Source organism: Lactuca virosa, chromosome 1, assembly GCF_052849685.1.
Source record: "Lactuca virosa cultivar CGN04683 chromosome 1, Lactuca_virosa_CGN04683_v6, whole genome shotgun sequence".
Taxonomy (NCBI): domain Eukaryota; kingdom Viridiplantae; phylum Streptophyta; class Magnoliopsida; order Asterales; family Asteraceae; genus Lactuca; species Lactuca virosa.
In genome coordinates, this window is record NC_136426.1 from 12,003,065 (window position 1) to 12,075,153 (window position 72,089).

General features: G+C 38.3%; 3 protein-coding genes and 1 long non-coding RNA gene across 5 annotated transcripts; 2 read left to right on the forward strand and 2 right to left on the reverse strand.

Annotated features, from left to right (window-relative positions):
• Nucleotides 1-31,570: 31,570 nt before the first annotated feature.
• Nucleotides 31,571-35,356, reverse strand: CSTF64 (cleavage stimulating factor 64). 2 transcript variants are annotated; one of them, XM_079067431.1, is made up of 10 exons: nucleotides 34,766-35,356; nucleotides 34,489-34,567; nucleotides 34,096-34,270; nucleotides 33,996-34,029; nucleotides 33,678-33,901; nucleotides 33,502-33,579; nucleotides 33,310-33,345; nucleotides 32,803-33,123; nucleotides 32,098-32,433; nucleotides 31,571-32,028 (listed from the first exon to the last, which is right to left on the reverse strand). In XM_079067431.1, the coding sequence occupies exons 1-10, from the start codon at nucleotides 34,794-34,796 to the stop codon at nucleotides 31,885-31,887; spliced, it is 1,458 nt and encodes a 485-aa protein (XP_078923557.1). In that variant the 5' UTR covers nucleotides 34,797-35,356; the 3' UTR covers nucleotides 31,571-31,884. The 2 variants fall into 2 exon arrangements, with proteins under 2 accessions (XP_078923557.1, XP_078923550.1); XM_079067424.1 differs by having other exon boundaries at nucleotides 32,803-33,129.
• Nucleotides 35,357-38,760: 3,404 nt separating this feature from the next.
• Nucleotides 38,761-40,950, forward strand: LOC145103758 (uncharacterized). Its single transcript, XR_013706846.1, has 3 exons — nucleotides 38,761-39,074; nucleotides 40,372-40,431; nucleotides 40,609-40,950. It is a non-coding gene; the product is annotated as an uncharacterized LOC145103758 (long non-coding RNA).
• Nucleotides 40,951-45,459: 4,509 nt separating this feature from the next.
• Nucleotides 45,460-47,739, forward strand: LOC145132593 (F-actin-capping protein subunit beta-like). Its single transcript, XM_079067441.1, has 8 exons — nucleotides 45,460-45,696; nucleotides 46,164-46,234; nucleotides 46,430-46,543; nucleotides 46,663-46,748; nucleotides 46,809-46,882; nucleotides 46,975-47,094; nucleotides 47,260-47,355; nucleotides 47,467-47,739. Exons 1-8 carry the CDS (start codon nucleotides 45,568-45,570, stop codon nucleotides 47,545-47,547), a joined length of 771 nt encoding a protein of 256 aa, XP_078923567.1. The 5' UTR covers nucleotides 45,460-45,567; the 3' UTR covers nucleotides 47,548-47,739.
• Nucleotides 47,740-48,610: 871 nt separating this feature from the next.
• On the reverse strand, nucleotides 48,611-51,317 carry LOC145132604 (co-chaperone protein p23-1-like). The gene is made up of 6 exons (XM_079067452.1): nucleotides 51,156-51,317; nucleotides 50,091-50,277; nucleotides 49,757-49,916; nucleotides 49,128-49,165; nucleotides 48,982-49,039; nucleotides 48,611-48,834 (listed from the first exon to the last, which is right to left on the reverse strand). Exons 1-6 carry the CDS (start codon nucleotides 51,158-51,160, stop codon nucleotides 48,731-48,733), a joined length of 552 nt encoding a protein of 183 aa, XP_078923578.1. The 5' UTR covers nucleotides 51,161-51,317; the 3' UTR covers nucleotides 48,611-48,730.
• Nucleotides 51,318-72,089: the final 20,772 nt, after the last annotated feature.

The following is a 72,089-nucleotide window of genomic DNA, read 5'->3' on the forward strand; positions in this document are numbered from 1 at the left end:
ACTAGGTAATAATAAACCCTAATATTCTAAAATACAAACTTACTCCATATTGCAGAGCAATGGTTGAACAGGTTAGTAGCCATACCCCTGAGGTTGGTGGAGGTCCTCAACCTGAGGAAGTGAATACTCCGGTATCTCCTCGTGAGGAGCGACTCTTGGGTAAACTTACCGGTGTTATTTGACAGACTCTCGAAGAACACAAAAAGAGTGGTGATAAAGGAAAAGAGAAAACCACTGGAGAATCTTCAAAAGGAGAGGTGAAGCGTCCCTCGTTCAAAGATTTCAAGAGTAGTGGTGCTACAGAGTTTTCTGGTGTTCTTAATCCAATTGTTGTTCTTACTTGGATCCAGAACACAGAGAAAGTGTTTCGTATTTCTCATGTAGATGATGAAGACAAGGCTAATTATACTTCTGCAATGCTCATCGGAGAAGCCTTGGTCTGGTGGGAAGCAACCTATGAAGCTTTCAGCGGGTTTGACCAGGAGAATTTATCCTGGGAAATGTTCAAAACTCGTGTGCTAGAGAAATATTGTCCTTTAGACATGAGGATGAGGTTGGAGAAAGAATTCCTCGAGCTTAAATAGGGAGGAATGACTGTGAATGAGTATGAAACTCAGTTTAATCAAAGAGCAAGGTTTGCTACAAAGTATATCCCAACTGAAGATGAGAAAATTCAGTTGTTCATGGAGCGACTACGGCACGAAATCCACGATTTTGTTGCCAAACGGGAGGTTCTATCATTCGATAAAGCTGTTGAGTATGCTCGAAGGCGTGAGCATGACTTAGAGATGCGTGGTGCCACTCTTACTGTTCCGAAGCATCCACGTACTGAAAGAACTGTTCCTGTTAATTCTTTTCTACCAGCTCAATCCGTTCGGACTGAGTCTGGTAATCAAGTGCAAACTCAAAATGCCTCTCGTGGACGCAGTAGATTGCAATCTTTTTCTATTCAATCGCCTTCATGTCGTGTTTGTGGAAGGAATCATCCGGGCCAATGCAAAATAGACAAGGAATCCATTGTCTGTTTTGGATGTGGAGAAAAGGGTCATATAAAGCCAGCTTGCCCAAGAAAGGATGTTACTTGTTTTGCATGTGGTATTACTGGCCACAAGAAGCGTTTTTGCCCCACTCTTACTAGTCAGATAACGGGAAGTCAAGCTTCTGTTCAACAACCGGCGAAAAGTCAAGCTCCTGTTCAACAATCAAGGGGTACTCCAACTAAAAAGGAGGAGGTTCTGAAAGCTAAGGGTCGTGCATTCCAGATCACCACAGAAGAGGCACGCGAGGACCCGAATGTTGTGACGGGTACATTTCTTGTCAACTCTAGACCTGCTCACATCTTATTTGATTCTGGTGCCTCAGATTCTTTTGTGTCTTATGAATTTGCGCATTCTTTTCAAATTGCTTGCTATGCACTCGCGCAACTTTTTCATGTAGAGACTGCTGGAAGTATATCATTACTTGCCGATAAAGTCTATAGGAATTGTGTTATAGAAATTGAAGGCTACAATTTTCTTTCTAATCTAATTCCTATCTCCTTGCCCAACTTTGACATTATTCTCGGCATGGATTGGTTGTCAAAGAACCACGCAGACCTCTTGTGTTATGAAAAGATAGTACGTATTCCCATTGAAGGGGAGAATCCTATCTATGTCTATGGTGAACAAGGAACCTTAAAAATAATATCTTTCCTCAAAGCCCGTAAATTCATATCGAAAGGGTGTTCTATCTATCTGGCCTACACAGTCGATGTCTCAAAAGGAGATAAGAAAACGGTGAATGATGTTCCCATTGCTAAGGAATATCCAAATGTTTTTCCCGAAGAATTGCCTGGACTTCCTCCGGACAGGCAAGTAGAATTTCGAATTGATCTTGTGCCTGGTGCTGCTCCGATTGCTAAGACTCCTTATCGTCTTGCACTAGCTAAGATGAAAGAAATGATGATCCAACTGCAGGAATTACTTGACAAAGGCTTTATCCGACCAAGTACCTCTCCCTGGGGTGCTCCGGTATTGTTTGTCAAGAAGAAGGACGGATCGATGCAGATGTGCATTGATTATCGTGAGCTGAATAAGGTGACTATCAAGAACAAATACCCACTACCTCGCATTGACGATTTATTTTATCAACTTCAGGGTGTTAGCTATTTCTCCAAGATTGATCTAAGATCTGGCTATCATCAGTTGAAAGTTCATGAGCAGGATGTACCGAAGACTGCTTTTCGTACTCGATATGGGTATTACGAATTCCTTGTTATGCCGTTTGGTTTAACGAATGCTCCTGCTGTATTCATGGATATGATGAATCGGGTATGCCGCCCAATGCTCGATAAATCTGTCATCGTATTCATTGACGATATTCTAATATATTCCAAGTCCGAAGCTGATCATGCCATTCATATTTGTGCGGTATTAGAACTTCTTCGAAAGGAGAAACTATATGCTAAATTCTCGAAATGTGAATTTTGGCTTCGCCAAGTTCAATTTCTCGGCCATGTTATTTCTGGTGACGGTGTATCCGTAGATCCTACTAAAATTGAAGCTATTCAAAATTGGGAAGTGCCTCGTAATGCTTCCGAAATTCGTAGTTTCTTGGGTCTTGCGGGATATTACCGGAGATTTATTAAGGACTTTTCTCGTATAGCCGTACCTCTCATGAGTCTTACACGAAAGGAAGTGAAGTTCGAATGGGGTGAAGCCTAAGAAAAAGCTTTCTCGACTTTAAAAGATCTTTTGACTCATGCTCCAATCTTATCACTTCCAGAAGGTGATGATGATTTCTCTGTATATAGCGATGCTTCAAGATTAGGACTCGGTTGTGTGTTGATGCAACGTGGTAAAGTGATAGCCTATGCCTCAAGACAACTGAAAGATTATGAAAAGAATTATCCCACTCATGATCTCGAACTCGCTGCAGTGGTATTTTCCCTAAAACTTTGGAGACATTACCTCTTTGGTACAAAATGTTAATTGTATACCGACCACAAGAGTCTCAAGTATATATTCAGTCAGCAAACGTTGAATATGAGACAACAACGAACCATGGAGCTGATCAAAGACTATGACTATGAAATCCTATATCATCCTGGAAAGGCTAATGTAGTTGCCAATGCACTTAGCAGAAAGGTTTATCGTAATAGTATGTGTTATGCTATTACTCACACCACAGTAAAGTTTACTATCCTAGATGAACTAGAGAAATGGCAAGTAGAAGCCCTAAAGCCAGAAAATGTGAAAAAAGAAGGGATGGTACATTACACCAATGTTTTACTTGATGATCCCCAAGGACTGAAGGTGTTCAAGAATCGGCTATGGATTTCGAATATTGGAGGATTAAGAAAGAAGATTTTAAATGAAGCCCATAAGTCTAAACTATCAATACATCCTGGTACAAGTAAAATGTACTATGATGTAAGAGCCCATTATTGGTGGCCTGGATTAAAGAGAGACATTGGAAGATATGTACAGGAATGCTTAGTATGCTTACAAGTCAAAGCAGAACACCAAAAGCCTTACGGAACCCCAAAAAGTCTTAGTGTTCCTGTATGGAAATAGTAAGAACTGTCCATGGATTTTATTACCAAATTGCCAAAGACTGGTAGACAGCATGATAGCATTTGGGTAATCGTCGACCGCCTGACTAAAAGCGCTCATTTTCTTGCCATGCGTGAAACGGCTCCAATGGAGAAATACACACAAGTATACTTGGATGAAATTGTTGCAAGACATGGTGTGCCACTAAAGATCATTTCTAATCGTGATACTCGCTTCACTTCTCACTTTTGGGCGAGTATGCTACGTGAATTGGGTTCCCGAGTTGCTCTCAGCACAACTTATCATCCCCAAACAGATGGCCAGACGGAGAGAACAATCCAGACAGTAGAAGATATGCTTCGTGCATGTGTCTTGGAGTTCGGTGGTAGCTGGGATAAATACGTACCTCTTGTCGAATTCTCGTATAATAACAGTTACCACGCTTCAATCAAAATGCCACCATATGAGGCATTATATGGTCGCAAGTGTCGTACTCCATTATGTTGGCATGACATAGGACAGAAAATCCTTGGAGGCCCTAAAATGATTCAAGACACCACCGACAAGATTCAAATTGTACGAGAAAGAATGAAAGCCGCCCATGATCGAAAAAAGTCCTATACAGAAAAGAGGAGGCGACCAATAGAATTACAAGTGGGTGACTTCGTAATGTTGAAGGTATCCCCATGGAAAGGTCTTATGCGATTTGGAAAGAAAGGAAAACTAAGTCCTAGATTTGTTGGTCCTTTCAAAATCCTCCAGAGGATTGGTAAACAAGCATACCGCTTGGAATTGCCTGAAGATTTGGCAGGTATTCATGATGTCTTTCATGTGAGTTATCTGTGCAAATGCTTAAGCATCTATGATAAGACAGTTCCATTATCTGAGGTGAAACTAGATAATAAGTTAACTTATGTAGAAGAGCCTGAAGAGATCGTAAACAAAAGAACGACTAAGCTACGTAATAAAGAAGTAGAGTTGGTGCTTGTCAGGTGGAAACACCATCAAGGCCCGAACTATACTTGGGAGAATAAGAATGAGATAAGAGTGAAATATCCCCATTTATTTTAATCGATGTAATTTCGGGGACGAAATTCTCAAAAGGAGGAGGTAATTGTAACATACACGTTTTGAGATCGTGTTTTAAGTAAATAATATTATGAAATATTATGTGATATTGAGTATTGAGTTCTAACAGATAGTTTTTACTAGAAATAAGGTAAAACTATGTTTAGAATCACTCATAAATTATTGGAAGTCTTATGAGATTCCAATTAAAAGCTAAATAGTGAAATTTAGCGAAAATATAAAATATAAAATAAATAAAATGTTGTTATTGAAAGTTTTAGATAATCTCGTTAGAAACATATAGGCGAAAACCTCATCGAAATCCGAGTTATAACGAAGAAGTTATGACCAATCGAAGATCCCCGACAAAACCGGCACGGTGCCGAATGACGTAAAAAAAGTGAGTTTTTGATAAACTACTTTTTAGCCTTGGTGATCTAAATGAAAGTCATAGTATTCGTTAAACCGAGAATTTTGATAAAAAGAACGCCAAAATCTGACTTCGTATGAGGAAGTTATGATTTTTACAAGTTTCAGCTTAACAGTAGACAGCTAAAAACTCGAATTTTAGATCGAGTGATTTTTAGCCGACACAACCTAAACGAGAATCGAAGGTCTCGTCATTAGCAGTACAACGGTAAAAAGTCTGACGAAAACGGACGTCGGATGAAGAAGTTATGAATTTTTAACGGATTTACCAGTCCCGGTCTATTAAAAATAATAATATAAAAATAAAATCAAAATTTTCCGACGAAGTCTAAACGAAAGTTGTAGAGCATAATTTTCTCTACACGTGCATATAAAGAACGTCAAAACGGAGCCCATATGAGAATGTTACGGATTTTACAAGATTGGGCACATTTTTCGAGAAATTTCGCATGAATAGTGCTGCCACGTCACCCTCGCTCGGAGCTGGGCACGTGTCCGAAGCTGCTGCGTGGCACGTCCGAGAAGCGACAGGTCATAACTTCTTCGTTATAACTCGGATTTCAGTATTTCTTTATATCTCCGGAATCCTTGTTTCAACCACTACAACTTTCTTTATAGATATCAGGGTTATCTATCATTTATTTTCGACGCTTATTTTTATCCTTAATTCATTAATCATAATAATTAAGTAAATAAATACATAATTCACATAATATTCACATAATTCATCTTTATTACTTCAAAATGAGTTACAAATGTTGACCTAGACTATTACACCATCATTAATGCTTTAGCCCATAAACACGGGCGTTACAATACTCTCTCCCTTAAAATGATTCCGTCCTCGGGATCACACATCAACAAACAACTGCGGATAGCGACTCATCATGTCACTCTCTGTTACCTCGGTGAAATTTGGCCCATTCAAATGTTTCTATCGCTCAAGGACTAAATTGACCATCTTGCGTCGCAACTTCTTAGTCTTACGGTCAACAATTGCCTCCGGTTCTTCAATTAACCTCTTTCTTTCATCCAACCTTAATTCAGATATTGGAATTATGTCGGGAACTTCTCCTGTTAACTTCCTCAAATAACACACGTGGAAAGTGTTTATGAATACCATCTAGTTCTTCTGGTAGTTCTAGCTTGTAAGCTTGATTCCCAATCTTCTGAAGAACTTTAAATGGTCCAATAAACTTGGACTCAACTTTCCCCGAACCACGTAACATACTCATCTTAGTCGGACTCGATTCGATATGACCTCTAGGGTCGGAATATCAATCGTATTCTTAATCATTACCGAAACAATGGTAATGACATACCTGAATAAAACGGAATCAATTACTAGCTTCTTGGTAGCCTTGTGACTTTCCCTGATCCAAGTGTGAGTCCTGTGCTTCCAGTAGTATAGGCCTCTACTACTATTCATACCTACTCATACTCGTCCCAAGTATTGTCTCGCAGTTTTCCAAGTCACCATTCAAGAAAATCAAATAACCATTTAACACATCAGATAACAAAACCAAGTTTTATATTACTTCTTGATACGATTACACAGATGTTCAAGTTTACCCTATACTATGCCTCTAATAGGCTACACCACATATTATTATTCACATTGCTACTTCATAATTTAATCTTTGGGTATGAAGTCCTCATCCTTGATTCCTCGCGTTGTTATCTGCTTCGTCGAGGATCATTTGGAATTCCCTTGGCTTGGGCGGTGCATTTGGCCTTGTAGCTCCTTCCCTCTTTGGGCAGTCTTGCTTGTAGTGCCCTTCTTCATTACAATTGTAACACACCCTTTTGTTGAATGTACACTCATTGGCGTAATGCCCATACTTCCCACACTGGAAACATGTCACCTCCTCGCCACATTTCCCAACATGTTTCTTTTTACACTTATCACACCATCTTGCTTCACTTCTTCCTCCTTCTCCTCCTCCATACTTTGAGAATTTTCTCTTCTCGTTGGACCTTGAAGATCCTTCTAATTTCCTCTTCTCTCGTGCCTTTTCTTTTTCTAAACCCTTTTCTTTTATCTGTGTCTCTACATTCTTAGCTGCTCTAATAGCTGTTTTCAAATTAGTAGCCATTTTGACCATTGGGCCAAAGTCCGTTGGCAATCCGTTAGCAAATCTATCTATCTTGGAAAGTTCAGTCGGCACCAAGTATGGAAACAACTTCATCTTTTCGGTAAACGCAGTAGCATATTCATCAATGCTCATTTTACCTTTCTTTAGATTCTGAAACTCGTTTTTTAGGTCTATCAGATCTATTTTTGAGCAGTATTGCATTTTCAACTCTTTCATGAATGCTTCCCAAGGCATCCACATGGCTTCTCCCTGTGGCATTGTATCTGCCAACAACTTCCACCAACTTAAAACTCCAGTCTTTAGTTGTCTGACTGCAAAGACTGTCTTTTGCTTATGGCTGTAGTTGTAGCTTTCAAATACCATCTCCATTTCGTAGATCCAATCCATAATCTCTACAGGTTTTGGGCTAGCAGAAAGACTTGGCGGTTTGGCGCTCAAGAAATTCTTATACATACACCCATCTCTATTGATTTCCCTCTCCGGGTCATTCCTTTCTGCCACTATGGGTTCTGCTTGACCAACAGTCCCACTGTAGTTCCCTCATTCCGACTGCCCTTCATTCAAGTCGGGCTGTTCAACAAGCATCGTAGTTTCTTCTCTATTCTATTGCAGTAATCGTCTTGTCTCCTCCATTTGGTGATCCAACATCATCTGCATCATTGCTTGTACCCCGGCCATCGTCATTGGCTCAGGTGCAGCTGCTACAACAGGTACTTGCTCAATCACTTGGGGTTGAGTTTGCTGATTGCCATTTACATTGGCATTTCCGACTCCACTTCGGGTTCTTGCCATTTTGATCTATACACCAAATTAGGCGAATTTAGATCCTTATTCACGATAGATATTTAAATTATCCTTATCATTCCGAAACGTTTATATGTTAGTTCTAATATCGTAGTCAAATGCTTAGAATCCTTAACACATAAGGTTTCCAAATTTGGTCGGCAACAGACCATAGATCCAAACAAATAATATCACATATGGCAAACACATAACATTTAGCACATAAAAACATTTTAGACATCTTTCCTAAAATATACTAGTGCTCGTGTCAAAAATATGGTAGACACTCATCTCACAATCATCACTTAGCATTCTAAGTTTAAGTCTAGAAATCCTACAAATTCCTAGTTCGTTTAGACTAATGCTCTGATACCAACTGTGACATCCCCATTTTCACGGCCAGAAAAGTCCGATTTCATTTATGCTTTTTAAAATAAAATCAGAGTAATCTTCCAAAATATGTTGCGAAATTTGTCCCCAAAACAAAATATGATAAAAAGTTTATCAAAGCATTTCTTGAAAAAATGTATTTTCATTATATAACAAAACCACGGGATGTCATGTTCCGATACAGATCAAAAGCATAAACAGTATAATATAAGCCTTACAACAGTTATTTACAACTACTGACTTATAATCCAAAAATCCCTCGTCATTATCCAACTATGCTCTTGTTCCACTACCTGTAATACAGAGAAACTGAGTGGGTCAGGCTTGGGAGCCTGGTGAGCATATAGGGTTTTCAACCCACAAATAATAAATTTATTAATTTCATCAACCAATAATAAATTTATTTATTATGTTTAAGCATCAAACAATCAACCCAATTTCTCATCCCTATTATCTTCTTTACTCTTAAGGATCCACCCTAAGAAATCAGCTATTCCTCGTTCATTCATTCCTAAGGATTAACCTAAGGAATAGGTACGAAGTCCATCTGTGCCTATGGCGCAGCTGCCAATGTTATATATTAGGCGTAGCTGCCAACAATATAATTTATTCTCTAATTAGCACAACTGCCAATGTTATATATTAGGCGCAACTGCTAACAACATCATTTAGGCACAACTGCCAAGACGATAACATCCTTTATTCTTTATTAGGCACAACTGCCAATGTTATTCATTAGGCGCAACTGCCAACAACATCAATATCATCTTTCATCCCTCATTCTTTATCTACCCATGTTTTACCCAACATATTTATAGATATAAAATACACATACATTTTAAAATCTGTATAAAACATTCTTTCATCTACCCATGTTTTACCCAACATATTTGTAGATATAAAATACATATACAGTTTAAAACCTCTATAAAACATTCTTTCATCTACCTATGTTTTACCCAACATATTTGTAGATATAAAATACATATACAATTTAAAACCTGTATAAAACATTCATTCAACATCCATCTCAAATAAACAAACAACATATATACACATAGCACGTATTTTTATATAAAATACTTCATATCTATGTGTAAGATGAAAGTGACTATACACTCACCTGATAAGATGACGATTGGACAGCACTTCGTCTCTAAAAACAATCGTTTCCGATAAAATCGGGATGTTTTCCCAAAAACCAGGCTTCACGCGGGCAGAGTTTCGGCTCGAAAACTCTTTTTCTCGGGATCTTCGGGGCGTCGGGACTTGCTTCGGGTGTCGGGGATGATACCGGGGCTTGAGGGGGTGTTAGGGTAATTTGAGAAAGAGTAGGGGTGAAAGAGAGTCAAAATTCTAAACAAAACCCGTAAGCCCTCGGTTACTATTTATAGTAACCGAAGTCAGCATTACGCTGGGCGTAAAAGTTAAGTACGTGGGGCGTACTGCTATGCGAGCCGTTACACTGAGCGTACCCTCGTACGCTCGGCGTACGAGGCAAACGTGGCTCCAGACGTGTCGAGTTCGTATGATAAGTGTCGCATGCGAGGAAAGGGTCGATGTGGCCGATCTCGGACCGTGTACATGAGTACGTTGGGCGTACCCTTCGGACCAGCCTCGAAGTTTGTGCCAAAAACTTCAAAAATTCGTAACTTTCACATACGAACTCCGTTTTTGACGTTCTTTATATCCACGCGTAGGTCAGATTATGCTCTACAACTTTCGTTTAGACTCTGTCGGCTATATTTGACTTTATTTTTAAAGTTATATTTTTAACAGGCCGGGACAGGAAAAGTCCGTTAAAAATTCATAACTTCTTCATCCAACGTCCGTTTTTGTCTGTCTTTTTACCATTAAACCACAATCAACAAGATCTTCAATTCTCGTTTAGGTTGTTTCGGCTAAAAATTGCTCGATCTAAAATTCGAGTTTCGGGCTGCGTACTGCTAAGCTGAAACTTAGAAAAATCATATCTTCCTCATACGAAGTCGGATTTGGGCGTTCTTCCTATGCACATTCTCGGTTTAACGAACACTACGACTTTCGTTTAGATCGCTAAGGCTAAAAATCATTTTATCGTAAATTCACGTTTTACGTCAGACAGCGTCGTGTCGGTTCTGTCGCGAAACTTCGACAGATCATAACTTCTTCGTTATAACTTGGATTTCGGTATTCTTTATATCTCCGAAATCCTTGTTTCAACCACTACAACTTTCTTCATAGATATCGGGGTTATCTATCGTTTATTTTTCACACTTATTTTTATCCTTAATTCATTAATCATAATAATTAAGTAAATAAATACATAATTCACATAATATTCACATAATTCCTCTTTATTACTTCAAAATGAGTTACAAAGGTTGACCTAGACTATTACACCATCATTAATGCTTTAGCCCAGAAACACGAGCGTTACAGAAGGTTCCCTCGTTAGCACATATCAAGGTTTGGGGCTGCGAGGCTTTCGTAAGACGAGAGACTCACGACAAGCTCGAACCTCGTAGTGAGCGTTGTATTTTCATCGTCTATCCACAAAAGTCCTTTGGATATCTCTTCTATAGACCGAGTGACAATGTTGTCTTCCTTTCGAGGATAGGGGTTTTCCGAGAGAGAGAGAACTCATATTCCAAGAGGACAGTGGGAGGCAAATTGAACTTGAAGAGCTTCAAGAGTTAAGCGATAAAGAAACCTTAAACACTAGCGCTCAACCCGAGGAGGAAACTCTTATTGAACCAATTGACGAGTCCGTACCTCTGAGGCGTTCCAGTAGAGTTAGAATGACACCTGAGTTTTATGGTTTCCATATTACTACAGATGGTGATACATTTATCAGTGATAGTACACTGGTAAATTTGGAAGAGCCTAACAGCTACAAGGAAGCCATGGCAGGCTCCGAGTCTGTTAAATGGAAAGAGGCGATGGACAACGTGATTCAGTCCATGTATGACAATCAAGTTTGGAACTTGGTTGACAATGTACCAGGTCGTAAGACGGTCAAGTGTAAATGGATCTTCAAGAAGAAGACCGACATGGATGTGAAAGTAACACATATAATGCGCGATTGGTTGCGAAGGGATTTACTAAAACTTATGGAGTTGACTATGATGAGACCTTTTCACCAGTGGCAAAAATCAAGTCTATTAGGGTTATGCTTGCCATAGCTGCATTTCATGATTATGAAATATGACAAATGGATGTCAAAACCGCTTTCCTTAATGGGAAGTTGGCTGAAGATGTTTACATGAGTCAGCCAGAGGGTTTTGTCAATGCGAAGTACCCTAATAGAGTGTGTAAGCTTGAGAAATCCATCTATGGATTAAAACAAGCATCTCGCAGATGTAATCTTTGTTTCAATAAGAAAGTCAAAGATTTTGGATTTTCGAGAAGCGGAGATTAGTCTTGTGTATATGTCAAAGCTAGTGGGAGCATAGTTAGCTTTCTGGTGTTGTATGTAGATGACATACTTCTCATAGGAAACGACATCCCAACCTTGCAGGAGGTTAAGTCCTGGCTTAGGAAGTGTTTCGCTATGAAAGACCTCGGGTAAGTTGCTTACATTCTGGGGATAAGGATATTGAGAAATATGAATAAAAGACTAATATGACTTAGTCAAAGTACCTACTTGGATAAGGTGTTAAAACGTTTCAGCATGGAGGATTCCAAGAAAGAAGAATTTCCAATCCAGAGCAATACCAAATTGAGTAAGACTCAAAGACCAAGTACAAATCCCAAGATAGCAGAAATGAGCCGAGTTCCATATGCTTCCACAGTTGGCTCGATCATGTATGTTATGACATGCACTCGCCCTGATGTGGCCTTTGCCTTGAGCATGGTCAGCAGATATCAAGGGAATCCTGGTAAAGCTCACTAGAATGCGGTTAAGAACATTCTTAAGTACCTGCGGAGGACTAAGGATTGGGTTCTTACCCTCGGTGGGAGTGATGACTTGAGAGTGACAGGGTATAGTGATGCCACCTTTCAGACCGACAGAGATAATTTCTGCTCTCAGTCGGGCTAGGTATTTACCTTAAATGGAGGAGCGGTAACTTGGAAAAGTTCCAAATAAGAGACTGTGGCTGATTCAACGTGCGAATCAGAGTACATAGCAGCAAGTGAAGCAGCGAAGGAGACGATATGGCTAAAGAACTTCATCGGAGACCTTGGAGTTGTACCAGCTGTAAAGGAGCCTATGGAGATTTTCGGTGACAACGAGGGTGCGGTTGCCTTAACCAAGGAACCAAGAGCTCATGGCAGATCCAGGCACATCGACAAAAAATATACTCTAAGTAAATGCTATTCCTGTGTAACCATTCAACTATTGTAAATCATATACTTTAAGTAAATCTCACTCAATGCTCATTTAGATTCATCAATTATGTTCATCAAAGAGTCTGAAGCCCTAAGAACCATGGTTTGAGTCCATATTGGACTAGGATTTCCTTATTGGGCCTAATGGACCAATAAGCATCCAATTCAACCATTTTGGGCTTGGAAACCCTATTTGGGGTCTAATTGGACCCACTTCCATAAAACTTAGCATTTTGGGCCATTTTGGGTCCAAAATAAATTAGTTTACCCTTAATGGGCCTGATTGGGCCATTAATGAATTAATTTGACCCAATGGGCCATAAACTCCCTTTTTCTTTCAAAATGGGCCGTGAGCTATCTAATGAGCCCAATGGGCTGAAAATTTCATTTTTAGGTTCCAAAAATCCTAACTAAATGTTAATGGGGCCCAAACTACTCCACCCTTTCTCCTAGCCCAAGAACCCTCGACCCATCATCAATAAAAAAAATGAAAAATGAAATGGAAGGGGGAGGGGAGTTGAATTTGGAGGTGCCACCTCCATAATACTCACCATGTATCAATACATGGTCTCTCATATTCCCATGCAAGTCACCTCACTTCCTCTCTCCCCTCTCTTCCTCCAAAATCTCGAAATTTTACTTGTGTTCAAGAGGATTCTCACAAGAATATCATCATTTCTTGGTAATTTTTTACATATCCAAGCTATATAACTCCTTTCTCATGTTAGATCACTTCTCCTAAACATTTTGGTGATCATACTCTTAGAAAATCTCCATAAGCTCGAGATCTACAACAAAGGTGTGTTAGGACCAAAAATCTCTTCCACTTCTTCTTCAAAAACCGAAACATCAAGCAAAGGTGAGTTCATACCCCCTTGTTTTCGGTTTTTACATGATTTTTAGGGGAGAATACAAGTAAAATGTGTAGATCTACGTGTTATATGCATGTCTTGTGTGATTTCTTAGTTTATTTTGTAAAAATGTGTTAGATCTTAGTAAATCTCGACATCTTAAATAACATTGAGTTAAGATCCATGAACTAAGACACCTTATACATCATATTATCAAGTTAAAAGTGTTATATGTTTAAGATATAAAAATCTAAGGCAAAAACTTTGTTAAGGGTCAAAATTGTCAAGAAAACAAAAGATAAGGGTAAAAAGCAACATTTATGTTTTTATAAGGATCAAACAGGTCCTACTTGTATAAAAATTGATTTTTATGATAAACATGCTTTCCAAAGGGGCAAAAATGTAAATTTTAGCTTAATGGGCCAAACATTTGGGCCTTACGGTTTTGGGCCCAAATTTGCGAAAAAGGGAAAGTTTTGGGACTAAAAATGTTATTTGAGCAAAAATTTGAGTCATAAATTTAAATAAACCAAATTTAGGGGTGAAAATAACATTTATTTCTAAATTGGACCAAAAATGTAACTTTTATCAAAATTGGGTCGAAAGTGTAAATTTTTACAAACAATGGGTTGAAAATGAACTTTTCTGCAAAACTGAACCTTAAATGTCAAAATATATATTTTTGGACTAAAACCGTGAATTTCTAGACATTTGGGAAAAAATTATAAATTTTTATAAATTATGGACTAAAGTGTCATTTTTACAAAACTTTGGGCCTTAATTGAAAATTTGAGGCTTTTGACCAAAAATGTCGTTTTACGAAAAATGAGACTTTTTATAATAAATTTGGTAAACCTCGAGCTAAAATAAACAACGAAACAATAACGAATGAACGAAATACATTGATAACAATTTAATTGGGCCTAATATTCACGTTACATGGCCAATGGGTCTTAAGGGCCCATTCAAGTGTATATTGAGTCCAATATTTTCCATGACATGTTTATTGGGCCTTGCGACCCATTTGCATGTTAATTTGGGCCTGAGCTAGGGGCCACATGTTTGTTGGCCTTTGTGGTCCATTTTCATGCCTATTGGGCCCAAATTACCCACTTACATGTTATTGGGCCTTTGTGACCCATTTACATGTTAATTGGGCTTGGACTGAAACTTACATGTTTAGTGGATTGAAATTATACCTTTACATAACTATTGAACTTCGTATACTTATATGTGTACCTTTGGATTTGATAACATACAACATACATGTAAACATTAAACATAGTACGAAAGGTTGAGAATCTAGTGAGACGTGTCGGTTGGCACCTTTGAATGTACAATCGTAGCTTGTAGTTATAATCAGAGTCTCCTGGAGGGAGAGCAAGAGTTTGTGTATAGATCTATACGGGGTGACCTCCAACGCCTTAGCTGTTCGCTACAGCTAGACTAGGTCAGTCTAGGGCGACAAAACCTTGAGCAAATACCGGCATTTAGAAAAATGCCAAGACAGACAACCTAGTCATTATCATGTATGGTTATAACGTCTCATAAAGAGATTCCAATACCAATTTAACATTTCGAAGATTAACCCTTCGATTGTGTCAATACAAAACAACTTATTTAACGATACAAGAACCTCGACATTATAACAAATCAGAAAATATCGGATTTTCTGGGGAAATACTACTATTCAATTTATCACTTATTTACAATACAAAGATATCAAAACTACATTCATATATGTTACAACTAATAAATTCACACATGCATTTATACTTGATTTTCACATCATTTTCAGACACTTTACAGAAAATATCGGATTTTCTGGGTTTTTACAAAGGATACAAAGACTTTTATTCAAACATAATTATGAACTCACCAACATTATATATGTTGACCGTTTTCAAAATAACTTGTATTCTCAGGTAATCGTTAAGCAGGAAGATTTTCAAGTATGCATGGTTTTATTTTATGTAACATCGCTCCTCGTACTATTAATACTTTGAACTTATGTAATTTATAACAATGTACTTGATGTGAACAATGCTGGTTGTTATATGTAATGTTGGTGATGAATGTGTTATGTTTCATGTATATCCATTGTGATGATAATTCAACTGTTAGTCACACGAGCCCCCAGACGTTTCCGCCGTGTGGTTCGGGGGTGTGACATTTATGATTAAAGTTACTATCTTGTGTCATTTCTTTACTATTGTTTCATTTTTGCATGTTTTGACTTCCAGAATAATAAGATTATTCAAACCATCCACAGTCGATCATACTTTGGAAGTAGTCCATGAGGTTAGACTGTCATGAATTGGCTTGTAGATCGTCTAAGAGTTTACACATAGCAAAAGGTTTGCTACAACATTCATGAGTGCTCCTGTAATAAAAGTATTGGATTAAACCCACGCTCACATGAATCACTTCATGGAATTCGTCACGAGTGATTGTGAGACGATAATATCATATAGTCTTCAAACCAAGATATATGAGTTGTTGATTATGAGTTGGTTGTACATTGATAGTGCAAAAACACATCAGCAACTTGATGTTATAAAACGTGTTGTTGTGTATAATTTAACAAGTAATTAGTACAAGCATATAAGTCGAAGTTTATTTGTTTCTTTTATCCTAAGAGGATGAAAAGCGATATCTTGGGCCCCTCGATGATTTTGTTTTGACTTATGTGCCGCGCCCGGTCAGGACTCAATTGATGTGTTCAATTAAGATCTATGTCAAACAAATCAGAAATCGGGAAACAAGCTGCTGGACAATAAGTATGACTATGTTCCATGTATTTGTCCACATGATATGTTGAAGAATAGAGGATTATATGATCCCTTATCTAAAGGGCGCGTCAGAGTTTGATCACGACTTTTGAGAGCTACGATTGCTAATCGGTTTTAATTATAGTTATAGTTATTAGACTTATCCAAGTGGGAGACTGTTGGATTAGGTGTCTAAGCCCATAACTATAATTGGTATGTACTTGACCTGATAGTAACATGGTCCTTTTGGGTTGCTTTCACCGCAACAATTTGATAGGAAGGATATTTGAGAAAGAGGTTATATTTGATTTATTAATATATTATAAGTATAAAAGATATTAATTGAGAAATCATATTATTTAATTGGTGTTGATCAAGAATTAATTTGGAATTAATTTAGTGGTCGAAAGAAACTATTTAAATAAATAGGGGCTGATTGTGTAAATCAATGATACATATAGTTTGGGCTAATAATCCATGATTGATTAGTGATGAACTAAGCTTATATGAGAATCCATGAAGTGCTCGTCCATTACAAGCCTAAGTGTATGAATTAGGGTTTTCATGTGGCCCTTGGAATCCTACACTTTATATGTAACCCCTTGGCCCTAAAATCGAAAAAAAAACAAGTACTCTAAGAGAAAATATAACCGATTTGTGCCTCCCAAGCTCTCTCTCATTATCCTCCAATTGTTGGTGGTGTTTGTGACTTATTAGAGGCATCACATTTGGGGTGCTAAGCTCTTGAAAGTCCAAATTCAACTAGCTACAATAAGAGGTAATTTTCTAACTAGTTTTTATGATTCAAATATCAAGTTGCATGCTAGTTAGGTTTCATGCTTTCGTAAAAAGAAAATTGCATGTATAACTAGAGAAAACTTAGATCCAAAGCATTAGGGTTGTATGTGCACCATAGGGATGTTATAGTGCTCAAAGCCCATCAATATATGGGTGCTGGCCTACCCCTTCGGGGACTATTTCACCCCTACTACCACTATCACATAACATCATACCATACTAGCACATAGAACATAACATATAGTGGCATACCATACAATTATCACAAAGACAATCATCCAACTGTCAAGACCTACTAGTGGGCTGGCATTGGTGCCTTAGACCACTTCTACAGGAAGGTAACTCACCTCGCACTGTTGAACTTCACTGCAAAAAAAATCCTTAGCTGCTGCCCTGGCAACTCCTCAAACTATCAATACAAAAATATCACCCACTTAGCATTTGGGTCCCAAAGCACGATCCATAATCCATACTTGGGGTAAAATGACCATTTTAACCATGGCCCAACAAGATCCATACTAAGGCCCAAGTCCAAAGCCAACTGTAATGACGTGAAAATTTAAAACAATTTTTCATTTTTCAAACATATCATATCTCATATAAATCATTTCAAAACTCAAGTGTATCGAATGTTATCACAGTAAAACATATCCCAAAATCTCAATTACAAAATCCTCTGCCAGTGTGTACAAATCATGCCGACGCCTTCCCGCGGTCCTCGCTAGTACCTGAAACACAAATCACATAACACGGTAAGCATAAATGCTTAGTGAGTTCCCCAAAATACCACATTCACGTATTAGCCTCTCGAGGCTATAGCATCGCATGAGCTTCCGGTGAATGTGTCTCAGTAGGACCTTTAGGTCCCACAGCTCTGGTAGACCTTCCGGCCCTACCATGCCTTTCCTTCCGACCCCAACTCTGTTTGCCTTCCGGCCCAATTCATTCAGCATATACATATCACAGTAAACATCTCACATAAGTCACATAACTCATACAAATACATAAGACCTTCCGGTCATACATAGTTACCATTCTAGGTAAAGTATAGTGAGAAGACTCACCTCGGGTAATCTCGGAAAGTCTCGAACTCGAAATACTGATCTAGCCTCCGCCTAATCACATAAAGTAATTTATCTCTAATTAACAACGATTCTCATAGGCTAGACTAATCCCTTCCTATAATCCCTCGGAAGGGGAAAATACCATTTTACCCCTCCAATGGTCCAAATGTCCAAATGTTGACCAAACCCTAAAAGTCAACGAAAAGTCAACTCCAGTCAACAGTCCAACTTTGACCAGACTCGTCGAGTGCACTCGGGTGACTCGGCGAGTTCATGCGTATCCTCTGAATCCTCCTAAGGCCTCACTCGACTCGTCGAGTTAACCTTTCACTCGACGGGTTACCACTGATCACGAATCGCGGAACAACACGATCCGACTCGTCGAGTCCTCTCATGGACTCGACGAGTTTCCTCCATGAAAATGCTCAAACGACCTTCTGAGGTCAGATCTGTTTCTCTAACTTATAGATCTGACCTTCTAACACCCAAAAGTCACGTAAAGGTCCCATCTTTATGTTCATGCATCGCACATATGGCTCTATTTGGTGAAATAACTCTTAAAATGGAACCCTAGACTCAAAACTCTTATGGGACTGCATAAAGCTGGATGATTGGGACTCTCTGGACCTCTCAAGGTCCAGATCTAAAGTCTATTCCTCAATGGGACTCCACATGCCCCATATTCCAACTAAAGAAGGGGTAAATAAACCCTAGATTCATGAGATCTACTATATACACGAAAATAGGCATGGATTCATACCTCAAACAGCAACCTTTGATGAAGTGATAGTAGATCTGAGCTCCTCAATCAGCCTAGCTTGAATCCCCTCCTTCCTTCTTGCAAGAATGCACTAAAAGTGAAGTAATTAGCTCCTTCCCTCACTCTCTATGCTTTGTGGTTCGTTAGGGTTTCTCAAGTGGGTGTGTGGCCGAAAATGAAGGCCATAAGGTCCTTTAAATAGGGCACTGGCCCAAAGATTTAGGGTTTCTGTCCACAGCGCGGACTCGTCGAGTCGACCCTCCGACTCGTCGAGTCCATTCATTAATCCGAGTCATCAGTCGCGATCCCACTCGACGATTTTAGGCGTCAACTCGTCGAGTCCCTCTTCTCATATCAAACAAATATCTAAATTATGATACCTGGAATTCCGGATGTTACAATTCTCCCCCAGTAGAATCAGACTTCGCCCTCGAAGTCTTACTCTGCAAACAACTCTGGATGCTGCTCCCGCATCTCCGCCTCCGGCTCTCAAGTCAGCTCGGACCCTCTCCCATGCTGCCACTGGACCTGAACCAGGGGCACCTCTTTGTTCCTCAGAACCTTGATCTTCCGATCTAAGATCGCGATCGGCCTCTCAATGTAATTCAGGCTCATATCCACCTGAATATCCTCTAGCGGCACTACTGCCGTCTCATCGGCTATACATTTCCTCAACTGGGAGACGTGGAAGGTATCATGAATCTGGCTCAACTCCGTAGGTAGCTCTAAACGGTATGCTACCTTACCCACTCTCGCGGTCACCCTAAACGGACCAATGTATCGGGGCCCCAGCTTGCCCCTCTTCCTGAATCGGATCACTCCTTTCCAAGGAGATACCTTCAGGAGTACGAAATCTCCAACCTGGAACTCGAGCTCGGATCTCCGCCTGTCCGCATAACTCTTCTGGCGGCTCTGGGTTGTCATCAACCTATGTCTGACCTGTTGTATCTGCTCAGTCGTCTTAAGCACTATCTTAGTGCTACCCATCACTCGCTGCCCTACCTCTCCCCAACAGATGGGAGTTCGACACATCCTCCCATATAAAAGCTCAAAGGAAGACATACCTATACTCGAATGGTGGCTGTTGTTGTAAGAAAACTCAGCCAAAGGTAGGTATGTGTCCGCTCACTCTGTCCATCTGTCTGTGGGTGGTAAGCAGTACTGAAGTGCAATATCGTTCCCAACTCCTCATGGAACTTCTTCCAGAACCTGGAAGTCAAACGTACATCTCGGTCTGACACAATCGAGATCGGAACTCCATTCCGCAACACCACCTCCCTCACATATATCTCTGCCAGCCTCTCTGCAGAAGAGCTCTCACTGATAGCAAGGAAGTGAGCGCTCTTCGTCAACCGATCCACAATCACCCAAATTGCATCAACAGCTCTCGCGGTTCTCGGCAATTTGGTGATAAAATCCATAGAAATTTGTTCCCACTTCCACTGGGGAACCTCTAATGGCTGCAATTTTCCATGCGGACGCTGGTGCTCGGCCTTAACCCGACGACAGGTCAAGCACCTCTCTACTACCCATGCAACATCCCTCTTCATACAGGGCCACCAGTAGTCCCTCTTCAGGTCCAAATACATGCCCCGCCTGTATATGACACCCAAATCCGACCATGAAAGGTCATAAGACCTCGGCTATCCGTCACAAACTCGGATACCTGTCCAATCACCCGCTCTCTTTTGTGGTTCTCCGGTCTCACAGCCTCTGCTTGGGCCTCTCGAATGGTATCCAATACCGGGGTCATCACCGTCATCCTCATGCATATATCTCGAATCGGGGCGCTCTCCGCCCTGTGGCTTAGAGCATCGGCTACCACGTTAGCCTTGCCCGGGTGGTACAGGATCTCACAGTCATAATCCTTTACCACATCCAACCATCTCCTCTGGCGCATGTTCAGGTTGGGCTGATCCATCAGATACTTCAAACTCTTGTGGTCCGTGTATATGGTACGCCGAACCCCGTACAAATAATGGCACCATATCTTGAAGGCGAACACCACTGCCCCTAACTCCAAATCGTGGGTGGGATACCTCGTCTCATGAGGCTTCAGCTGCCTCGATGTGTATGCTATTACGTGCCCTCTCTGCATAAGCACTGCACCCAATCCCAATATAGACGCATCACAATACACCACGAAATCCTCAATTTCCTCCGGAAGGGCTAACACCGGGGCTTCGCATAATCTCTGGCGAAGAGTCTCAAATGATGTCTGCTGCTCGGAACCCCAAGTAAAAGCAATGCCCTTCCGGGTCAATCTGGTGAGGGGAACGACAATCTTGGAGAAATCTCTGATAAATCTCCTATAGTAGCCGGCCAACCCCAGAAAACTCCTGATCTCGGTGGGGGATCTCGGCACCGCCCAACTCATGACAGCCTCAATCTTGGCCGGATCGACCAATATCCCATTCTGATTAACGAGATGTCCCAAGAACTGGACCTCTCATAACCAGAAATCACACTTGGAGAATTTGGCATAAAGCCTCTCCGATCTCAACACTCCAAGGATCTCCCTCAGATGCTCCTCATGCTACTCTCTGGATCTCGAATACACTAGAATATCGTCGATGAACACAATCACCGATCGATCCAACATCGGCCTGCATACTCGGTTCATGAGATCCATGAACGCTGTTGGTGCATTGGTGAGCCCAAAAGGCATCACCACGAACTCGTAATGCCCATAACGAGTCCTGAACGCCGTCTTCTGGATATCCTCATCACGCACCCTCATCTGGTGATATCCAGACCTCAAGTCAATCTTGGAAAACCAAGATGCTCCCTGCAACTGATCGAAAAGATCGTCGATCCTCGGTAGTGGATAACGGTTCTTGACCGTCAACTTGTTCAACTCCCAGTAATCAATGCACATCCGGTATGAACCATCATTTTTCTTGACGAAAAGGATCGGCGCTCCCCACGACGAGCTACTCGGTCGGATGAATCCCTTCGCCAACAGCTCCTGAAGCTGAGAGGATAACTCATGCATATCCGGTGGCGCAAGGAGATAGGGTGCCTTGGCAATAGGTGCTGCCCCCGGAACCAAATCGATGCGGAACTCCACTTCCCTCTCGGGAGGCACACTCGGCAACTCCTCGGGGAAAACATCCGGAAACTCTCGCACTATCGGAACCTCACCAATAGAACTCGGCCTCTCTGCGACAACTCGTGTATCCATCACATAGGCTACAAACCCTCTACAGCCCTGCTGTAGACTCTGTCTCGCTCTGGCAACCGAGCAAAATGCATACCCAGATCGGGTACCCTCGCCATACACCGTAAGTACTCCCCCACTGGGGTCTCGTATGGTCACCAATTGACGCTCGCAGTCGATAACAGCTCCAAATCGGCTCAACCAGTCCATGCCCATGATGACACAGACATCCCCCATCGCAATCGGTACCAGATCTATCGGGAACTCAACACCGAAAATCCCGAGTACACATCCTCGAATCACATCAGTAGCATACACCGCTCACTCATCGGCTATAGAAAGTCGCAGAGGTCGACTCAACGCCTCTCGTCGGATACTGATGTGCTGGCTAAACGCCAATGACACGAAAGATCGACTCGCACCCGAGTCAAATAACACTAAGGCAGGTACAGAACTCACAAGAAAAGTACCTATGCATACCACAATATAAGAACAATATTACAATCTCATAATAAGTAAACAAAAGAATACATACCAACCACGACATCGGGCGCTGTGCGGACCTCCTCCGCTGTCAACTAAAAGGGTCTCTCACGAGCCTTCGGAACCTCAGCCTTCACTGGCCGACTCTCTGTAGCTCGTGCAGTAACAGGGGCAGATCCTTGTGCTGGTCCCTGCGTCAGCTGTGGGCACTCGACCTTCCGATGGCCAATCTGATTGCAGTGGAAACAAACCATGAACCCCTTGGGGCAATCCTTGGCTATATGCCCCTCCTTGCCACACTTGTAGCAAGCACCCGCCCGACAAGTCACCTCATGTCCCTTGCCGCACTTCCCACAAGTGCGGCCCTTCTGGCCTCCAGTCCTCGAATCGGCGGGCTTCGCCCGCTTGGCTGCCGGCTGAGACTGTACCGGTCGCCTATCCCCCTTCTGATACTCCGCATCCTCCCTGGCCTGAGTCTCTAGCTCAATCTCCCTCTTCCGGGCATTTGCCTGAAGCTCAGCAAATGTCCGGTATGACGAGTTCGCCACGAACTCGCAAATATCCCTCCTCAAAATGCTCAAGTATTGGCTCATTCGTACCTGCTCAGAAGACACGTGCTCAGGGCAAAACAACGCCCTCTCATGAAACATCCTCGTAATCACTGCCACAGACTCGGTCCCCTGCTTGAGGGACAAGAACTCCTGGGCTAACCTTTCCCTCTCCACCGTAGGGACATACTCATCACGAAACATAGTGGTGAACCTCTCCCAAGTCACTACAGTGAGCTCTACAGGAGTGAAGTCAGCCGTCACAAACTTCCACCAGTCCTTCTCCCCCAAGCGAAGCTGGTTCAGTGTGAACCGTACCCTCAGATGCTCAGGACATGAGCATGTGTAGAAGCATCCCTCAATGTCAGATATCCACCTCATCGCGGATATCGGATCCTGAGTCCCGTCAAACTCTGCTGGCTTCGTGTTACTACAACAACGAGTCACCCCCCTGCGGCCTCGCGGCAACGACAGCTGCAGTGGCTGCAGCAGCAGCCGCCTCGGTCAGAGCAGCATATCGCTCGTCAAATGTCTCAATCAGCGTGGTCTTGATAGACCCAAACATCTCCGGTATCTCAGCTCGAATGGCTGCGGCCACCTCCTCGTGAATCATCCTACGGATCTCCTCATCACTAGTACCACTGGTACCACTGCCTCCTGGGTTGTGGCGCGTCCCCACCATGATGCCTCTGAAACATGACATAAAATAATCATAGACTCGACCGAGATTACTCACACTCGATCAACTGTTCCTACTTGTTCCTTAGCACCCTAAGGATTCTTACTTGGGATGTTTACCGATCCGGTGCTTTCAGTAGTACGGGCCCAATACTACCTTCCATACCGTATCTTTATCTACCCCAAGTCCTCCTCCTAGGATCCCAATTCGCAAGTACTCTATACCCTCTGAATTCAGCCTACTCTCAAGCAGACTTCTCACAAGCTACTCTCCGCTACCTACATGCACTCAAAGCAACTCACAGCAGCATAAAATCCTAGGCTAAGGCATCACATATCAGGCCACCCTAGTCCTAAGATATGAATATCACATAATATCTCATAACACATAATGTAAGGGTATTTTGGGAAATCACCGTTCGGGCGCTGGCTAATCATACACACTGTTCCGTTCTGCTTGTCTCAAAATCTCTTACTCTTTTAGAAAAATAGTTTATTCTATGTAAAATTTTCTCAAATCCTCAGTTTGAGTTCAGATACGCCCGAAGGTGCATCCGAATCCCTCAAACCAAGGCTCTGATACCAACTTGTAACGACGTGAAAATTTAAAACAATTTTTCATTTTTCAAACATATCATATCTCATATAAATCATTTCAAAACTCAAGTGTATCGAATGTTATCACAGTAAAACATATCCCAAAATCTCAATTACAAAATCCTCTGCCAGTGTGTACAAATCATGCCGGCGCCTTCCCGCAGTCCTCGTTAGTACCTGAAACACAAATCACATAACACGGTAAGCATAAATGCTTAGTGAGTTCCCCAAAATACCACATTCACGTATTAGCCTCTCGAGGCTATAGCATCGCATGACCTTCCGGTGAATGTGTCTCAGTGGGACCTTCCGGTCCCACAGCTCTGGTAGACCTTCCGGCCCTACCATGCCTTGCCTTCCGACCCCAACTTTGTTTGCCTTCTGACCCAATTCATTCAGCATATACATATCACAGTAAACATCTCACATAAGTCACATAACTCATATAAATACATAAGACCTTCCGGTCACACATAGTTACCATTCTAGGTAAAGTATAGTGAGAAGACTCACCTCGGGTAATCTCAGAAAGTCTCGAACTCGAAATACTGATCTAGCCTCTGCCTAATCACATAAAGTAATTTATCTCTAATTAACAACGATTCTCATAGGCTAGACTAATCCCTTCCTATAATCTCTCAGAAGGGGAAAAGACCATTTTACCCCTCCAATGGTCCAACTGTCCAAATGTTGACCAAACCCTAAAAGTCAACGAAAAGTCAACTCCAGTCAACAGTCCAACTTTGACCAGACTCGTCGAGTGCACTCGGGTGACTCGGCGAGTTCATGCGTATCCTCTGAATCCTCCTAAGGCCTCACTCGACTCGTCGAGTTAACCTTTCACTCGACGGGTTACCACTGATCACGAATCGCGGAACAACACGATCCGACTCGTCGAGTCCTCTCATGGACTCGACGAGTTTCCTCCATGAAAATGCTCAAACGACCTTCTGAGGTCAGATCTGTTTCTCTAACTTATAGATATGACCTTCTAACACCCAAAAGTCACGTAAAGGTCCCATCTTTATGTTCATGCATCGCACATATGGCTCTATTTGGTGAAATAACTCTTAAAATGGAACCCTAGACTCAAAACTCTTATGGGACTGCATAAAGCTGGATGATTGGGACTCTCTGGACCTCTCAAGGTCCAGATCTAAAGTCTATTCCTCAATGGGACTCCACATGCCCCATATTCCAACTAAAGAAGGGGTAAATAAACCCTAGATTCATGAGATCTACTATATACACGAAAATAGGCATGGATTCATACCTCAAACAACAACCTTTGATGAAGTGATAGTAGATCTGATCTCCTCAATCAGCCTAGCTTGAATCCCCTCCTTCCTTCCTGCAAGAATGCACTAAAAGTGAAGTAATTAGCTCCTTCCCTCACTCTCTATGCTTTCTGGTTCGTTAGGGTTTCTCAATTGGGTGTGCGGCCACAAATGAAGGCCATAAGGTCCTTTAAATAGGGCACTGGCCCAAAGATTTAGGGTTTCTATCCACAGCGCGGACTCGTCGACTCGACCCTCCCACTCGTCGAGTCCATTCATTAATCCGAGTCATCAGTCGCGATCCCACTCGACGAGTTTAGGCGTCAACTCGTCGAGTCCCTCTTCTCATCTCAAACAAATATCTAAATTATGATACCTGGAATTCCGGATGTTACACCAACAAGGTCCCAAAACTGTAAAATCCATAGAGGTCCACCAATGGCTCAATTTTCCAGATTGAGCCCAATCCCATATGGGTCTTATCCTAAGCCCATATTCACCTCTAATATGAATCAGGTAATCTCAAACACTCATTTGGACAAACTTGGTCAAAAGCATAAGTCAAAGGTCAAATTCAACACTCCGAGTTGACTCAACTCGTCGAGTTTGACCTTTAACTTGTCGAGTTCCCATGAATCACAGAGTCGTGAAATCGCGATCCAACTCGTCGAGTTCTTTCCTATAACATAATCGGGACTTTTCAATATAACTTGTCGAGTCCTTCCTTGAACTCGTCGAGTTCTTCAATCTTTAGAAACCAAGAAAACCTTAGCCAACTCGCCGAGTCATCTCATCGACTCGTTGAGTTTGCTCAGTAATCAGAAAGGTCGGGGGACCACGACCCAACTCACCGAGTTGGATAAACAACTCATCGAGTTTCTTTAGTCTTAACCCATTCAGTCACTTCCAATCGAGTCCAATGATTCCAAACCATAGATCTGGTCCCCGAGGGCTGAGATACCACGTAAAGTTGCTAACTTTACGTCTATGCAAAGTATCAAGAGGCTAAAAACACCAAAACTAAGCTTCATAAGAGGTCTAGGGCATGGAGAAGGGCCAAGACTTGATAAAGTTGGCAACTTTAAGTCTCATAGGCCATGAAATGCCTAGATCTGAAGTCATAACTTCATGGCATGCTCAAATCCAAGAATGACACTAAAATAAGCTACTAAAGGCCATAAACTTCTCCATGAAGAGATCTAGCAAATGAATAGTCAAGGTGTCGACTTTATACCTTGATATGGTTGCCTCAACAGAGAAATCCATGGATTCAAGCTTCTCCCTTCCACTAAGCATCACCAACTTCAACTCCTTCAAGAAAACATTAAAGAAACACTCTTTATGGACTCACAACACTCAAAAATGACGTTAGGATCTCGAGGTTATGGTTTTGGTCGATGGAGGCTGGAAATGAGACCAAACCTTAGAGCTTAAGTTGTTTAAATAGGGTGCACAATCCCGATTTTAGGGTTTCCCAAACCACGACCAACTCATCGAGTTGGTCCCTTCCAACTCATCGAGTTGATCTTCGAAAATGCGCGAGACCAATAATTCTTACTCGTCGAGTGTATGCCTTAAACTCGACGAGTTGACCTTTCAAAATGAGGTTTTATTTTCCATAATTAGCCTCCTAAATTTCGGGTGTTGCACTATAGAATGATTATCCAATTAAATAGTTATCCTGGTTTTCTTCAATGGTTTTACATTAATATTTTAAAAATTGAATATGGTAGGATATTGCCAAATGCACCAAGATATAGAGTGGTTGTTGGAAAAATTAAGGTTTCCTAATCTATAAGGAACCGTGAAAACATCCGGATCTTTGTAGGCAACCCTTTTTGTAAAATAGCATAAATATCTTCACATACTTTTATAGTTTTGTTACCTTATAGCTTTTTCTTTGATGTGCAAAGATCCTGAAGAAATTTTTTCATATTGAGGAACTTGTTTAGTTGCATCAAGCAAGAGCATATTTACCTCACCTTTTTATGTTGTGTTTTTCAATGTTTCCTTGCTCCAAATGTCATTGCTCATACTCCAAAAACCGGGTCTTCGTGAGATAAAGACCTAGGTATGTATTTATAGACTGAAAAATGTGTTGAGCAAGTTTTATGTTTGGCTCAACCGAGTCAAACTTACCCTTTGAACCAACTCGACCGAGTAAACCATTCCATCCCATTTTTCTTAATTTTGAACTAACTTGACCAAGTTTATGTGTAGTTTTGGAGTGAATCTCCTGCGATGGGAGTCTAGGGATTGAGGTGCGGAATTCCAAATAAGATGTCAATGGTTCAATCCCTGGCACTCCCAAAATTTGCTAGTGTTTCGCGATTGACCTCCCATGTGTGTCTTAGGGTACGTTGACCTGCGTCGCTCATATGGTGTAGTTTACCGTTTTTTTAGGCTTGAAGTGACTGAACCAAGTCAACACTCCTGAAACCTAAAATCATCTTTTTGATGGACTCGACTGAGTCAAACCCAAGGAAAAGGGTGCTAAGGCGTGTAACTCCTAAAAAATGTCTGAATCTTCGAAAATTTTAATTTTTACATATCAAATCTAATCTCCGCGAAACTTGAAATGCAACTCATCTACAACATCCTAAACATGTTCTAATCTTAAAAAAATATGTAAATCAAATGGTTCCACCAATTTAAATAAAAGTCCCAAAATATGTAAAATGCATGAGATTAAAATGTTAAATATGATGTAAATACATGGAATAGATGTCATAAAAGATACATAAAATACATTCACGTGAATCGAAATTAATAACAATGGAAAAACTAAAAATGAATGTGTATAATCATAAGTAAATTGTGTTTCTCGTTAATCCGAACAAACCCTAATTTTTTTTTTTTGGAAAAACACTCATATTTTGCAAAAGTTTTTGTTTGGACCAACTTTCTTGTTTTGACTAATAATTCCTTTGTTTTTCATGTTGTTGTTTATGGAGTTCTACAAATTTTCAATATTAAAATATGAAGAAGACATTCTATTTTTGGGCTATTGAGTTTAGATTCCAATCATAGATTGGAGTTTGGCTATTTTAAATTATTTTCATATTCAAATATAATGATAGTTTTCAAACATAATGATATCACAATCTAAACAACAAGTAATTATGAAGCTAGAACCGGAAATGAAAGGAAAAGTTAAGCACACATGACTAACTTAGATCACAAATTCAACAAGTTTTGGTCTTCAAATAAACTTACAAAATCAAGGAAATAGTGTTTCTAAAGTACTAAATGATGATATTATCTCCCAAAATCACCATCTTGAAGTCTAGGTTAGAAGTTGTGTTGAAAATTGCCAGAAATCCTCTTTTAATCGGAAGTTAAAAAGTCCAAAAAACTATTAGATCCAATTCTGCGACTGTGAAATGGTTTGCCTTGAGATTCCACGCCCGTGGAATGAGAAATTTTTGTGTCGAGAACTTCATTCCACGACCGTGGAATGCTCTGAGTGAATATCTAATTCCAAAATCTTGTTTTCTTCAATCTTGCTTCAGAAATTCTAAAATTTTGCAAAGAGCATCCCTTGACCATCCTAAGCATGCCCAAATTCCCGAACGCCCCTGAAACATCCACCAAAACTATCAAAAGTAGATTGATCCTCGAAAATGTCCCGAAAATGCAAAAATGCATGCAAAATTAAACTAAATGTTATGCAATACTTGAATTAAAATGAAATGAACATATAAAAATGTGCATTTTATGCTCCTAACAGTGGTGGCACCAAAAAAGCAACAGTGAACTCATATTTCAAAAACATTGCACCTAATAGAAAAAAATTATACTAACGGTCTGAATCGAAGTAGTGGTTTGGGACCCCCGGACACTATATAAGTCCACCATTGCTTAGAACATGTTTTTAAAATATAAAATATAGAGGGTAAATGATATATATATATATATATATATATATATATATATATATATATATATATATATATATATATATATATATATATATATATATATATATATATATATATATATCAACAACGGGCAAAATTTCTTTTCCTTTTCTTCCAACTTAAGAACATAATTTTCATTTATTTTCCTTCTATTTTATTTCAACTCGAGAACACACCTAATTAAGAAAAACAACTCTTCCTTTTATTCCTTTTTTTTCCTTCACTTTCTTTAATTTTAAAACTCGAGAAAAGGATGTTAGCAATATGTAAATACATTTGGATATGTATTTTGCCAACAAGAATCGGACAAAACATTATTTATCCTTGTTTTAAAAAAAATAAATATCTTTCCCATATTTTTTTTATTGAAAACTATCGACCACACCATAAAAAACATGAAGAAGAAAAAAAAGGAAAGCCAAAATGAAAAGTTGGTCCAGGCAAAAATATGTCAACTATGAGGGTTTCTGAAACGAAAGTATGTATAAAATCGGATTGAAAAAAAAAAGTGAAGACTTTTCGAAACTATTCATAAAACCGGAAGAATACAGGTAAATCAGCTAAGAAAAAATCGGTAAATATAAATGTTTTTAGAAAAAAATATATATATGTTTAGACCAGAAAAATCAATGTATAAAGTTTTTTATATAATTAAACAAGTTCATTAGAACTTGATGCTCACATAAATTGTTAAAATATTAATATAAAATTCTATATTAATTTAATACAAAATATATTTGTAAAAGTGCTTTAACATAATATATTATTAATATGTTACGTAAACTTTTTAACGTTAATTCAACTATTATCATTTTTGTTTCAGAAAAACAAAACTCACGTGCTAGACTTCTGAAATTGGTTGGGAACAATATTTTTTTTAGTTCTTTGCGTGTTGGCCTTTTGTAGTCGGTTTTCCATAATACACATCCATTCTTCTAAATAAATCTAAACATTCTTTTGGTTTGTTCGTTTTAGGCCATAAGTTTGTTTTGATAATTTTAGAAACAAAATAAGTCAAATTAATATGAACTCAATCGAATCATCATAAGCAACAAGCCAACCATAATGGCATAACTGGTTTTCTTATACTGATAGTCGATTTAAACTGAATAATGTATTCATATTCTGTACATACCAAAAAAAAAACAGAAAAAAAAAATACATGTCTAACCAAATTAGAAGTGCTTTTTTACGCTAAATCCACTATAATATTGTTTAAAATAGAAAGCTTCGAAAAAAGTTATGATATTACCATAATAGAGCTGTACAGAAAAATAAACAAAAATAAAAAATTAAATTTAAATAACTCTTATAAGTTTGTTTCAAAATTTAGACAAAAATCAAACAAAATGTCCAGATAGCCATTATTTTTGCAACCTTCGCTGCTAAGTGGGTCAAGAAAAAATTAAAACTCCACAATTCAACTAAAAAGATAAATACAAAATAATACAAATATTCTATATAAATGTATGCTCGCTAATACTATTGTTTGTTAAGTTATTCTAATTTTGTAAGCGTTATCTTTTATTGTTGTAATTATGTTTGTTAAAATTATTGTTTGGAAGAAATCTATATATTCACGTTGATGCACAAATAATCGGATTTTTGTATATAATAAAATTTTGAAATTTTGAAGTTGAGTTTTATGCGCTACCTATATGAGAGTAAAGCAAAACTTGATATAATTTTTTTTTTTCAAGTACGTTTATTTACACCAAAGTAACATTAACTTTTAAAAGAATCATTAAAATCGAACTCACAAGTTGCAACCTTTCAAATTTTATAGTTCAGTTTTTTGCATATAACAAACTCAATAAACAATGTTCAATTGTATTACAAACATTGCAATAAACCAAAATTTGATACAAACATGTTTATGTGAAACGCTGCCATGTAAGGAACATTCAATTTCAACTTTTCAAGAGGCGGTTGCTTGATTTAGGATTTCTTTACGTGTTATTATTTTTCTTGTAACAATAATTTATAACATATTTGTTATAATATTGGGATTGTGCTAGACTGCGAGTTATATCTGTTACTTGATAAGTATAAATAATAAACGCGCAATCATGTTGTCAAAAGATAGGAATTTATATTAGTTTGCAATAAAAAAAGAAATATGTAAACGAAAACAAGTCTGTGAAATACTTTAACAATACAATCGAGAGAATTAGAGATATATGATTTATAATCCAGCCTACAAAATTTTTACAAAAATAAAACAGCAACCAACAGATAATGATTTGCAATCTGTTTATAAACTTTTGCAGCCGCTGGTGTGGTCTACATCTGTGATCTGTGTATTGCAGATTTGGAAAGACAAGAGCAATGCAAATGAATGTTGTTGTGAAATGGGTTTGGGTTTGATTAATAAGTGGACTTTTGTCTAATAAGCATCTGCTGAAGCTGAATGACTTGCTGCTGTTGTTCTGGAGGCAAAGAGCTTAACTGCTCTGCTGTCAGATTCATCACTTGTTCCAATAATTCCGATTCCGAGCCAGAGGGAAGAACCTGCACCCAACCCATTCAGACAATCGATTAATCATACACACCAATTTATTTTTTAATATAAATAAATACCTCAAGTTTCTGCTTCTGGGAGTCTATGGGCCCTGCTTTTGAGAAGTGGTTTTGATTTATATGTGGAGTAGGTGTAGGTGAGAAAGGGGCAGCTTTTCCATCCTCCATTTTCAATAATTTTGTTGGATGATGATTAATTTGATCGCTGTTGCTGTTGTCGCGTCCATGTCCATGTCCATTTTCTTGTAACTTTGAAGCAGTGTTATTGTTTGGAATTGGATGATTATTATGCCCCCAACCACCAGTTGGGATGTTATGATGCAAAGGCAATACATGATGATGATGATGATCCTTGTCTCCATTATTAAGAATAGAAGGTCCGATTGAGGAGCTGGGCTGTAAACACATTCAAAACCATCAATTTTTATTTTAATGAAAGTAGGCATCGTACTTTGACCCAATTATAGCATTCTACTTATATTTTTATTTTTCTTATCATATTACTACTTTGAAAACTCTACCTAGTTATAGCAATGAAAACTGCTTTGAATCTAGATGACATTGTTATAATTTGGTAGACTTTTCAAAGTACAATGTTGTAATACGAAGAAATGGAAGTAGGATTCTATAATAAACAAATCAACTAAAGTAGGTTTTGCTATTTCTGTCATTTTACCCTAAAAACAAAACCATAAACAAACCTATTCTATGAGGCACATGATTCCAATAGCTACATATTTGCAAGAGTAAAGTGTACATTAGCACCTTAAAGACATTATCTTGTAATAATGAATGAGGGGGAGTGGGTATAGAAATAGAAGGTTGTTGTGGATGCAACGACTGAAGTGTTCCAGACACTGATTGTACTCCTCCCAATAATGTCGGATGTGGTGGTGGGGTCTGAAACCGGGGAGGGGGCTGTAGGGGAACAGATGAATGTGATGATTGACTTTGAGCTTGAGGCATGATGAACCCAAGTGGCATCTTGTTTTGAGCAAGAGGCGGCAGCAGCAGCAGCCCAGAAAGAAGCTGTGATCCAGATTGTTGAGCCACTGGACCAGGAACTTGCCGACTAATCCCCGCCATCTGTAACTACATCATACAAACAAAACCATTAACCATCTACTTTTTCTTAATATATTAATTATTATATGAGTAATGAGTAATTTTCACCAAGAAACACATAAAAATTTGACATGGCTTTATAACACTTCTCAAAAGTTGCATGATTTTTACAACTTTTTTCCAAGTTTGAAGAAAGTAAATGCATACCAATTGGGGAGGAACTGTCTTCAGCATTATATGAGCCTGCAATCAAAACATTAGGAAAGATGTTTAAAAAGTGTTTACTTTAAAATTTAAATAATAAGTTGGAGATAAAGACTTTTAGTGGAAAGATAATATGAGCTAGTGATAGTATCATGAGAGGAATATATGGAACTAAGTTTAGGGTCAAAAAATAACCTGCAAAACCGCTTTTGACAATTGTGGATTTGCAAGAAACAGTTGGCGTGCTTGCTCCTTGTTTTGAGTAGCCAATGCCTGTTTGTGTTATCAACATTAAAACAATTACATTATTGATTTATTTCAAGTTAATTACTAAAAACTTAGACCATAAAAACCACGTGCTTTCTGCATACCTTGACTTCAGTCAAAACCTCAGTCAACTGGGTGTTGGACATTTTAGCCAGATGAAGAGTCAAAGGGTCTGTTCCTGGTATGGGTTGACTCCGGATGCCATTTTGACCACCTCCAAGAGCTCCCGCCATCACAATTGCAGCAGCCATTGCATCTTGGAGACCAAAACTCTGGTGAACACTAGGATCTCCATGTCCAGCTGGACCCCCAATTTGTTTTTGAGGAGCTATGTTACAGGAACACAACATTATTTCAAAAGATATTACATTGATTATCTCATACTACTATTACAAAAGTAATCAGCTCAGGCGAAATCTTACCTGTATTTGTAGCCATTCCAGGTCCACCACGACCCTGGAAAAAAAAATTAAATCATCAATGAGACAATGTCAATGACTATATTCAAATCATTTAATTTACCTGTTCTTTGCTTCTTTCGTTATTTTTGTCATTTTCAGCAAAATCAACTCTTAATTGTCTGCCATTGATATCATAACCATGAAGATTACGTCTAGCACTTAGAGCTGTCTCTTCATCTTGGTATTCACAGAACCCATAACCTTTGGGTTTACCAGTTTCTCTATCCACAACTAATCTGACAAGTTGGAAGAAGACAGAGAAATTATCAAATCAAGCACTTCAATTGCCTCCTTTAACTAATTGGGTGCTAAGATAAATGCAATGATTCTGGTGAATGTTACTAATTACTATGATTAGCCATAAATTTTTCAGATTAAAGCAGGCAGCAAGCAGCATTAAACCGAAAAAATAAAATAAAAAATAGTACTTTGTGGAATAGATAAATTGACGAACCTGAATGATACAACAGGGCCAACCTCCTCACAAATTTCTCTAAGCTGTTCTTCAGTTGCATCGTATGGTATGTTTCCAACTGCAAATAAACAAGTCGTATAATGATATAAGTGTTAAATTGATTACAAACTTCCAATAAACCATAGACAATGAAAATAAACTCTACTGTATTGACTGCGTTAGGGTTTTTAGATTTTCTGCATATTTTTCCTATAATTTGGTTCAATCTCAAACCCCTGGTTACGAAAATGTACAAGTATAGAAGGAGATAACGAACCAAAAACGCAGCGATGTTGAGAATTGGCCATCAAAATTAACAAATGAAGTTGAAGATAGGGTTAAGCTCCCTCTTATTCTTCCTTAGCATCGTAAACTCTCCAATTTCTTCACTAATTTATTCAGTAAACCCATAAAAAAGTTTCTCCACTGAGCTTTCAATCAAACCACGACTACCACCAAGACAGGTTCGCTCACGCTTCTCCGACTGATTCCTTAAAAAATATCAATAAATAAGAAAAGGGGAATCTACAAACTAGAAAAATGAAGGGTTTTTCGTTTCTGATTGTATAATTGGGAGTATGAGGTATTCTGGGATTCTACAAAATTGAACCCTAAAATCCGTATGTTGTACTGAGAAAATGGGATTTAGAAAAGGAAAGTAAATAATGATGATATGATTGACAGTTACAGCAAATATCCCAAGAATTACAGAGTGAGAAGGAAAAGGAGAATGTGAAAATGGAATTCTATCATTATTCAGGGAAGGAAGGATCTGTTGGACGTCAGATTGGGGAAAATCTTTATGCAAGAGCAGCACGATCTATTTGTTCAAGGAAAGAACATTTACAAACAAAACCTTATTTCTCAAGTCCTCACAAAATAAATAGAAGCTCTGGAAATTGGATGAACTTATGTTTTTTTACCTTTTGTTCGTATAATTTTTTACATCGGGAGTCTTTATGTTTCAAAATTAACATTATTATTATTATTATTATTATTATTATTATTATTATTATTATTGGCTAACTCCGTTGTAAATAAAGATTAAATACTCTTGAAATGACTTATTTTTATCTACTTTTGTTTTTTATTAAAAAAAATTACACTAACACTTTATTCTTTCATAGGGGTGAGCATTTGGACCGAATCAGGTCAGACCAGACTGAATCGGCTATTGGATTAGATCGGTTTTATACAAATTTGTGGACCTTGGATTGGACTTGTTAAGGCTTACCAGGTCCAGGTCAAGATCTAGCTCCCGGTTCTTGGACGTAAAGTGAGTATCTGAATCGGACCAGACTAGACCTGACCTGTTTTGCAGAAATTGATGAACCTTACACCAGATATATTGAGGCTAATCAGGTTCATGTCCGGTCTGGAGGACCAAATGCTCACCCCTAATTCTTCCACTTCACCTTCCTTCCTCGGAAAATTTAATATTTGATTGTTTTTAAAATCAATGTATGCTCAAATTTTTAACAAAATTTTTTTATTCAATAGCGGAATTTCCTAGATTCTCATAATATTTTTATAATAAATGATTATCAAACTCAATATAATTCAACTCACATATCAAACCATAAATAAAACATAAACGAATAGAAAATAGAGTACAATGCTAAATGCTAAAGGTTTAAGTCTTGAAATCTCCAAAACTCTCAAGCTTCTTTATTTGAAGTAAACTGTCATACTAGAAAGTAAACTGTCATACTAGAAAATCTGAGGACACTAATAAAATTAGACTTATTAGAATTTAAAACACTTTAAAATTTATTAAAATCACGTCTACATCTTTAACACTTTATCACATATATTTTCATATAAACCATATCTACCACCACTGAAACACCTTAACACGATTTAAATTCATATAACAGCCAAAAGAATTAAACTACACACATGTACACAAATAAATGTAACCTTAACCCCGTAGACCTATTGTATCACTAGGACAAGTGTGAAGCACAAGTCAATAACATTAAGACAAGTGCAAACACAAGTCGATCGTTTCGAATAACACAAGGATAAGTGAGTAACATAAGTTGCTAACATTAGAACATGTGAAAATCACAAATCGATATCTCTGGGACAAGTACAAAGCAGAAGTCGATATTTTCCACTCATAAAGAGCTAGTCTGATTGTGGCACTAGGCAACGACATTCAAAAATGTCAAGGCGGTCAAGCTACTTCGGATATTTAGCCCCTTACACGTAAGCTTGGGCCTCTCATAGTCATCTCACACCTGTTTCCCACTTTAAACCCTTTGAAATGTTGTGTAAAAACTTCGGTAAAAATCCTTTAATATTGTAAAACACTTAACCCTTTAGCAAGTTTAAATCCCTTTAACAACTTTGAAAGCCATGTAAGATCACATTTAATCACATATATGTAGTATAGTAAGTAGTATAGTATGTACATCATTAATATGTTCTTTAACACATTGCATGCCATATAATCACATAAAAAGCCATGCACAATAACATGATACACAGATAAAAAATAATAGCAAAAAAATTTAGTTTTATACTTCTATAGGGGATAGTGTTCAAAAAAAATATATGTACTCACCTTAGCCTCTCCAATGTCCTTTCACCTACACAAAAGTCTAGTAATCTCTCTAGCTCATCAAGAAAAGCCCTATTCACAACTCACAAATACAACCTTATTAATTATTAGTTTCATGAATGCTACAATGTAACTCTTTTATAGGGTTTTAATAGTATCTTGTTTAGCTTATATCGCTTTAGTTTCAAGAATAATTATGGTGTCGTGGCTGTTTGTAACCCATGAATAGAGAGGGACGGATTGTAAATGAATCAATGCTAATAGGAAGCAAAAACACCGGAGAATAGGGTTCATGACACACGGTTTCATGGCTGGGATACTAGGCATAAATGTCGGGGGCGTCTTTGGTGAAGTAGTTTGTTAACAAAAGAAAGAGACAAGTTTTGGCATAGCCTATGGACCCTAACAGCTGGCAAGAGAACTATAGCAAGAATCCGAGGTTATCATAGGTTTTTCACAAAATTGGAGAGATCATGATCATAGGCGGCGGGCATCATAGGTTTTTCACAAAATTGGAGAGATCATGATCATATGCGGGGTTTTTTTTCTGGATATTCTAACACGTGCCAGGTAATATATTGGGCAGCAAGGTAGGGACGTTATGCATCAAGATTTCAAAAAATATGACATCTAGTTTGGAGCTATGAAGGTCCGCGAAGCATAGGGTCTAATGGTTGCTTTCAACGTACACTTTATTTAATCTATTATTTAGTGTATAATTCAGTTCGATAAGCATATATGGTTCTCATGGCTGGAATTAATGGTAGCAACAATTGCATGAATGGAATCAAGCATTTTTTTTAAGGACACTTACAAGGAGGCCGGCTATACATAACTTGAGCAGCAAGGTTTTATGAACAAATTAAACAAGAATTCTCGTGACATAGATTGGACAAGAAAGAACAAGTATAGCATGGTTTTATTCTGAAAATCCTAAAACATGGAATTCAGATAGGAATTAAATTTTACAGGAATAAGAAAAGTTTGGGAGAAGCTTGGAAAGAACATGCTCTACTTGTTCGAGATTTTCATCCATATGCATGGCAGCAACATCAATTGAAGAACGAATTAGGAATTAGAAACGAAGGGACTTACTAGTGTCGTGTTTGGTATCTTCTGCTTCAAGGACGCGTATAATCTACAAAAACCCTAGCTAGGCTACCTGATCAAGACCTCTCTCACGTCTATTATGCGTATGGCTCACTGATGAATGCGTATAGAGTACGACTAGGGATCGTTATATGGAGGGCTATGCGTGAGGAATACGGAATACGGTTGGTCTTGAGCTGCGTATGGATCATTGCAAATTTGATTATCAAATATCTAATCTCTTTTGGTCTTTCTACCCGAAACCCGTATTCTATGATTTTATGATACTTTCTGGATTGGTAGAGTACCCCCTCAACTTATTTTATTTCAGTTTTAATAATTTTTATTTAAATTTTTTGCATTTTTATTTCCCTTTTATGACACTTAGGATCGGCCCTAGAGGGAAATAAAGGTATGATATCTAATTTTGAAGTTCCAATATCTAATTATGACACTTAGGATCGGCCCTAGAGGGAGGGCAAGCTGGGTGACCGTCCCGGATCTCGCTAAATTTTTTGAGGCCCCCGAAATTTATAATAATTATATATATACTTTTGGATTATATAAAATACGATATGCAACATGACAAACAAATGCACTTTAGCTGAGATGGTTGAGGCGCTCGAAATTTTGAATTAATGAAAAGGGCCCATGTTTGAATCTCATAGCTAGAGATGGAAGTGGTGAAAATAGAGGGAAAATAGACGATGATTAGCGGGAAAATAGACACTGTTCCGAAATGACTTTTCAATTGTTAAAAAACACATTTAATCACTTCATAATCTTATTTCCAATCTAAAATTTCCACATCTATGAGAGTGACCTGCAAATAGAAAAGAAAATGAGAGACATTCCAAGATTGCATAAATGAAGCTACTGAGTTACGATTTTGAATCCCCCAATTTCTGATTTTGAAGTTCTAATTCTAAAGGTATGATATCTAATTTTGAAGTTCCAATTTCTAGGTGTGTGTTTAGTATCCCAGAATGAGTATGATATGCAGTCTTTTTTTCCCGAATTCATCAATCTTTACCAAGTCATTAATTGTTAAAAACTATTTCAATCAAGAAGGGATGAAATCGACTATTCCAGTGAAGTTTTTTTCCCAAAAAAATCAATGCATATGAAGTGTTAGATGCAATGTTGGAATGAAGCCAACTGTTCCATTCAAGTTTTTTTTGTAATCTTTTTCATGCATATGAAGTGTTCGATGAAATGCTGGAATGAAATCAACATTTTTTTTTATTCATATGAGTATTTTAGGTTTTAAAAATTTAATATACAACTTATGAACTTAATTTCTATCTTGATAGAACAAGTGACTATAGACTGCATTAAGTTTCTCATGTTCAATTGTTGCACAATTGTGTATGCACAATCTAAAAAGATCAATTTCATCAAGATCCAAGATGAAGTAATTGAAAATACACAACTGAATCAAAGTAAGTTACTATTTCTTCTATTAGCTCTTTAGATGTACAATCCTGCCACTCCCTCCCGTTTTCGCTTTTAATAATTATGGATCCTTGTTCAAAGAAGTGCGACAAAATGCCAAAAGAAAAAAAAAAAAAAAACTAAATTTTGCAAGACTGTGAGTTTAGACATTGTAAAAAAAAAATGTTTCGTACACTAATTCTAGTTATCTAAATATAATATTTTCTTTATCTTGAAGGGCCTCATTTTATGTTTTTGCCCCAGGCCCCAAATCGGTTTGGACCGGCCCTGTGACACTTCACCCTATAATAATTTAAATGTCAAACAAATCCCTTTAAATACTAACTAACTAGATATTAAGTAAATCCCAAAAACTAATTTAATAACAAATAAACCTTTTTAATAATTCGATGTTGGAAACTTATGTTATCATATTTATACATAATTTCACTCGATAAATAAATAAATTTAGATCAAAATTAAACAAAAAAAGGTCTGATAAAATATCTACACTATGATAATTGCTTGATTGTGATCAATTTTATTTATCCGTTATTTTAGTATTAAAACACTTAATGGCCTAATTATGACTACGCAACACATAGCCTTGTCTTGTCCCGTAAAAGCCACTTGATGCTCTACGCAAAGCGTAGAGCTGTTACACATCGCGTAACCTGACTGATGTTGACTTTTGAATTTTGACAATTGACCTTTGACTTTGAGCAAGTTTAACTTTAGGTCAAATTGGGTAATTTGAGTAGTAGATTGAGGCTTGATCCCTGTTTGATGTTTAGGTGACCTGTAGAGCAGATATTTGGAATGGTGATCAGTTCAACTATCTTCTAGACTTTAAGGTGAGTCTTCCTCACTGTACTCGTAGGTCGAATGCACCAATGCCGACCCACTAGGTTGTGTTATGTATTCTAGTATATAGGATGTTACTATGTTATAGTGATGTGTTAGATTGGTAGATCTATATGATTACATGTACTTATTGGTTATATGTTTATTTGTTTCATATGTCGACATAGTGTGGTTGAGTTGAGGTTTTACTGCTCTATGATGTAAGCCAACAAACCCGGAACAATCCAGTTCGATGACTGTGGGTCGGGGGTAATCCAATCCGATGATTGTGGACCCGGGGGTAATCTATTCTGATGACTGTAGGCCGGGGGTAATCCATTCCGATGATTATAGGCGGGGGGTAATCCAGTCTGATGATTGTGGACCCAGCATGCACATTTATATTTGTTTTATTGTGTGGGGTATTTTGAGGTAACTCACTAAGCTTTGACTTACAGTTTGATTTTATGTTTCAAATACATCAGATGATTTGGACAAGCTGAATGCGTGATTGTGCACATCATCATTGATATTTTGTTGGTTGATTATTTTGGGATACTTTGATTTTGACCATGTTCTTGAAATAATGTTTTTGTATGGTTTATGGATTATTAAAGAGTTTTGAAAAATGAAAATTGTTACTATGATTTTGGGATGTGACATTTACTAAAAAAGTTGCAGTTAAAATACGTTTTCTATATTGAGTTCAGTTAAAATTGTTACTATGATTTTGGAACGTACGCCCAGCGTACCTCTAGTTCCTCCGCGACCATTCATGCATAGTACGCTAAGCGTACACTTAAGTACGCCCATCGTACTTAAAGGGCCAATTATGCTAAAATGAAATTCTTGAGGGTTTCAAGACATACCAGATTTAGGGTGTTACACATAGGGTTCACAACCCTCCTATATTCTTCTTCACACCAACGAGTGATATCTTTCTTCTCTTATTGTCATTCTTATCTTCCATCATAGGACCACATGACTTCCTAAAAAAATCCAACAAGAAAAACTTTCACCCTTCCTTCGCCATAACCAACATCAAAACTTAATGTCGATAACCCTTGATCAAAATGATGATCGTTACACATCTTAGGTTAACTTTTCCATATCATTACATGTGCCTACAATGATCTTGACCAATCTTCAAGCAATGGATTTACAAAACCATCTCTCTAGATTTTCTTAAAACTATCATAGAGATAAGAGCATGTGCAAGGGGAATGCTAGAAATCTTTAAAGTTAACAAAGATGTAAAGAGTTTTTTAGAATTTTTTTTTTAATAAAGTTGATATTTAATCCGAAAAAAATTGCAAAAATATAAGGGCTAATTCGGGAAAAAAATGAAAATGTAGGGGATAAATCGAAAAAATAAAAATTATAAGGGTAACGTAATGGTTTTTTTAGGAAAAAAAAGGTTTAATTCGAAAAAAACTTAACATATAAGGGTCTTTTTTGCGATTAACCCTTCAAACTAAATTGAAATTCGATCCAACCCATCTAAATTACATTTCAGTTGAATCATTTTTTATAATTCGGTTTTTCAAGAATCAAGACATTCAAAAATATATATAACTTTAATAATAATTTCACATTTTATCAGTCACATAGTATCTTAGTAAACTCTGATAGAAGAATTAAAAGCAAATAATTTATTTGTCAATTAAAATTTATAAAAACCTATTATTGATACAACTGAGTTTGACAAAACAATAAAATGGTGTATGTGTGTGATGATTGAGTTAGATACTAATAAACAGATGGAAACAATTTCTCATGACGTGTTTGGCACGGAACGTTTGACTTCTAGCGTTTGATAAAACGTTCCGTTTTAAACAAAAAGTATCGTGTGACACTACAACCTTTTAGCATTTAATTTAAACAAAACGCTTCAAATCTAAAAACTATCACACGTAACTTTTAAGGCTATGGGGTGTCGCACCTTCTTACCATTGGTGAAGGCTGAGGTAGGGATGTCAACGGGGACAAACGGGGCATGGAGTGTATCCCCCACCCCCACCCCCACCCCCGAAATGTCCAACCTTCCTACCCTTGCCCCCGCCCCTGAATCCCCCTTATTACCCCTGCCCCTGCCCCCGTTCCCCCTCCCCCAATTATTTTTTTAGGTAACAAATAATTATTTATAGCAGAATTTTACATGTTAAAAATAAAAAAGTTATGGCATCTTAAAAACATTATACTAACAACTTAAAAAACATGTTTTTTATTGAATTTTGGAAGCTCAAACTCATGTTATTGTTTATTATATTTATATAATTAATATATGTATAATTTATTAACAGGGTCCCCATGGGGGTTTCGGGACGGGATTGCCCATCTCGCCCCCGCCCCCATCATTGCCCCGATTTTTTTTAATAAATACCCACAAATGCAACGGGGCCCCCACGGGAACAATGTCCCACGAGACTTTTTGACATCCCTAGGCTGAGATGGCAGATATACCGTCGATGAACATTGGGCCATGAGGGGGGTAAGGGGTTTTACTGCCGGTATAATACCAACGATGATTTTTTACCGCGGGTAAAAGTTTTTTCAAAAATAAAATTAACATTGGGCTGGTTTGAACGTTGGAACTATCTGTTGACATCATTAATTTTTTTGCTTTCCATCTATTCTAATATATATATATATATATATATATATATATATATATATATATATATATATATATACACTAGTTGTGTACCCGCGCAAAGCGGCGACGACAAATAGTTTTCGAGCGCTGATTAATTTATTTCGATGAATAGTTTTCTTACGGCTATCAGATCAAACCATAAAAACCTTTAAGTATAACCAAGTTATAATATTCATAATTTTTTCATTTTTACAATCCTCAAACGTTGATAAATTTATTTATGTGTCACTTCTGTGCAAATTACAATTAATCATTTGTTCATAATGTTAACTTCTAATAACCGTAACATCTAAACTTGTTTCAGAACTTTGACCGGTTTGGTGGGTTGTAGGGTTGTAATAATTCAATTCGATTTTTTTTTCAATCTATTTTAAGTTGTTTTTTTAGTCCTAAACCATTTTAATTTATATATTTAACAAAAATGTTTATCCATTTATTTGTTTATTGTAGCATTTTAGTTTTAATTTTTAACAAGATTTTGAATTGGATAGGACCATTAAAATCATAGATGCTTTTAAAAATCAAAACAAATAGAATCCAACAATACAAACAAATGGGTAAAACGGAAAAATATTTTACTTCCTTTTTGAGTTAAAAAGATTCTTACCATATACTTTCTTAGACAGCTGACTAAATTTCATATAAAAATCCAAAGTCATCTCCAACCTTGACAAAACGAAGAACGCAACTATTGAGAAATGCCAATATGATTATATATGATTATGAGTGGATTATAAAAAAAACCACAAATTTAAAATAGCAATGCAATAATAGATTGAATATAACTTTCAACAAATAAGCTCATGATTAGTTACCAAGAAAGAGAGACGACCTATAACATAGAAACTCATGGTTGCCTACCAGGATCACCATATGCAACCATGATGGGTTTAGCACTCCTGATGGCAGTGTTAGATACTCGAATCTACAAAAAAAATCGACATATTGACATGCTTAGCAGATGAGACCGCATCTAAAACCCTAAAATCATGGTTCAAAAAAGAAAAATTTATAAAGAGAAATGAAATGGATGTTTACTGTGGTGGCATTTAATAAATTGATCATGATGTTGAGAAGATGAATCATATCGACATCACCATTGAGACCCAAAATTACAATTATTTCAATTGAGGGCACATTATTTTAACAATAAATCCAATTAGGTCTATAGTAACAAAAAAAACATTCGGAGAAAGAATATTTGTAGAAAATTTACCTGAGCCATAAAATCTTTTATTATGTGTCTATATTCCTTGGAATTTTATAAACGGAGAATATAAGATTTAAGGATTCAAATTTTGAAATTGAAATGGCTAGATAAACTGAGTGTGGGTTTTAATGAGGGAATGTCAGAGATAACAACAACTGATTAAGGGAATAAAGAAGGAAAGTCATTTAATTGATGGAAAAGTATCGTTTGATTATTTATGAAGCATTAATGTTTAATGTAATTAGTTTCTGAAACGGAAATGTAATATGTGTATTGATGATAAGCATAAGTTGATTGTACATGATATAGTAGGAGTGGTACCTCTTAAATTTCAAAAAATGTCTAAAATGTTTTATATAATAGTAAAGATTATAAACTATTCACTCAAACCTATTTTTATATTATCTGTTTTAAAAAAATCTCTACAAAATGAAAAATCCATTATAAAATTGTTATGTTATTTTAATTAGTATTTATTTTTATGTTTATGTAATTATTTAGATTTTTAAATTACAAAAAAAAAATGGTAGGTAAAAACATCACCACACCCTACCTTGTAGGTAAAAAATGTAAAAACTGCAAAAACTTAGGTGACGCTTATGTGACACCTTTTACCATTGACAAAAATTATATCACACCCCTTAGCCTAACAAAACGTTACCAGCTACCATGTATATGCTATTCGTTACATGATACCAGCTAGTTTTGACAAACACTCAAGGTTTTCATTTGTTTTTTAAACCAATAAAAAAATTTAACAGAATAATCTAATGATTTCAATTGAACCAATAAAAAAGTAATAATTTGTTTTTCTAAACAAATAAAAAAATCTAAATATTCAAACCATATATCTAATGATTTCAGTTGAAATTGTCCGATCGTCTAATTTAATTCATTATTATTATAGTAACCTGTCCTAAAAATCATCATAATAGAAGCACGATAAATATCATATTTTAAAAAGTATTACGTGAAAGGCATCACTAAATTCACAATATAAAAATGGCTTTGTAAACTAACTGCAAAATTGTTAATATAGAAAATGAAATACATCATTCTGTTAAATGTCCCCTAAAATTGCCATTTAAAAAAGAAAAAAGAAAAAAAAAAAGTTTCTTACAAAGAAACGCCACTACATACAAGTAATGTAAAAAAATGATGATGTTAATCTGATTCGTTTACCCTGCCCGTTGCGCATACGAAGTTACGAACCTTCTCTTCGATTTTGTACAACTTTCCTCCTGCCCTCTGTCTCGCTCATTCTCAACCGCATGCTTGGAAATGGAGGCAGCACTGGGATTGATGAGAAGAATCCCTCCCAAACACACAGAAGCAGCCCTCTCCGCCCTCGTCAGCCTTTTGCCCTCCTACTCCTCCGATCTCCTCTCTCAAGTCGATCAGCCTCTTCAGGTTTTATAAACCCTAACTTACAATTTCATGCATTTATATATAAATTACGACTTTACTTTCACATTTCCATCGATCAACGCTCTATCATCTTCAAACTTGCCTCATTTACTTTGATTTGAATTTCTTTGTTCATGTAACATTTGGGAATCATTTTGGAAGGATAGGCAGACTTCCTCAAGTTTTAGCCGTATTGTTGGGGATTTTGATTGTGCAATCAAATTGAAATGTATACTATGCAATTACATATCGAACGAACTATTGTTAACAGAATTCAGATGCACGATCTTATTTAAGCAGAAAAGATGATATAAATGATGGATAAAATTACTCATTGATGAGCCAAATTCATGAACAATCCATTTTCTAGCTACTTAGTGTTCAGTTAAGCCTGATGAGATATATTCCATCCATCTCTTTCTGTGGTTCTCACTGAAGTGTTGGTTCTTGGTTCACCTCTTTGCAAACAGGTGTTATGTGATGTGGATAGTGCTAAAGAATTCATCTTGTGTGACTATAATAGGGATGCTGACTCATACAGGTAACAATGAATATCATCATATCTCATCACTTGCCTTGTCAAGCACCTTATTTGGTACAATCATGAATCATTTTAAAAGTGTAATCTTGCATTTTTCCTAGATGATGTACCTTTCTTGAGCCTCCCTTCATTAGAAGGTTGTTTTATTGGTTGTTGATAATGTGAAATATTTGTTTGGTTGGTTGTACTTTGTAGATCACCATGGTCAAATAAATACCATCCTCCATTAGAAGGGGGGCTGTATCCATCTCCTGAATTGAGGACACTTGAAATAGAAGCAAATGAAGTCTTCAGTGTATATCGTGACCAGTGAGGTCCTTTACTTACCTCGTATTTATTTTGGATTTATTGTGTAATATGAAAGAAATATGAATGTTGTGTTTTAATTTAAAATTGGAATATGTATGTTGAATGTTGGGGGTTAAAAGGTATTATGAAGGTGGTACTTCATCAGTGTACCTATGGGAGGATGATGAAAAGGAAGGCTTCCTGGCTTGCTTCTTGATAAAAAAAGGTTGGTGTGGTCATTTTTATATCCTTTTGAGTAATATTAATATTTGAAGTTTGAATGAAGATGGATCAAAGTATGCACATGGTGTGCGAGGTTACCTGAACGAGGGAGGTTGGGATGCCATACATCTTATTGAGGTAGACTGTTAGAGTTTTTTTTGATCTGTTAACTGTTAAGAAGAGAAGATAATATGATTTTTGATTGATTGTTGGAATTATTGGTACATTAGGTTGGGCCAGAAGTGGAAGGAATGGCTGATTACTGTCTAACAAGCACTGTGATGCTGTCAATGACTACAGATCATGAGAATTCTGGTACTTTTAGTTTGTCTGGATCAATCCGCAGACAGGTATAATCTTCTTATTCTTATTATGTCTGATTAACCCTATAAAAATTAAAAAGAAAGAGAAGATTTTGTTTATACTTTATATACTGAATTTGATGATGTGTTATATATATATATATATATATATATATATATATATATATATATATATATATATATATATTATAGATGAAGGCAGAACTGTCAGTTGCAGATGGGCATCTGGCTAACATGGGAAAGCTGATAGAAGAGATTGAAGGAAAATTGAGGTATTCACTTGATCAGGTACGCAACTCTTTTACTTGGAACCTACCTGTATGTATGTATATTATTTAGATTTTCTTTCCATATAGATAAATAAATAATTGATGTGGAAAAATAAATGCATGGATGCAGGTGTACTTTGGGAAAACAAAGGAGATGATATGGACATTGCGCCCTCCTACCGAACTGCCCAGCACAAGGCTGCTTCCATGAAACTTGAAACACACACATATATTGACTCATAAATTTTGTGTTTTTGTGTCTTGTTTTTCCATGTTTGGTTACATTCTACTACTGTTGGAGCTTGTTATGTTATGTAACCATCATATATTTTTAAAAGACAACAAAATATAATTTCATGTTAGGTCACCACATTCACATTCCTTGAATTGATGGTGGAATCAATCCAAACTTCAAAGCAGTGACCATAAATTTTGTAGATACAACCCAAAACAACTGGGAATAAAACATCTTAACCAAAAAGGGAAATTGAAATTAATTTTTGTAGATGAGAACAAAAACAATTAAGAATAAAACATTTAACCAAAAAATAAAAAAAATATCATAATGAGCATGTACAACCAAGTAGACGAAGATCACAAAGAAACCAACTCAGGACTTGTTATCTTCAACATGCTACGAGATAAATGGATGAAGCTGTAATCTTTTTATGAAACTTTTTGTGATCTACAATATGATCCGTTCCAACAAATTTTTGAAGCTCAGTTTTAATTTCAAACCAAGGCCGAAGGGAGTGATATCATGTCATGCTGTTTTTCCAATCACCTCAGCCCTACATTAGTTTTGCCACACTTTTCTTTTTTTGCGTTCGAAAGGAAATGGGTTCACTTTTGCAACTTTTTTCTAATTAATTTATTTAATATTTTAATTTAGCTAAAAACTATAATACCATTTTACGTATATCACTAGAGATAAAAAAAATTCATAATTGAAATAATTAAATTTGACGTCTTTTGTTAAATAATTAAAAACTTCTGTCACATTTAAGAAAACATAAATATTATTGGGTTATGAGATTTTAAGCCCAAGGGAGAAACTTCTTAGGGCTTTGAATTCAGATGACTAAAGAATTGACCATATACTATAGAATAAAGAAAAAAAAAATTGGTTACACACTATCGAGTATCGACTATACCACTTTTTATAGACTATACCACTTTTTATATTTTCATAAACTTGCAAGTTTTTTAAAATAAAAAGAGTCCGTCCTACAATAATCCAAAATAATAAACACAAGAAAAAAAAAACACTCTCCTTTTCCAACAATACTTTCATAGCAACTCTTGTAACATTTAATCCCAAAATAGCATCATGATTCAAACACAAATAAGAAGCAACTATCTATTTGTTAAAGAAGCAATAAATATACCACACTTCAAGCTTTTGCTTTTGCTTCAACTTGGCTGCTGGCATTAATAGTTTCTTCCTCTTTTTCTTCTTCAGTATCTTCTTCTGTGGCTGTGTCCCTCTCATCTTCGTCTGCATACAAGTAAGTACAACAGTTAAGAAAAAAAAAGTGTACAAAATTGATTTCCCATATTAAGTCACGTTTAGATAAAAGTGTTGTGTTGTCAGAAAGGATAAAAATGTTTTGATGGCTTGGCTTTTAAAGATGAATGGTCTTACCTTCATCATCAAAATCTTCTTCTTCTTCTCCACCACCACCACCACCCAAATTTAGACTCTATTGAAAATGATGAGCCACACATTAGATTTAATTGTAAATTTTTTTTAAAAGAATATAAAAATAGCTTAAGGAAGACAATATTTACCGAGAAATTAACATCATCATAGTCCATATCAGGTCCATCTGAAAAAAAAATACCAAAAGCAATTAAGCAAACATATATTCTATAAATTACAATCTTCTTTTCCATTTACATTTAACATTTCAAACATTGAGTCTGTTTTGTATGAGAATTTCTATAAGATATAAATATCATTTTACAGAAAATAAAATCAAAATTAACTTGCTAAATTTAAAATTCTACTTGCATGACCATTTAGAATAAGATATAATCAAAGATACATATATTTATCCGCACACTAGTTAACTAGTCAAAATTATCATCTAAAAAATTGCTAAATTGTTAATAACTATTATTTTATAAATAAAATAAGATCTGAAAATTATTTTTAAATAAAATATCGAGACAAAATTTTGAGGTTCAGGAAGGGCATTACAGTCATTTATACAAATGAAGACTTTATGGAAGTAAAGTTGAATTCCTTTACTGGTGGGAATTCAATTCCGTACTCATTTGCAGCCAAATGCCGGAGTAGAGAATGGAATGGAGTTTCCAATTCCGGCCAACCAAACACACAAAAAACAAACAAATGAATGATAGAAATAGATGTAAATGGTGTGTAAAAAAGAATAAGATGTAATGTAATTAACCACCTTTGTCATCCTGTTCATCTTCATCCACCCATTTATTCCAGTCAACTTTGATGAAAGTGGGTGTTCTTCCCTCTTGCTTCAAAAGTCTGCTCCACCATTTACTCTCTTCCTTCTTTACAATGTAAACAATATTTCTTGACCCAACACTAGCCTTGCTTTCCTGCAATTCCCAACTCCCAATATTATATAAAAATATAAAATACCTCCCAACTATGCAGCTACATTTCTTACAAGGGCATTCAAGTCTTTTGGAAGAAAAATTGGTATAACAAATGAGGCTTAAATGATGTACAAGGACTACTGAAAAGAGTTGTATTTTTGTAAGGGTACTTACGTCCACATTCACATTGTCATAAAGGTTGATGTCAATTTCATAAGGTATATTGTCAGCTCCACTTGTTGCAGAGAAGTGAAACTTTCCTTCTGGCTCGAGTTTGAGGTTCACAGCTTTAGCATCGGGTAGATCAATGGTGATATAAAGCAAATCATCCCTCTGGGCCCACTTTAGGGTAGGATGTCGGCTGCAAATGTCCATAACAGAATGTAAAGGCATGTAATCTAAGAATGAAGTACACTAGAAAGAAATATGTTTCCAAGCTTGTGTTGTGTATGTCCATTTACTATTGCCCTATCAACATTTATACATTCTTGTATAGTTCATCACCATTTCAATCACTTTCAATCAGTTTCGCTTGTTCAACTGAAACTGAATTGATTCAGTCAACTCAGCTACTGAAAGGGAACAATAAGTATAACAAGTTAACAATCAAAACTCCAATACAGAAACTGAAAACCCAATATAAATTAAACACAACTCTTCCACTTCTTTTAGCAACATGCAAAATTCATCAGTAGTTGGAAATTAGCGACCATAACCATGACTTGCCCAATTACTTGAACTATAAACCCTCCGGCAAACCAACTATAAAATCAAATCCAGAACCAAAACAATTATATTATCAAAACCATACGTTCCAATTCAAATCAATTCACAATGATCATGTAACACAGAATCAAAGTAACTCATATTAAATATCTACCCCACAGATTTTTCAACTCGATACATTTATCATTTATGATACGAATTTGTGCGATTCAAACTGGATTTAAGTTAAGCAAATATATACATTTAACATTTATGATTTAACCTAGCATACCGGCCAAAAAACAACACAAATTTGGAAAATCGGAAACAACTACAAGTTGCTTTTATTTACTAAATCGTTCATAAGCTAATAACACATCATATAACTTGAGGTAATAGTATTTCGTTTCCGACAAGAACAAAATAAGTGAATAAGCGAAGCCTCATTGAATATATGCATTCAAACAAGTAGGAAAATAAACGAAAAACAAATATTTTCTTTGCAAAGCGTAAACTACGAAGGAAAATCGGCACCTCATATTGCTTGATCCTACGAATTTCTGTTCGGAAAAGGTCTTTGAAGAAGGATAAAGAAGAAGAGAGAATCAGAGAATGGCGAACTATCTAGAAACTAGAATCCTAGATGCTGCCTGCTGTTATATGAACGCTTGTTTGAAATTTGACCCTTTAAGAAAAAGTGGAGGGGGAAGGATAGAAATGTAGGGGTAGTTTGGGATTCCTTTTGATTTTTGACTTTTAATTTTTAAAAAAAAAAAAAAAAAAAAAAAAAAAAAAAAAAAAAAAGATCTTTTTAGATAATAGAAAAGCTTCTTTGAAAATGAATTTTTTATAGAAGAAAAGAAATGGTTTCTAAAAATCACAAAAAGTTGATTTTTAATAATATTTTTTATTATTTTACATATAAAAGTTAAATCAAAAGTCTTTTTGTTGACTTTTGCTAATACAAATACATTTTAAGAAATTCTTTTTACAAAAAATCCTACAAAAAAGACTTTTGATGTTTAAAAATAATCCAAAAACACGTTGTACTCGTGTTATGTAAATTGTAACATTTTAATAAAGAATTAATACAAAAAAGATATTACAAAATGATCGTAATTTTTAAAAACTTATATTTAACATTTATTTTGTAAAACAATTTTTATGCTAAATTCTTTTTTCGTAAAATCATATTTTATGAATATTAATCTATTTTACAAAGAAATATTAAAAATCTACTTCGATTGAAAGAACTTTGACAATTTTAAATAAGTGATATCTAATAAAACGATTTTATAATAAAAATGTTTTGTAAAAATTAGGGTGTAGGTTATAATGTTGTGATAATATTGAAAATTGATCATTTTATGTTATCCTTTTACTTTTTGGGGGTATTTTTGTTATTATTTATTTAATAAATTCACCTATATCTCTATATTTTTGTATATCTATAGTCAAATTCAAGAAAGAATTCAAAATTATGTGGGAAAAAAATTTGATCACGATTTTTGTATTGAATTTATGTAACGACTATGTTTTTAAGATTCTATCGTATTGTGATTGTTCAACCGTTTACAAATAAATGAATAACATTTTGGATGAATTTAATCCAATTGTGATGATGAGTTTTTTATTCTTTAATAATCTTGGGCTTTTTTAACATAATTCGTATATCTATTTCCATCTATCTATTTGTTTACATAAAAGAAAAAATATCACAAAATAAATAATTATTTTTTAATATATTAATTCCAATCACTTTTATTTGTCCACACTTAATGTTATTTTTATTTTTATGTAATCATTCCCCTTTCCTTAAATAATATCATTTCATCGCTTCACTTATAATTCAACTAGAGAAATTAACTATTCTCCTATTTTCTTTCTACGATATCTTCCTATCCATTTTAAATGATGACAAATATATTAAAATATCATTAATATTACCTAAATATGACACATGTCATCATTTTATTTGAACTAGTGTGTGAACCCGTGGTGAACCACGAGTCACGTTAGTGGCGGACGTTTGGTAGTAGTAATAGAGCACAATTGGGTGTTGATGACGAAAATTGAAATCCTGAATTTTGGATGAGAAATTGTATGAAACGTCAAACCCTAGAGTTAGAGACATCATTCAAAATAATAGATGGTGGTGGGTTTTGTCTTGGGAAAGTAAGATAGTGAAAACATAGATGGACGAAAGAGTGAATATTTACAAAGTTATATGTTGAAACTCTAATATTCATGAAGTTTATTATTCTTAGATGTGCTGGTTTTGATATATGTATATAGTTGAAAAAAAAAGTTATCCATGAAAGTCTTTAAAATGCGAAATAGCTTTGTTTATGTAGGTGCAATGTTGAAACGATTCATATTCGAAGCAGTTCGTAAAGGTATATCTTTTGCAACCTAGAACAGACTTGCTATTCTTCTCACACACACAACTATAAACATGAACAATAAACACAATAAAAACAACAAACTGAAAAGTAAATGTTATTTTGTCTGAATATGACATAGTTCTTATTGAATATTTACATATTATTGTTTAAACATAATATGTTGAATGACGTCTATAATATGGACGAAAAGCTATATAATAAAGGGACTATAATTTAAGTCTAAGTATGTTTTGAAAAGATCAAATAGTTTTATTGCTTTTTGGCATGTGTTCTTCGTCCGCTTCGCCGTTGGTTTTGTATTTCTCTCGTTTGGGACGTGGTTTTTTTGGTGTATCTGTGAAATGTAAGATGTTGGTTACGTGTAAGCAATAAATAAAATGCTATATGTTGTTTGTACCTGTATGTTCCATTTGGAGGCGTTTTCCAGTTTCACGTGAGTTAGTAGGGGTGAGGGACTCCATAGTTGTGGTGGTTTGTGGGTTTCATTGTTGTTGATGGTGTAGTTTGTGTTTTTTGTGTTGATATGATTGTTGGCTGTGGAGTTTTTATGTCATCGATTGTGGTGACTGTGAAACGGATATTTTTAGTGGATGAAAGTTTTGTGCATTCTACATAGACATTCTTTGTCAACCTTTACAACGTTCGAGTGCTTCAGGTAAAGTTTTTCTATCTTGACTGGGAAAGCGGTCTATGATTTCTTGTGCAATGGCATTTACCAGAGTACAGGCAGCTTCATTAGACATGAAAATTGTTGTGGTATCTGTATTGTCTGTGAGTACTGCTGAGATTTTATATCTGTGGAAAGAGAAGTGATGTTATGTGTGTGTTTTTTTATAGATATATAAGGTATACATGGGAGAGGGCGTACTTACAAAAGTTTTGGTTCATTTATTGTAACATCCCATTTTTCCAGTAGCTTTAAATTCATCCCTCGGATTTTAATTAAGTCATTTTGGACCTTGATTTAGAAGGAAGTGGCAAAAGGAGGCCCTAGTGGCAAAATGGTAAGTTTGGAGAATTAAGTAGTACGTTGGGCGTACATGTGGTACGCTAAGCGTACTAGGGCGCGCCCTAGTACGCTGGGTGTACACATGTGTACGTTGGGCGTACATGTGCCAGGATGGAACCCTAACTTTTAGGGTTTGTGGAGTATTTAAGCACCTTATGGACCGTACCCTCTTATCTCTTTCAGCCTCCACACCTCCCTCAGTCGTCTTGAGAGAACCCTAGCCTCCTTGTAACATCCCAAGTTCAGAAGCAAGAGTTTAGGGGTGTAAAGTGTAAATGGAAAAGTAGACTCGGCGAGTTGGAGCTTTAACTCGTCGAGTCGGAACGTGTGTTGGGCACGTGATACGTGACCTGACTCGCCGAGTCGGCGGCTGGACTCGACGAGTCAGTACTGGGAAGAGAAAACCCTAAATCTTAGGGTTTGCACCCTATTTAAAGGACTTTATGTCCTCCCCTCAGCCTCCTTGTTACCCTTGAGAGTCAGTAAACCCTAAAAATCGTGTGAGCTTCCATTGTTGAAGAGATTTGAGCTTTGGAGGAGGAATATAGAGAAGGAAGCTTGTAGATCAAGAGGCTAGCATCAAAGAATCCTCGTAGATCCGGAACCTACTTCATTTTGGGCACGTTTCTGAGGTAACAAGATGTCACCTTGAGCTTTTCCCTTTTAGATCTATTCATGGTTAAGGTTTTGGGGATTTTTAGCTTGATTGGGATCCATTTCGGGTGTGGGGACTAGATCTGAGGTTGCAACTTCAGATCTAGGCTGGTTTTGGTCCAGGGAAGCATAAAGCATCAGCCTTTGTGCATGTATAAGAGCATTCTTTTCTTGAACTTCTTTCTAGCTTGTATTGAGCCTATATTGCCTTGCATGCACGTAAAGTTGGAAACTTTACGTGTGAAACTAGCCCTAGGAGTCCAGATCTATGAGTTGGAAGCAGTGAGATGGTCTGAAATCGTCTGAATAGGGATGACTTAAGTAGACTCGGCGAGTCTGTTCTTGGACTCGACGAGTTGGGTCGCAAGCCCTAACCCAGCTGGTTATGATGCAAATCAGTGAGTTGAGTGGTGACTCAGTGAGTTGGGCAGGCTAGGACTCGGATTGAAGGACTCGACGAGTCATAGGGTGACTCGGCGAGTCCAATCGCGAATTGTGGGGTTCTGAGTTCATGAACTCGACGAGTCACTAGGATGACTCGGCGAGTAGGGTCAACCAGGAAGGTTGACTTTGACCAGGACTGTGACTTTGACCAAGAGTTTACCAGTTTGACTTCAAAGGGGTATTTTGGTAATTTGGGCTCTGATGGTTATGGTTTCAATGAAGTTTTAGGCGGTGGTGTTCGTGGCAGTGATCGGGAGTTTTGATCTCATCTCTTTCAGTTCGGCATTTGCAAGGTGAGTTATCCTCACTATGCTCAAGGGTCTAAGGCACCAAGGCCGGCCCTTTGATTTGTTATTTGGGATAGTTACTATTGTGATATGATAGCTTGGTATCCTGGTAGATAGGATGGTTACATGCTAGTACGATCGGTTGAATCAGTATCTTGATAGATCAGATGTGGTTATGTTTAGTGACCTATAGTTAGGTCTGGCTGTCTGTATGCTGGTAGGGGATTACCTGTTATATGTGCACATGCTTGTTATGGTAGTTGAGGTTATTCCATCCCGAGGATGATAGGGCCCTAGTATGTTGTCTGGTAGACTGTTATATGATTATCTGATATAGGTGCACATGTTTGATTGGTTATGTGGGCAATCCAACCCGATGGTTGTGGGCCGAGAGTATTCCATCCCGAGGATGATTGGACTCATAGTAGGTGGGCATTCCAACCCGGTGGTTGTGGGCCGAGAGTATTCCATCCCGAGGATGATTGGACTGGTAGCATGCTGGCATTCCAACCCGATGGTTGAGGGCATGGGGTATTCCATCCTGAGGGATGATTGGACCCATAGTAGTTATTTTATGTGTATGAGTGTGGGCATTCCAACCCGATGGTTGTGGGCCGGGAGTATTCCATCCCGAGGATGATTGGACTCGTAGTATGTTGGCATTCCAACCCGATGGTTGAGGGCCAGGGATATTCCAACCCGATGGTTGACTGGACCCATAGTATGTTGTTCATTTTTGTATGTGTACGGTTGTATGTGTATGGGTATCTTGGGGGTAACTCACTAAGCTTTCGGGCTTACAGTTTTCAGTTATTGTTTCAGGTACATCAGGAGATCGTGGCAAGGCAAAGGCGTGATCGTACCGCTCCTCATTTTTATAATGTTGTTTCTGGGATACTCTGATAATATAATATTTGGAAAACTTTTTGTAATAACTAATGGAACATGGATTGTTTATGAAAAGTTTAAATTGGTTGGAAATTTTTGGATGTTACAAGTTGGTATCAGAGCCTTGGTTTGAGTGAATTGGAGGAACATTCGTGTGAATCCAGTCTCAAATCAAGGGAAGTTTTCAAAATGATTTCTAAAAAGGGTTTTCAAAATAAGTAAAAGAGGATGCAGGGTGTACGATCAGCCGGAGCCAGAAAGTAGACCCCAAAATACCATACATTTATTTGATTTTGTGATATGATAGAACAGCATGCTAGTACTAGGCTAGGGATCTTCAGGAATTGCATGATAGGATTGCCTGATTACATGATGCCTGCTAGCCTAGGGTTCTATTTATATGGAATTGACATCATTACTGTAGTTATTTAGTGTATGCATCACGGCTATACATAACTAAGATCTTATAGCCTGAGAATGTTTGATTTGGCCTTATGTTCTGTTCTTGTCTGATTGGGAACTTAGGGTAGGATTGGATATTCGAAAGTCTATAGGGTCCAGCGTTATGTATGACTAGCATACACTAGTGCTGCAGGGTTGGTGGAAGTTTCATGGTTGGGTGAGTTGTGGGACCGGTAGGTCAGTATGAGATATTTAGCTTTCCTCTAGGAGTGAGGATTGAGCGCTCGCTATGTTTATTTATGTTGTTAGGGTGTTGTGATGATACTTGAGACAAATATGGGTAGGTGTGGAAGGTAGTATGGTCCCGTACTACTGAAAGCACAGGACCCATACGCGTATCAAGGAAGTCACAACCCCTAGGGTTTTGGTTGGGAGTTAGTTTCCGGGCTGTTATGAGCAATGTCTAATGTTCTTTTGGATGTATTTCAGTATGGTGGTTACGAGACGCTTCGGGGCGGGATCCGGTTCGGGATCAGGATCAGGAGAGGGTGGTCAGGATGGATCAGCACCACCCGAGGTCATTGGTCAGATGAGGACGGATGAGTTGGATGCCAGGATTCGTGAGATCCTACATGATGATGTTGCTGCTATGTTCCGGGCTCAGTTACCGGAAATGTTTGGGTCAATCAGGATCGCCATGGTTGAGTACTTTGACGAGCGTTATGCAACTCTTGCAGAGACGGCTACCGCGGCAGCTACAACGGTTGTAGCAGCGGCAGGGGGAGGAGCCGGTAGGGGCTTTCAGTATCAGGACTTCGATAATACGAAGCCCTCTACTTTCAACGGAGTTCAGGATCCGATCGTTGCTATGACATGGTTGTCAGACGTGGAGGGATGTTTCTTCACGTGTTCATGCCCTACTGATCAGAGGGTGAGGTGTGCTCTAAACCTGTTGAGGCTCGGGGCAAAGGATTGGTGGAGATTGACTACGGGATCATACTCCGACGCGCAGCGGGGTGCGGTTACTTGGGATCAGTTCCGGGACATGTTCAGTACTCGTTATGTTCCGCGGGTTGAGCGGGAGAGGTTGGCTCAGGAGTTTTTGGAGCTGAAGCAGGATTCAGAGTCGGTGACGGAGATCACCAGGATGTTCACGGAGAGGGCGATGTTTTGCCCTGAGTTTGCTTCAGAGCAGGCTCAGATGACCCGGTATCTGAGTATGCTCAAGAGGGATATCAGGCAGTTCGTGTCTACGCAGAGATGTGATACCTTGTTTGAGCTGCAGGAGGCCGCCAGGCGGCGTGAGTTAGAGATCGAGCTCCAATTGAGAGAGCAGAGGCAGGCCCCGGTGCAGTCTCAGCCTGCGCCGAAACGGTCGAGGGCCACTGATTATCGACAGGGAAGTTTGGGGAGTCGCACTTGTGGGAAGTGCGGCAAGGTGCATGATGGAGGTTTTCGGTCTTTTTCTGGGTGCCACAAGTGTGGCAAGGAGGGTCACATGGCCAGGGACTGCAGACAGCAGACTCCAGCTGCCGGAGTCCGACTTTGTTATCATTGCGATCAGGTGGGCCATATGAAGGCCCAGTGTCCTCTTTTGGCTGCCAGGCCAGTGCAGGCCCCAGCACCAGCCACTTTGAGACTTACTGACGGGGGTCAGGGCAAAGCAAAGCCTCTGAAGGCTCAAGGACGTGCTTATCAGCTTATGGCCGAGGAGACCCGGACAGCGCCAGAGGTGACGGCCTGTATGTCTTTTCTTCTATCTTTTGTTCATATTTGTATTATGAGTTTCTGTTTCTCTCTGCGTGAGTTATTAGAGCATACGAGATGCTAGGGAGGATTTATTGTTAAGGGATCATAGATGGTAGGCCCCAGTGGTGCGTTCAAGAGGAGGAGATAGGATAGAGAATCGTTAGACCAGATCGAGAGGTCCGGATTCAGGGATTCAGAAATCACCAGCAGGAACTCGGATACTTTGAAGTTCGTTGCCTTGGATAGGGACAATTGAGTCGCATACCAGTTTCGCCGCCAGTAATCAATAGTTAGTGCTCTAAGTGGGGGGGGGGGGGGAATTGGAAATTCTCGGATGGGACGTTCGCTTTGGAAGATGCTGCCTGATGCAGTTTGGATGACAGTTACTAGGATGGTGCAATGAGGCGGCCCAGTTATGCTGAAGACTCTGTATGAACGGGAGATCTATGTGCAGGTATGAATTATACTGCTATGCTAATAGCAATCAGTGGGTCTACCTTCAAGTGATGGATATGTTGAGGAAGTGTGATGAGGACTTTGTATAGGTTATCAATTGTGTGTTCAGGTTCTGAGTATATGTGTTATGGAATGGCATCGTGATCTACAAGTGGATAGTTGTGACATCCCCATTTTCACGGCCAGAAAAGACCGATTTTGTTTATGCTTTATAAAAATCAGAGTACCTCTTTTAATAAAAATGTTGCGGAATTTGTTCCCAGTAAAACATGATAAATACGTTATCAAAGCATTTCCGAAGAAAAGTATTTTTATTCATTTTAAAACATTTGGGATGTCATCGTCAATACAGAAACATAAGCATAAATAGAACTTACATTCATTATCACTAGTGATATATATCTCCTTAATCTCTCAGTGTAATGTGACTTCATATCAACACCTGTGATATAAATAAACTGAGTGGGTCAGGTTGGGAAACCTGGTGAGTACATAGGGTTTTCAACCCACAATAAATAAGTTTATTAACTTTATCAAACCAAACAAAACCGATTACCCGTTCCCGTTATCCTCACTTTACGTCCCTAAAACATCTAGCACAAGGGACCTAGTCTAAGGGACTTTCATCGGGGTGACAACACATGCTTCGGGGGTTCCTCAGCATTTCATGTCAAATAAGGCAACCATGTGAGGGATGGAGTACTGCTGGTGAGCACACAGTTCAAATAAACACCTACAGGTTGCGAGCCTGCTAGCGTTCCACTGGACTGTCTAGAATAGTCCGTGATCGTCATCTATACTCCGCTAGATGACTGGATCATCAATAACATCTATATCGAGGCCTCTCATTATTTTATTTGGTCACACAGCAACTATTACATCTACCCATGTTTTACCCAACACGTTTTGTAGATATAAAATACATATACAATTTAAATCATTTAAAACGTGTATAAAAATATTTCACCCAGCATAGACAGCAAGTATTCAGACAATATGCACACATAGCACGTAATTTATATTAAATACTTCATATGTATGTGTAAGATGAAAGGGACCATGCACTCACTTGAAAAGGTGGTGATTCCGAACTCAGACAGGGCTTCGCTTCTTAAAAATAATTTCCTTCGACGAAACCTAATATTATTACCACTAGAGTTTAGTATATTATTCGCCGAGACTAATTAATAGTCTAGCTATTATTACTATTATATAAGCGTTAAAAAAAATACTTATATAACCCATAATAATAGCCCAAGTACTTATTATAAGTTCCTAATAACGTTACTATAATTAAATAAAAGCTATATTAAAAATAGCGTAGGTGTAGCTCACTTACAGCGGATTTTATAGAAAACCGGGCTTTGCTTGGAGCAGCGTTCCCGAGCCGAAAAGCTCTTCTTCTCGGATCCGTCGAGCACTCCGGGGCTCCGCCTCGTGCTAGGGAGGTTCCCTAGGCTTTTTGGGGGGTTTCGGGGCTAGAGAGAGGTTCTAGAGAGAGAGAGAGAGAGAGTAACGAGAAGAAAGAATGGGAAAAGTGTGAAGAAAATGAGGGTGGGAGAGGTTCTATTTATAGGGTGAAAAATGGCTGAACTTGGTGCCACATGTCACCATCTAGTGGCAAGACTTGGGGAGAAAGCAATGGCCAAGATTATGCCACATCACCCATTTTCGTACAGCACACTTCCGACTTCTAAAATCCGTAACTTTCACATACGACCTCTGTTTTTGACGTTCTTTATATCCACGCGTAGGTAAAAATAAGATCTACAACTTTCATTTTGACTCCGTCGGCTAATTCTCGATCGATCTTAAATTTAACAGTACGAAGAGATTATATTGTTAAATGTCCGCGTAAAATTCATAACTTCTACATACGGACTCTGTTTTCGTCTGTCTTTTTACCGTTGAGTTCCTATTAATGAGATCTTCAATTCTCATTTAGGTCGCGTAGGCCAAAAACCGCTCGATCTAAAATTCGAGTTTCGGGCTGTGCACTGTTAAGCCAAATCTTAGAACATTCATAACTTCCTGATACGAAGTCAGATTTGGGCGTTCGTTTTTTGTATGTTCTCGGTTTAACATATACTACAACTTTTGTTTAGATTTCTAAGGCTAAAAATTCCTCCATCGTAAATTCACTATTTACGTCTCCCGGTGTCGTGTCGGTTTTGCCGTAAAACTTCGACGGACCATAACTTCTTCGTTATAACTCGGATTTCAACGTTCTTTATATGTACGGAACCCTTGAGAGGTATTCTACAAATTGGTTAAGATTATTTATTCTAAATAATCTTTTGTAAAAAAGTCATTTTCGACCCCTATTATCTCTAAATTGACTAGCCCGGATCTACGGGCGTTACAATTATCTCCTCCTTAGGATGATTACGTCCCGGAATCATCAACGAAACAGGGCTCACATGATGACTCCATACGTTATCTCTTCATCCTAAGTAATAACCGTAACTTTGATGTTTCTTCGAACGAATATCTAACTCTAAGACTTCTTGATTACAGGCGGTGCTCGATCTTGCACTTGCTCCCTATCTCACATTAGACTCCAAATTATGAACTTCAAGTCACAATCTCGATCCTTACTGGAGACTGCTTCTTCTTCTTAACAAACTTAAGATAAGTTATTTTATTACTAAAATGGACCGATGTGTCATATTCTAATGACTTATCATCGTATGTTCCCACGTTTAGACTCAGGTCTCTTAGAGTCTTCCAGAACAGACTATACATTTCTTCATGTTCTAATCACATCTTAAAAGGTAGCATTTCTAGCTACAAGCAACTATCGCGATACCTCTACCGATCGCTTTGATTATCTTTTATTTCAATCTTCCGACTTAAGTCAGATGCTACATCAAACTTGGTTCTCTGAACCACGTAACATACTTATCGTAGTTGGACTCAATTCGATATGACCACTAGGGTCGGAATAACAATCATCCTCTTAGTCATTAACGAAACGATGGTAACGACATATTTGAATAAAACGGTATCAATTACTAGCTTCTTGGTAACCTTGTAACTTTCCATGATCCAAGCGTGAGTCCTGTGCTTCCGGTAGTATAGGCCTCTACTACCTTTCACACGTACTCATACTCGTCCCAAGTATTGTCTTGCAGTTCACCCAAGTCACCATACAAGAAAATCACATAACAACTTGACACATTAGATAACAAAACGAAGGTTTTATATTATTCCTTGAAACGATTACATAGGTGTTCAAGTTCAACCTATACTATGCCTCTAATAGGCTACACCACGTGGTACTATTTACACGACTACTTCATAGATCCTCATTCCTGATCCCTTTCATTTCCATCTTCTTCGTCAAGGATCATATGGAACGCTCTTGCCTTCGGTTTCGGTGGAATGTTTGGTCTTGCCGCCTCTTTCTTCTTCGGTCAATCCTTAGCAACGTGCCCTTCTTCACGATATTCATAACACACCCTTTTGCTGGCGGTGCACTCGTTGGCGTAATGTCCGGTCTTCCCACACTTGTAGCAAGCCACTTCCTCGCTACATTTCCCGAAGTGCTTCTTCTTTCACTTCTCGCACCACTTCACTTTGTTTCCTCCTCCGCTAAAATCCTTTGAACCAGACTTGATCTTTTTGTTGGGCCTCGTAGACCCCTCAAACTTCCTCTTTTCGCCAACCTCAATCTTGTTGGCAGCTCTTCCCTTAATCATATCCTCCTCAGACTTGGCAGCCCAGATAGCTGCCTCCAGAGTAGGTGCCTGACGCACTGGCACCGCGTACTCCCATGGAAGTCCCTTTGCGTACTTGTCGATTTTCGTCAGCTCATCCGGAACAAGACGCAAGGCGAACTCCATCTTCTCTGTGAAGTTGTTGGTGTATTCATCAATTGACATGCTTCCTTTCTTCAAGGTCAGGAACTGGTTCTCTAGCTCGAGCAGGTTTTGGGCTGAGCAGTACTTGTGTTTGAACTGCACCAAAAACTCTACCCATGTCAGTTGCAGGGGCTCATTGGGGCTCAGAGTTTTCCCAGGGTATTCCACCAGCGCACAGCACCTCCTCGGAATTGACGTACTGCAAAGGTGGTCTGTAACTTGCCTCTGCAACCACACGTCATAAAAGCTAACTCCATCTCCGAGATCCAATCCATGACTCCGATCGGATCTTCCTTTCCAGTGAAAGTCGATGGCTTGCAAGTCAGAAAATCCTTGTACTTGCATCCATTCCCTTCGACTCCGTCATACTGGTTGTTTTGTCGAACTATTGGTGGGTTGGCTTGACCAACGGTCCCACTGTAGTTCCCTCCTTCTGACTGCCCATCGTTCAATTCGGGCTGTTCAACTGGCATTGTAGGTTCGTCCCTATTTTCATGCAACATTTGCCTCATCTCTTCCCGTTGTTCAGCCAACATGGCCCGTATCATGGCTTGTACTCCGTCCATTGTAATTAGCTCAGGAGCATCTGCTACAACAAGTATTTGTTCCATCACTGGTGGTTGATTCATGTTCCCATTTGCATTCCCGGCTCCACTACGGGTTCTTGCCATTTCGATCTATATACCAAATCAGACGTTCGGTGTGCAATGACGAGAATTAAGATAGGAAAGATTTTATTTACGATCGACGTGTAATTCTCCCTATTTTTCCGAAAAGTTATATGCCAGTTCTAATACCGTAATTAAACGTTTAGAAATCTGAACACATAAAGTTTCTAGATCCGGTCGGCAACAGACCATAGATCCGATCATACAATGCATATCATAAATCATTTAGCACATAAAAGCATGTTAGGCATTTTCCGTAAATTAGCTAGTGCTTGTGTCTATTCAGGTGCTTTACCTAAATTTTATTAGACACACTCCTCACAATCCTTGCTTAGCATTCTAAGTTTAAGTCTAGAAATAAATCCATATTCCTAGGTTGCTTAAACTAATGCTCTGATACCAACTGTGACATCCCCATTTTCACGGCCAGAAAAGACCGATTTTGTTTATGCTTTATAAAAATCAGAGTACCTCTTTTAATAAAAATGTTGCGGAATTTGTTCCCAGTAAAACATGATAAATACGTTATCAAAGCATTTCCGAAGAAAAGTATTTTTATTCATTTTAAAACATTTGGGATGTCATCGTCAATACAGAAACATAAGCATAAACAGAACTTACATTCATTATCACTAGTGATTTATATCTCCTTAATCTCTCAGTGTAATGTGACTTCATATCAACACCTGTGATATAAATAAACTGAGTGGGTCAGGTTGGGAAACCTGGTGAGTACATAGGGTTTTCAACCCACAATAAATAAGTTTATTAAATTTATCAAACCAAACAAAACCGATTACCCGTTCCCGTTATCCTCACTTTACGTCCCTAAAACATCTAGCACAAGGGACCTAGTCTAAGAGACTTTCATCGGGGTGACAACACATGCTTCGGGGGTTCCTCAACATTTCATGTCAAATAAGGCAACCATGTGGGGGATGGAGTACTGCTGGTGAGCACACAGTTCAAATAAACACCTACAGGTTGCGAGCCTGCTAGCTTCCACTGGACTGTCTAGAATAGTCCATGGTCGTCATCTATACTCCGCTAGATGACTGGATCATTAATAACATCTATATCGAGGCCTCTCATTATTTTATTTGGTCACACAGCAACTATTACATCTACCCATGTTTTACCCAACACGTTTTGTAGATATAAAATACATATACAATTTAAATCATTTAAAACGTGTATAAAAATATTTCACCCAGCATAGACAACAAGTATTCAGACAATATGCACACATAGCACGTAATTTATATTAAATATTTCATATCTATTTGTAAGATGAAAGGGACCATGCACTCACTTGAAAATGTGGTGATTCCGAACTCAGACAGCGCTTCGCTTCTTAAAAATAATTTCCTTCGACGAAACCTAGTATTATTACCACTATAGTTTAGTATATTATTCGTCGAGACTAATTAATAGTCTAGCTATTATTACTATTATATAAGCGTTAAAAAATACTTATATAACCCATAATAATAGCTCAAGTACTTATTATAAGTTCTTAATAACGTTACTATAATTAAATAAAAGCTATATTAAAAATAGCGTAGGTGTAGCTCACTTACAACAGGTTTTATAGAAAACCGGGTTTTGCTTGGAGCAGCGTTCCCGAGCCGAAAAGCTCTTCTTCTCGGAGCCGTCGAGCACTCCGGAGCTTCCGCCTCGTGCTAGGGAGGTTCCCTAGGCTTTTCGGGGGGTTTCGGGGCTAGAGAGAGGTTCTAGAGAGAGAGAGAGAGAGAGTAAAGAGAAGAAAGAATGGGAAATGTGTGAAGAAAATGAGGGTGGGAGAGGTTCTATTTATAGGGTGAAAAATGGCTGAACTTGGTGCCACATGTCACCATCTAGTGGCAAGACTTGGGGAGAAAGCAATGGCCAAGATTGTGCCATATCACCCATTTTCGCACAGCACACTTTCGACTTCTAAAATCCGTAACTTTCACATACGACCTCCGTTTCTGACGTTCTTTATATCCACGCATAGGTAAAAATAAGATCTACAACTTTCATTTTGACTCCGTCGGCTAATTCTCGACCGATCTTAAATTTAACAGTACGAGGAGATTATACTGTTAAATGTCCGCGTAAAATTCATAACTTCTACATACGGACTCTGTTTTCGTCTGTCTTTTTACCGTTGAGTTCCTATTAATGAGATCTTCAATTCTCATTTAGGTCGCATAGGCCAAAAACCGCTCGATCTAAAATTCGAGTTTCGGGCTGTGCACTGTTAAGCCAAATCTTAGAAAATTCATAACTTCCTCATACGAAGTCATATTTGGGCGTTCGTTTTTTGTATGTTCTCGGTTTAACGTATACTACAACTTTTGTTTAGATTTCTAAGGCTAAAAATTCCTCCATCGTAAATTCATTATTTACGTCTCCCGGTGTCGTGCCGGTTTTGCCGTAAAACTTCGACGGACCATAACTTCTTCGTTATTACTCGGATTTCAACGTTCTTTATATGTACGGAACCCTTGAGAGGTATTCTACAACTTGGTTAAGATTATTTATTCTAAATAATCTTTTGTCAAAAATTCATTTTCGACCCCTATTATCTCTAAATTGACTAGCGATCTACGGGCGTTACAATAGTGTAGAGAGAAGTTTCGATGTTGTGGCAATGTCCGATGTTGCAAGGTTGTGGTTTAAGCCTCCTTGGAGGTGAAGGAGGTGAGTATCTCCAGAATGGAGTTTTGGACAGCAGAAGTGGAGGTAGCGGGGTGAACAGACTCGGAAGCAATCCAGACCTATGCTGAGAACCCTGGGAGGGTATTCCAGTCATGGGTCGTGGGCGTAGAGATCGTGATAGTTATGTTCCCTGCTGTAGCGTATTCGGGATAGACGTATTGTTGAGGTTTGGGTAAGTTGTGCTCGGTTGTGTCGAATCATAGGAGTTTTAAGGATAGATCCTTGGATTCCAAGTATGGTTGTAGACATGGGATATGTATGTAGTGGTATTCCAATCTAGGGTATACCCTCCTGAGGATGATCGGACCCTATGATTGATTGGACCTGATGTGTTTGGTATTCCAACCCGAGGGTTGATTGGGCCAAACATGCGTGAGGATACGAGGGTATACCATCCTAGGGATGACTGGACCCGTCATAGACGTACCTGGTATTCCTGCCCGAGGCTGATTGGGCCAGGTATGAGTGTTTATGTGATTAAGCTGGTTGTTCATGAGAGTTGTTCGGAAGCTGAAGGACGCGTCCTCCTGTCAGCACGGAAAGGGATTAGATTCAGGAGGGGAACTGGATGAGTTTCCAATATTGCAAGTTACCCGAGTTTTCGTCAGTTTTGACAGGAGAAAGATAGCTTAGTGCTATGGCAGAGCCCAGTGGATTATAGTAGTATTCATCTCTCGCAATTCACAAAAGTATGTGCGTGTCGGGAAGGTGACAGCATCATCGGGTGGTACTTAGATCGAGGTGTGCGGGTATTAAGGAGAAGCGGCCAGTGGGCGGTTTGGAGTGATAGGCAGGAATCCTACACAGGAAGGAGTTGCTGTAGAAAAGACGCGGTAGTAGTGCCTGAAGAGAATTAGGATGGTTGAGAGAGATGTTGGATTAGGTGTCTAATCCCATAACTATAATTGGTATGTACTTGAATTGATAGCAACACAGTCCTTTTGGGTTGCCCTCAACCTAGCAACTGGACAAGGAAATTATGAAAGGAGAGATATTAATTTATAAGATTAATAAATTAATATAAATGATTTATTAATATGTTAAAAGATTAATATATTAATTAGAAATCATTATGTTTAATTAATAGTTAGCCAGAAATTAATCAGAATTAATTTTGGGGTTAAAAGTATTAATTATAAAGTGCAGGGACTAGTTTGCAATTATCTAATAGTTGAGTGGAAGGCTCCAGAACCTCCTTGGAAGGAGGTGGACGAAATCTATAGGGGAAACCCTAAGGATTTCGTCCAAGGGGCTTTGGATAAGGTCTTTGGATTAGCTTAGGCCCCAAGCAAAGGAGTATTAGGGTTTTCCCTAAACCCTAGATCCCTCAGCTATATAAGGAGCCTCCCAGCTCCTAAATTCGGCCACTCCTACCTTGGAAGAAACCCTAGGCCGAATTTTGCATACCCTAGCCTCTCTCTCCTTCAAGTTTCCTTCTTGCTAGTTCTTGGGTGTGATTCCATTAGAGGCATTACATTTGTGGTGCTAGGCTTCCAAGAAGATCAAGTTCAAGAGGATTAACAATTGTTTGCTATAACAAATGAAAGGTATGTAATTCTGAAACCCTAGTTTGTTAATTTCGAAATAAGCCTCTCTCCTCTAGGGTTCTTGTTTGAAATTCAAAGTTATATGTTCAATAGTTAAAACATAGATCCAAAGTAGGTTGCATGTGAACTTAGGAATTGTTTTTCTAGTTTATTTGTTTTACCTAAAACCCATCAAGAGAGGAGGCTGCAATGTAGGAGTGTTATCCGAAATCGTGTGCTGCAGCAGGCTTCGAGGACGAAGACTAATTTAAGTGGGGGAGAATTGTAACATCCCAAGTTCAGAAGCAAGAGTTCAGGGGTGTAAAGTGTAAATGGAAAAGTAGACTCGGCGAGTTGGAGCTTTAACTCGTCGAGTCGGAACGTGTGTTGGGCACGTGATACGTGACCTGACTCGCCAAGTCGGCGGCTGGACTCGACGAGTCAGTACTGGGAAGAGAAAACCCTAAATCTTAGGGTTTGCACCATATTTAAAGGACCTTATGTCCTCCCCTCAGCCTCCTTGTTACCCTTGAGAGTCAGTAAACCCTAAAAATCGTGTGAGCTTCCATTGTTGAAGAGATTTGAGCTGTGGAGGAGGAATATAGAGAAGGAAGCTTGTAGATCAAGAGGCTAGCATCAAAGAATCCTCGTAGATCCGGAACCTACTTCATTTTGGGCACGTTTCTAAGGTAACAAGATGTCACCTTGAGCTTTTCCCTTTTAGATCTATACATGGTTAAGGTTTTGGGGATTTTTAGCTTGATTGGGATCCATTTTGGGTGTGGGGACTAGATCTGAGGTTGCAACTTCAGATCTAGGCTGGTTTTGGTCCAGGGAAGCATAAAGCATCAGCCTTTGTGCATGTATAAGAGCATTCTTTTCTTGAACTTCTTTCTAGATTGTGTTGAGCCTATATTGCCTTGCATGCACGTAAAGTTGGAAACTTTACGTGTGAAACTAGCCCTAGGAGTCCAGATCTATGAGTTGGAAGCAGTGAGATGGTCTGAAATCGTCTGAATAGGGATGACTTAAGTAGACTCGGCGAGTCTGTTCTTGGACTCGACGAGTTGGGTCGCAAGCCCTAACCCAGCTGGTTATGATGAAAATCAGTGAGTTGAGTGGTGATTCAGTGAGTTGGGCAGGCTAGGACTCGGATTGAAGGACTCGACGAGTCATAGGGTGACTCGGTGAGTCCAATCGCGAATTGTGGGGTTCTGAGTTCATGAACTCGGCGAGTCACTAGGATGACTCGGCGAGTAGGGTCAACCAGGAAGGTTGACTTGGACCAGGACTGTGACTTTGACCAAGAGTTTACCAGTTTGACTTCAAAGGGGTATTTTGGTCATTTGGGCTCTGATGGTTATGGTTTCAATGAAGTTTTAGGCGGTGGTGTTCGTGGCAGTGATCGGGAGTTTTGATCTCATCTCTTTCAGTTCGGCATTTGCAAGGTGAGTTATCCTCACTATGCTCAAGGGTCTAAGGCACCAAGGCCGACCCTTTGATTTGTTATTTGGGATAGTTACTATTGTGATATGATAGCTTGGTATCCTGGTAGATAGGATGGTTACATGCTAGTACGATCGGTTGAATCAGTATCTTGGTAGATCAGATGTGGTTATGTTTAGTGACCTATAGTTAGGTCTGGCTGTCTGTATGCTGGTAGGGGATTACCTGTTATATGTGCACATGCTTGTTATGGTAGTTGAGGGTATTCCATCCCGAGGATGATAGGGCCCTAGTATGTTGTCTGGTAGACTGTTATATGATTATCTGATATAGGTGCACATGTTTGATTGGTTATGTGGGCAATCCAACCCGATGGTTGTGGGCCGAGAGTATTCTATCCTGAGGATGATTGGACTGGTAGCATGCTGGCATTCCAACCCGATGGTTGAGGGCCTGGGGTATTCCATCCTGAGGGATGATTGGACCCATAGTAGTTATTGTATTTGTATGAGTGTGGGCATTCCAACCCGATGGTTGTGGGCCGGGAGTATTCCATCCCGAGGATGATTGGACTCGTAGTATGTTGGCATTCCAACCCGATGGTTGAGGGCCAGGGATATTCCAACCCGATGGTTGACTGGACCCATAGTATGTTGTTCATTTTTGTATGTGTACGGTTGTATGTGTATGGGTATCTTGGGGGTAACTCACTAAGCTTTCGGGCTTACAGTTTTCAGTTATTGTTTCAGGTACATCAGGAGATCGTGGCAAGGCAAAGGCGTGATCGTACCGCTCCTCATTTTTATAATGTTGTTTCTGGGATACTCTGATAATATAATATTTGGAAACCTTTTTGTAATAACTAATGGAACATGGATTGTTTATGAAAAGTTTAAATTGGTTGGAAATTTTTGGATGTTACACTCCTAGTGATCATTCTAGAGCTTATAAGTGTGTTTTTGGTGCCTTTAAGAAGGAGCTTGTGCATCAGGGAGCCAAGGAGGGAAGATTGGCTTGTAGATGTTGGTTCATCATTTGTTTTGGGAGCTCCAGAAGGTAAAAGCTTGGAAATTTATACTTGTATGAGATAGATCTAGTCATTTTAGCTTTATGGAAGCATTCTTGTCCCAAAAGTCCCTAAATGGTGCATGTTATGATTTGGACGAAAAGAGTTGTCCTTTCAGACCTTAGAAGAGGCCCTAAGTGATAAAAATGAGGTCCCATTAGCTGAATGTGTCCCATGCATGGAAAAAGATGGTCTTAATGGATTAAGACCAAGTATTAAGAGCTTTCTGGATGTCCAAAGTGATAAAGTTCATGACTTTATGGGTCCTAGGCACGTTAGGTCACTGGATCTGAAGTTTGGGCTTAAGTGCTTAAGCCATTAAGCACTTAATAAGGTTTTGGAAAACCGTCTAGTATGCCCAGCGTAAATCCAGTACGCCCAACGTATTGGGTCAACCACCCCGATGGTGGTCAACATCAGGCGAGTACGCCCCGCGTACGTCCTGTATTGGGCCTTTGACAATTGGGCTGTTTATGGACTAGTCGGATTTGGGCCTTTACTGGACTTTATGAATATAATGATTTAGGCCAAGTGTTGATATTGGATCTTGGATTGAGGCCCAATTAGGAAGTTGGGCCCAATTCGGTAAATTGGGCCAATAATGGGCTTTTCATAAGGACTTTCAAAGTCATGGAATTGGAATTGGGCCTTGGCCCAATAAAGAGAATGGACATGAGGGATTGTGTGGACCCCTAGTCAAGATTGTTATGTTGTGTAATGACTGGTATTTATTATTTGGATAGTTCGGGATTTTTGGTGAGGCAGCTATTCGGGAGTTCGATTCTTCAGTTCAGATCGCCATTACGAGGTGAGTTATCCTCACTGTACTCAAGGTTCTAAGGCACCAAGGCCGACCCTTTGTTCGGTTATTGGGATTATTACTGTTGTGATATGTTAGCTCGGTATCCTGGTAGATAGGATGGTTATATGCTAGTATGATCTGTTAGATCGGTATCCTGGTAGATCGGATGTGGTTATGCTTAGTGACCTATAGCTGGTTTGACTGTATGCATGCTAGTTGTTGTGCCAGTTAGGTAGATCTGTAGGACTACCTGTAGTATTATGTGATTATCTGTATATGCATTAGTTGTGTTATATGTCGACATATTATGTGGGATGGGTTGAGGTGAAACTGCTCCGTGTGGTAACCAACAAACCCGGGAGCATTCCAGATACGAGCTGAGGGAGACTCGTACTGTGGGCTCGATGGCAACCAGATGTGAGCTGTGGGCCCGGAAGGCAATCCAGACTCACACTGTGGGCCCAGGGGGTAATCCAGTCTGTAAAGCTATGGACCCAGTACATGCTATTATTTGTATGTGTTATGTGAAGTGTATCGGTATGTTGGCATTCCAACCCAATGGTTGAGGGCCTGGGGTATTCCATCCCGGTGGATGATTGGACCCATAGTATGATGTGTGTTATTGTATGTGTATTGTTGTGTGTATGGGTATTTTTGGGGTAACTCACTAAGCCTTCGAGCTTACAGTTTCAGTTTATTATTTCAGGTTCAGCGGATGACCGTTGGAAGGTGAAGGCTTGACCGTACAATTCCTTGGTTGATGATTTGATTTCTGGGAACTATGATGTTTAAACTATTTTGAAAACAAATTGTAATAACTGAATGGTTTTAAATGATTTAAAATGTTTAAAATTGGCTCGAATTTTATGGATGTTGCAAGTTGGTATCAGAGCCTTGGTTTGAGTGAATTGGAGGAACATTCGTGTGAATCCAGTCTCAAATCAAGGAAAGATTTTCAAAATGATTTGAAATGGTTTTCAAAATAAGTAAAAGAGGATGCGAAGTGTACGATCAGCCGGAGCCAGTAAGTTGACCCCAAAATACCATACAGTTATTTGATATTGTGATATGTTAGAACAACATGCTAGTACTAGGCTAGG

Coding starts and splice junctions, on each gene's coding strand:
- CSTF64 (XM_079067424.1), bottom strand. CDS start 34,796: ATGGCCAATTCTCAACATCGCTGCGTTTTTG. Junction 33,346..33,501: donor TGTCAAAAGCGGTTTTGCAG/GTTATTTTTTGA, acceptor TTTTGATTGCAG/GCTCATATAATGCTGAAGAC. Junction 32,434..32,802: donor TACAAGATAATGTCTTTAAG/GTGCTAATGTAC, acceptor ATGTGTTTACAG/CCCAGCTCCTCAATCGGACC.
- LOC145132593 (XM_079067441.1), top strand. CDS start 45,568: ATGGAGGCAGCACTGGGATTGATGAGAAGAATCCCTCCCAAACACACA. Junction 46,235..46,429: donor AGGGATGCTGACTCATACAG/GTAACAATGAAT, acceptor TGTACTTTGTAG/ATCACCATGGTCAAATAAAT. Junction 46,544..46,662: donor TTCAGTGTATATCGTGACCA/GTGAGGTCCTTT, acceptor GGGGGTTAAAAG/GTATTATGAAGGTGGTACTT.
- LOC145132604 (XM_079067452.1), bottom strand. Junction 49,166..49,756: donor AGATGAACAGGATGACAAAG/GTGGTTAATTAC, acceptor TTTTTTTTTCAG/ATGGACCTGATATGGACTAT. Junction 49,040..49,127: donor ATGATGATGTTAATTTCTCG/GTAAATATTGTC, acceptor CATTTTCAATAG/AGTCTAAATTTGGGTGGTGG.